Source organism: Crinia signifera, chromosome 6 (assembly GCF_055691185.1).
Source record: "Crinia signifera chromosome 6, ASM5569118v1, whole genome shotgun sequence".
Taxonomy (NCBI): Eukaryota; Metazoa; Chordata; class Amphibia; order Anura; family Myobatrachidae; genus Crinia; species Crinia signifera.
In genome coordinates this window covers 72,532,858-72,604,946 of record NC_139222.1, presented here as the reverse complement: position 1 = coordinate 72,604,946, position 72,089 = coordinate 72,532,858, and the positions used below count along the sequence as shown (strand labels likewise).

Here is a 72,089-nt window from a genome sequence, read left to right as displayed (position 1 = left end):
GGCATCGCGGCCATCGCATGCACTAAAAAATCGGGTGCGATGGTACCGATGCGATGCCCGCGATTTCCCCATAGGAAACAATGTTAAATGCATCAATTTAGCCGCGATGCCCCCGATTTCCCATAGGAATCAATGTTAAATGGCTCAATTGACCCAAATCATCATAGGGAACACTGGTAAATGGGCCAGAAACCCAAAAAACACAGCTGAACAGTGAAATGTCCCCCCAAAAGTAGTTTACGCCACCCCACGATCAACGCAAACCCGAAGCATGTCGAGCGCAGCGGTACGCGTCCTCCGACCTTTTCATACCCCCACTATCCACGTCGGCGTGGAGTTGAGAATAGAATAGTGTGGCGAGCGCAGCGAGCCACCGAGCCCGAAGCGTGGCGAGCGCACGCGGATACCTGTGAAGCCCGCGAAGGGACGCGTTTACCTGTGAAGGTATCCGCGTCCCCGCGCGGGGCGCGCTGCGCTCGCCACGCTTCGGGCTCGGTGGCTCACTGCGCTCGCCACACTATTCTATTCTCAACTCCACGCCGACGTGGATAGTGGGGGTATCGCCGCTCCTCGCGGGCACGCTGCGCTCGCCACGCTTCGGGTTCGCGTTGATCGTGGGGTGGCGTCAACTACTTTTGGGGGGACATTTCACTGTTCAGGGGTGTTTTTTGGGTTTTCTGGCCCATTTACCATTGTTCCCTATGATGATTTGGGTCAATTGAGCCATTTAACATTGATTCCTATGGGAAATCGGGGGCATCGCGAGTAAATTGAGGCATTTAACATTGTTCCCTATGGGGAAATCGGGGGCATCGCGTCTGGACCATTTAAACCGCATATGACGCATATGACGCGACCGACGCGATATTTACTTTTTTTTTCAATGGGAAAATCGGGGGCATCGCGACGGTCGCGTCGTACACCACTAAAAATGACACCCGATGCCCGCGATTGTGGCCGTGCTAGGAAACCCTTCTCGCCAACTCAAACTCAATATTTCCAAAACTGAATTACTTATATTCCCGCCAACTAAGAACAGTTACCATCCTGATATCTCCATCACTGTTGACAACTCGACAATCTACCCTACCCCACAAGCTCGTTGCTTAGGGGTCACCCTCGACTCTGACCTGTCCTTTGTTCCCCACATTCAATCTGTCTCCAAATCATGTTACATGCATCTAAAAAACATATCCAAAATATGACTCTATCTCACACAAGACACTATTAAATCTCTTATCCATGCACTCATTATATCCCGCATTGATTATTGCAATAGTCTCCTAACTGGTCTTCCCAAGAACAGACTCTCACCACTGCAATCCATTTTAAATGCTGCTGCTAGGCTGATCTTCCTTGCAAGACGCTCATCGTCTGCTGATCCGCTCTGCCAGTTCCTCCATTGGTTGCCTGTATATTACCGTATTCAATATAAAGCACTTCTACTTGCATATAAAGCTATTAACCATACTGCACCAGCATATATCTCTGCACTTATCAAAAAATATCTCCCATCTCGACCACTCCGCTCTGCACAAGATTTGCGTCTCTCATCTGAGCGGATCACTAGCTCCAATTCACTATTACAGGACTTTCATTGGGCTGCTCCCATCCTATGGAATGCCCTTCCACGCACAATAAGACTCTCCGCTAGCCTCCAAACTTTCAAGCGATCCCTGAAAACTCACCTCTTCAGGCAAGCCTATCATATTTAAGTTCTACTCGCATAACCCTCTGAGGCACTTATGTATTATATAGCATCCCTTCTGGACTTGTAATTTGTTGGGACTGCTATGCTATTTCAGATGCCTGTCCTTGTGTTTCCCTCCTATATACCTAATAGATTGTAAGCTTGCAGCAGGGCCCTCTAACCTCCAAGTCTGTCTGTTACCCAGTTTGTTTTATCACTGTCTACTATTGTAAAGTGCAATGGAATCTGCTGCGCTATATAAGAAACTGCAAATAAATAAATAATAGTTAGGGCCATCTTGGTAATCAAACCCATGACCTCAGTGCTGTTAAGCAGTAATGCTAGCTATTACACCATCCATGCTGCTCAATACCCACAGTTATAAATGATTTTACAATTATCACAAGTGGTTTTGTGTGTCCGTATGATGTATGCAGGTGGATTACACAACAAATATATGGGGTGAGATGTAATAAGGTGAGATTTTTTTTTTTTAGGTGTAAAAAAAATCGTACCAAATCGCACGTCACGTGTGTTTTTTGTCCAAAAATTGCAAATGTAATAGGGTGCGGTTTTCAAGACAAAGTCGGAATTCTCATGCGTAGTAATAAAAAATGTGCTTTTTTTAGACGTGCGGTTTTTAGTAATGATAATGTGTGATTTTCTAGACATGGAAGTGTGCGGTATTTAGTAAAAAATTTAAAAAAACGGCATGGGGTCCCCCCTCCTAAGCATAACCAGCCCTGGGCTCACTGAGCCGGACCTGGTTCAAAAAATATGGGGGACAAAAAGCGTAATGGTCCCCCTGTATTTCTAAACCAGACCAGAACTCTTGGAATGGTCCTGGTTCCAAAGATATAGGGGACAAAAAAACTGTGACCAGCCACGGCCCATACCATGAGCACCGTGGCTGGTCAGCCCATCATCCCAGGGTGGCCCATTTAGACTTGTAGTTCACCTGTAAAAAGAATGTTAAAATAAACACACACCAAGAAAATTTTTAACTTTTATTATATTCCTTTTACATCAATATACGTTACCCTTCCTCGCTCCAGCCGTGATCCTCTGTCGCAGCTCACCCCGCACTGACAGTGGGGTAAGCTGGGTCCCCTTGGCACTGACAGCTGAGAATGCCTCTGTCATTGTGCTGGTGGAAGCAGTTCAGCCCTGATTGGCTGTATGTGTCTCTAGCTTTTCTAGCTTAGTTACATATTGAAATCACAATTTGTTGTTTATTCTAAAATTGTTGCCAATTTTAACTGTGTGCTTTTTGTATACAGTACATGCATGTTGATATGTAAATTATAAGCTACTGTTTTATGGCCTGTCTTTCTTGATGTCTGAAATATTAATGTAATACTGTCTTCGGTTATAGAATTTTTAGTAACCCTGCCTGAAGCAAATGCTTCGAAAGCTAGTCTGCTCCCTTGTGATTGCCTTTGTGTTTGTGCATATATGAGAGAGAAATAGATGTAGTTTCAGTAGCTGCCAACAGATGGCAGTGTTTTGGAGACAAAAGGACACGAGCTGCCCGCACCGTGGTTCGCCTGGTCGTGATCCTCCCTCATCAGTGGCGGACCAAGGGTTGCCCACAGCCTGCCGCACAGAGACAGCCCCCGGGCCCGGATGGAGCCACATTGTGGTGATTAAATGCATGCTGCCGTCTGCCTGAGGACATTTAAACAGGCAGTGCAGCAGGAGCGCTGGGAGCCCCCACAGAAAGCCCCCTCTGCGCGGCGTGACCTAATGATATCATGCTGCATGCACCAGATGAAGGGGTGCCGCCATCCTGCGTGAAGAGTGCTGGGGGATTAGTCGGTGTATGGCCGCCGCAGTATGCAGTCCTTAGCCCAAAGCATTTGGTTTGTGTGTATGATGCTTTCTCTGCTTCCTTACCCCAACTTCTATTCCTGAGTGTGCTTGATGTCTGCACTTTGACTTTGGTTACTTTGGGGTAGATTCTCTAAATAAGAAATGTGGTAAAAACCCCGTTATCTGGGTTTTTACCGCATTTTGGGATGCTCTAAGCATCCCCCGCCGGGTTAACGCGGCGGGGGGCATCGCGAGAAAAATCTGGCGATGCCCCATAGAAGCCAATGGGCTTCTACCGCAACCCTCCGCCGTCCCGCACGGACCCCCGCCGCCCCGCATCGCCCCCTCACCTTTGTCCGGGCAGCACAGCGCAGTGCTGCCCGGACCTGTGACCTCCTCCCTGCACTGATCCTCTTCTTCCGGGTGCAGGGAGGAGGAGAGCCCGGCACAGCAGCAGCAGCGCCAGGTGTGTGAGGGAGCCACCGGGACCTGCTGGGACCCGCCGACTCTCACCGCAAAGGACAGCTCTTAACGCAAGAGCTGTCCTTTGCTATAATTATCGCATATGTTACAACATATGCGATGGGCGGCAAAGCGGGGCGGAGATTCTTAGAGAATCTCCCCCTTTGTATCTTGATTCTTAACTACGTACAGGTCTATTCTATAACTATGGGTAGTTTATATGGAGATGGGGCTTCTCTTGATCATAAATTAATGTAATTTCCCAAAGAAACTGTGGCCATACAATGATCCAGCAAGGCTGATCACACATGCATAGATGGCTCCATTAACTGTGATATAACTGAGTACAGTTAGAGTATGTGCCATGTTTTACTTGTGGTAGTATTAGAATATATTATGTAGTAATATAAGAATGTTGTAGCTGGTGCAGCACTATCAGCAGGGTTTGATTAAGGGTTCCACAGGTTTCAGGCATTCCAGGTGTTCGAGAAAGGAAAGGGGGGCCTTTTTTGTCAGTCCCGGGACCCACAATTTCTGATGGCAGCCTGACGCACACACTCCTTTTAGAGGGTAAGTGACGCTGCTGATGGGGCTTGCCACGAGTTGGGGTCCTGGCCTCAACCCAAGCCCCCATATATCTTCCGTTCACATGTGTCAGGGGGTTGTTTGGACAAATAGAGGTCCTGGTAGCTGCGCTATGCACAGCCATCCTAGCTCTCACTGTACCCGGACTGACCTACCAGGCCATCAGCCACTCTGGCCATTGTCAAAGTGTCTGGCCTATTTGTTGGATCTGTGGAAGACTCATTGCATGACCCATGGGTCACGCAGGTGGCCCATGGTGTCACAGGTGATAGTATTCTTCATGCTAGGATAGAGCATGGATAACTAATGCAAGCAGGATGTGTTTACTAAAGATGTATCCTCGTACATCTTGGTTTTACTGCACAATATGGCACACCTTGGACAAAAGTCCCGCTTTGTGATTTTTCTAAAAATTTGCTTCTCTAATCTATTACTTTATACAAGTTCTACTGCTTCAGAAATTTTTTAAACTCTATCTACTTGCTACAATTGGAAAAACAGCTAAGCCGTGTTTTACATGTTGTGACAAATTGAGAAAAAAAGCCAAGATGTATGTGGACACATCTGTATATCAGACACGGTGTCCTCACTGCCGATTCCATGTAAGTAGAAGCAATAGCTTCTCCAACTGCATCTGAATCAACTTACCTTTCAGCATCTGAACAATAAGCTAAGTGGGTCTGGCAGCCAAACAGAGATGGCATCAGTAACTATAGTCTATAGTTGAAATATTATTAAAGCAAACATTTGAGCCGTTTGAGTCCTGCAGCTGAATAGAGCGAGTAGATCAGCAGATTCTAACACAGTATTGAAACTTATCCCTGATCATATTTTATTTGCTTTACAAGTTATAGTCTTTAAGATACCTATTTATCAGACACCATTTTTTACCTTACATTTATTTACTTTAGGTGAACCACTTTATTTGTATTTGTCCTCTCTGTTTTTTTGATTCCCGTGGTTACATTTGGCCACATGATTGGCTTCTGTAATTGCCACTGTTTTGTCAACCTTATTTTGGAGATACCAAACAGCTGTGTACACTTGTGGGCAAATATGTGCAGCAGCTGCTGTGATTTACGGCAGTGGGATCTATCTCCAAAGCGTCAACTGGGTGTGAATCAGCCAGGTGAAGGGTGTGCACGTTGACTTGTCATTTAAATGCAGCGGCAATGGAAATTCATACCTTCGCGCTCAACTGGGCACCTTATGCCTTTTGCGGCACCTTTTGGAATATAATATTTAATAATAATAATGGTATTTATGTCCTTTTTTTTTTGTTTAATGTCACTTATAGAATAAAAGTATATAAAATATGATCTGCAAGAAAAATCTATTTGAATTTGTGTATAGAAATGAGTAATATATTACCATTAGAAAAATAACAATAAATTGAGCATCTCCCCAAAATGTAATTTTAAATTATTGTAAAGCTTTACTTTTCTAAGTAACATGAAAACTAACAAACGATAAGACTATTTTCATCACAAATGTTGTTATTATTCCATTTTCCTGTGTTGTACATTTCTACACAATCCTCCATTGTCATTATTGGGTTCACCTGGAGCCCAGTTTGAGTAGTCCGTTCTTTCACCAGTTGAGTGTCTAATACTGCTTTCACATCGCTAAATGCAGGGTCGCATCAGGACTTTGAAACAGTTCAGTCCTGGCGCGACCCTGCATTTTGGGATGTTTACATCCCCTTAGCAAATCGACATTATTGCTGGTTAGCTGGGTGCAGCAGGGAGTCAGCGCATCAATGGGGGCGGGGAGGAGGCTTAGAGCTGACGCTACTCAAAGCGCTGCCTCCTCCATAATGTGAACGGGAAACGGGTCGAGCCGTTTAAGCTGTTCACACCACACATCAACGAACTGGTAAGAACTCTTCTTTCTTACCGGTTCTTATTGCCGTGTTGCTTCCCGTTTGCGGCACTTGGTAACCCCTTAAACATCACACTAATTACCGGGTCGAGCCGGCATGAAACCTCGTACCTGGTAATTAGTTGCAATGTGAAAGGGGTATATGTGAGTGGCTGCAGCATTTTCTCAAGACATGTTGTGCTTCATCTATAACTGTCACTAATATCTACCAGAGCAACAATTACACCATTAGCGCAAAGTGCTAAACCCCTTCTTTTCCTCATCTATAACTGTTCAACAAATTCCTTTGCATTTAAAGTCAAAGAACAGCATCTTTAGTACACTTTTAATAATTGAAAGAAGAATATGAGGCTCGTTTATTAAGTGATAACTCATTGTGAATGATAAAATCATTGAGTATGATAAATGGTGTTCCAGACAATCAGCTAACTGTCATGTGTTTAGCTACTAACTGTCACAGTATATGCAAAACCTTGATGATGGGTGACCACCAATAGGCGTAGCTGCGTGCACTTTCAAATGTGATTCTGAGTCAGCCCATTTTCGTATTTTATTGGACCTGATTGGTGAACTGAGTTTTTTTAAAAGTAAAAAAAAATGTATTCGCCAATTTCACTATCTTGCTTCACATATGCAAGGATGTCTGCTAGCAGAAAGAATATTCTACATATGCCATCCTGTCATTAGTATCATGTAAATATAATGTGTGAGAAATGTCTAGGGAAAGATAAAACACAAACTAAGCATCTTGTTCTAGGATTGCCGCTTTATTATTTCCATATTACTTTTCACAAATATTTTGCAGGCTTTAGATCCCTGATATTTTTTTTTTTTTGTGCTTGAATTTTTTTGGACTGCTACATTCATTTTATATCAAGATTTTTTGAATTCACGAGATAGCCCTTAAGCCAACAGGGAAGATGAACAACCTAATAAGGTCTGTAAGATTTAAACTTACTGTAGGTTCCAGTATTTGTTTGCTTTTTTGACACTTGGCTATAGGCATTTGTCTTTAATTTGAAAGTACCCCTTTACTAAATAAATTGGAGGCATACCAATGAAAATGACCAAGTGGCATGGGCATAGCTATAGTGGGTGCAGGGGTTTTATTGCTACAGAACTCGGAGGCGTAGTGGGCGCACCTCTGAAAGCCTGACTCAACTGCACCCAAATCGTAAAGTTGTCTACTAAGTTTCCAGAATTGTCTAATAAGCAATGTGTTATATTGTAAACAGGGGGCACTTCAATGTGACATAATGTAAATAGGGGGTATTATTATTTATTTTATATGGCTCCACAAGGATTCTGCAGTGCCTTACAAAATATAAACAAATTAGGAAAACCATAATATAGTAACTTACAGTGGACATGACACAGAAAACAAGGTTTAGGTGCCATTAAAAGGAGCATGGAGTAGATGGCAGACTACGTAAAAGAGGGAAAAGCACGTGAAGGGATAGTGCACTCCCCATGAGAGATTACATTCTGAAGAAGAGGGAGAGACAGACAGACAAGGGTAGCATAGATGGGGTAGGACTAAATATGGAACAGAGGTTTAGTAGACATTTGGGTACTTGTGTACTGTAGTTTCACGGCGGCAGCTCTACGCTACGTTTTCAACGTATCCTAAGATACGTTGTCAGCGTAGCCAGCGCCGTGAAACTACACATGGGAGCAGGGTGGTGGGTGCTTTGTTTTATACTTGCCGTCCTCCGGGCGGCGATCCTCGCGGGCGATGGTCACTCCCCGGTGGCAGCTTTCAGTCCCCCTCCTCCGGCAGTCACTCCCCGGCGCCAGCAATGTACGTAATTCAGCGCAGTTTCCCAACTCCCCCAGTGGATCGCGGGGACCCAGTGGATGCGGTGGCCGGGCCAGAGGAGGGTAAGTACAGCACACACACACATTTCCCCCACTATCCACGTCCTATCCCCACTATCCACGTCATACCCCCAGTATCCACGTTGGCGTGGAGTTGATGTTATAAAGTGTGGCGAGCAAAGCGAGGCGTGCGGATGCCACGCTTCTGGCTCGGTGGCTCGCTTCACTTGCCACACTTTATAAGATCAACTCCATGCTGACGTGGATACTGGGGGTATGACGTGGATAGTGGGGATATTAACCATTTTGTAGTTTCAGGGCTCCAGAAACACTTACTTAGTTTACGTAGGCAGCATAGTGCTGTATTGGTATTCTCAATACAGCACTACGTAACTGCAGCCTTGAAACTACACAAGTACCGACATTTGGATTTGATTAAGAAGGATGTCGTTAGAGCCTCTTTGAAGGTTTGTAGAGCAGTGGAAAGTCTGAATCGCAGAATTAGAGAATTCCAGAGATAGGGAACAACACCTGCAAAATCTTGGAGGTCAGAGGGACAGGAGGTAATCAATAGACCGGAGAGGTAACATGCATTTGTAGAGTGTAAAGGAAGATCAGGGCACAGGCATAAATGGGAGTGGAATGAGTGACAGTTTTCTAAGTGAATGTGAAAAGCTTGTATTCTGAAGGTGCAGGGGAGCCAGTGTAGAGATGGTAAAAGGAAGATGGCAGATGTAGTACATTTTGGAGAGGAAGATGAGCCAGCAGCATTGAGGATAGATTGTACTGGAGAGGCAGTTGTCAAGGAGGCCAGAAAGGAGGACATTACATGGATATAACATTAATTAGGGCACCACTGTGGCACCTAAAATGTATAACTCTCTAGAAAGGGAAAGGACCTTTTCAAACATTTCTCTCTGCTCACCTGTCAAATTAGCTATGAAATTAAATGATAAATTGATTATTCACCTCAAAAATTCTATAGTACTTCAGATACAGTATGCTTTAATTAATTATATATGGTTCCAATTGCTAAAGGTAGTATGTATTATGGGGTTGGGATCATTTGGTCTACAGCATGATGGTCGACAGTCATTAGGTCAACACCATTAGGTGGACATGGGTCTAGGTCAACATGGGAAAAGGTGGACATAGTTTTAGGTCGAAAGGTCATTAGTTCGACAATGTCTAGGTCGACATGGGGTTTTTCACTGTTTTTTTTACCTGAATGTCAACACAGTTAACATGGACACAATTTAAAGTGCACCACATCCCCTCGCATCGCTCGCTGCGCTCGCAATGCGTCGGACACGGTGCCTCGCTACGCTCGGCACACTACTTTATTCTCCCACCACGCCCTAGTGGATGGCATGAAATACCACCTGTTGGCTCACAAAACAGTGAAAAACCCCATGTCGACCTTTTCCAATGTCGACCCTTTCCCATGTCGACCTAATGGTGTCGACCTAATGACTCTCGACCATCATGCTGTAGATCAAATGACCGCATCCCTGTATTATGAAAAAAGGTTTTGAACCATTTTACATGTGGCTAAGCTATATGAAATTTTTTTGTTTGTTTACAGTTATTAATATCAATAAACATTAAAGTCAAAATATATAAATAATTATGTAATGATATCTAGTACCACATTTGTTCCAGAAAATCTACATCTTGTGCCTGTTTACGGCTATCCTGTGAATTCAGGTATATCATACTTGCCGACTTTTTAATTGCCTCTCCGGGAGAAGCCCAGAGAGGAAAGCTGAATCTCCTGGTCGGGGGCGGGGACAGAGGCAGAACTCTGGGAGGCAATGGAGTCATCTGCCGCCGGGCTCCTACTATCAAGGGGGCACCTCTCCTCCACTGCCAGTTTAAAACCATTCATTGAAAGCCATTAAAATCGCTTCTGTGGCTAAGTTCTGAAATATATATGTGTTCTCTCTCTCTGTATGTATGTATGTATGTATGTGTATATATATATATATATATATATATATATTATATATTTCATAACAGACTATATATATTTTGAATAATGGTGTGTGTGTGTGTGTGTGGGGGGGGGGGGTCACAAATATTCATCTTGCCTCCGGGCAACTGGGACAAACTTACGCCACTGGGCGGGGACAAGGCTGAAGACTCAAATCCCATCCCCCAATCCATGCAAACACCGCGATTCATGGGTCTGCGAGTAGGGGGCGTGGCTAAAATGCTGTGATTTGCATCATTATAGTCGCACCCCCCTCCCACGGACCTGTGAATTTTTCGGCATTTCTTCAGCGGCTTCGGGGGGGAGAGGGTGGGGGGGTGAGCGGTGCTCTGGGGGGCGTGCGGGAGACTAGACCACCTTCCCGGGGAGCCTCCTGGCCACTCAGGGAGGGTAGACAAGTATGGAGGTATTATATTGTTGGTGGAGGGTGGATCCGCACAGACTATTAATTATAACAATTAATTTACTAGAATCATGTTAAGACCAATATTTTAAACTATTTAAGAAAATTCTGTTAGTCAACAATTGGTGGTGCGCCCAAACATTCAGAAATTACAACTGAATAAGGGGATTGGCTTGAAAAGACGCAAGCCAGAAAGAGCAAATGTGCTTTTTGGGCGCACTCTTTATATGTATTTATGTAGTGTAGTATTAGTTCATTAAAACTTAACTTTTATTGAGACTTATATTTCTAAAAGAAAGATGACTTTCTAGCTCTATTTGTTTCAAAAAATTAAATAAAAGAGAAAAAGTAAAAAATGTCCGCAGGTGCCAGTCTTGCCAGTATGTGCCAGTATGGAGGTATATTGGTAAAAAGATTGGGGCAAGATATCATTACAGTATCTTATTCTTTGTTTTTGGGATGTTGTTAGCATCCCAGCGGACGGGATACCAGCAGTCAGAATACTGATGCTGACATCCTGACTAGCGGCCAGAAGACCGGCACCGGAAAGTCGACATTGATGATGACGCAGATGCTGGAATCCCGATGGCTGGCATCCCAATCATAAGTATGCAGGGAGGGTTAGCATTAGGCCGGTGGGGGTTTAAATTCTAGTGTCTTAAGACAACAAAGTATAAAATGTGTTGCTTTACTGTAAATGTGCTTTACTGTTTACTGTAAAATGTGTTGCTACTTACTGTAGATATAACCATTGCAAACACAGTGTTGGTACAACGAGAGCCAGATTAAGGTCTAAATGGGCCTGGAGCTGAAAATGATCTATTATGCGCAATAATAGGGGTTGTGGTCAGCACCTAATAATGTGGGGGGCGTGACCAGTGTTCTGGTTGGGTGGTCTGCTCATGGGTGTGTCTGTATATGTGTAAATACTTTCAACTAATTTATATATGCCTGGAAAAGGCAGGGGGCTGGCATAAGAAAAATGCAGGGAGATATATACGCAGGTGCCCTCCAAAGGTGCACCCGCAGGATGCCGATGTCCTAAATAACTTGCGGGGTGAGGCGGCATTCCAGTCATAAAAAAAATACTGAAAGCCGAAACTTGGGAGACAACATTTCAGCACCTTTTATGTGGTGCCTGTTGCTACCACACCATATACCCCTTATACAAATCATGTATCACAATAGCAACCCCCTTATACTGTACTTGCCTCTTACACATTATGCCACATGGAATGAGCCATAATTCACACCGATTGAGCCAAAATTCACACTATGGCAGACATATTGAGTCAAATTCACATTATGCCACACAGATTAAGGCAAAATTCACATTTTGCCACATGGATTGAGCCCATAGGCGTGCGCAGCACATTTTATTAGGGGGTGCACCTTCAAAGGGGTGTGCCTGGCACCACCTATTGGGCATGTCTAACACTGCCCATTGGGTGTGTCTAACACTGCCAATCAGGCGTGTCTAAGACATCTATTGGCACTCACTACAATATAAAACATCTCTCTTACTCTGTGTAACAGTACATGCAAATAAAGTAAAAATCTTATACTGTATGCATGACGCAGGTATGTTGTGATATGACAATGTCTAGTGCAATTAACAATGCAAAACACACAATTTCTGGGTGCTTCTTTTAATGGAATAGAGTTCTAAAAAGCAAAAGTCTTCGGTAAGAGGTGTTGCTAGCGGCAGGGAGGTGTACATAAGGGTGGGCACAGGCACCCACATTTGGGGGTGCCTGTGCACCCTTAAGACTCAATGTGTGCACACCTATGATTGAGCCAAAATATACACTATACCAGGCATGTCCAAACAGTGGCCCTCCAGCTGTTGTTAAAACTACACATCCCAGGCCAGCATACCCTGACATAGTTGACATTCCCTAATAGCAAATAGCAATGCATGATGGGACTTGTAGTTTCACAACAGCTGGAGGGCCATAGTTTGGACATGCGTACACTATACCAAACAGATTGAGCAATAATGCACAATATGCTTCATAAACAGGGGCATTGCGCGCCAAAGGCGCGCATTAAAAATTTATACCATAATGTCCATTACATGTTAAGACACACACCATAATCCCCATTACGTATTATGCCAAACACCATAATGCCTATTAAAAATTATGCTACATAAGTGTTGCTTATTTCATTGCCAGGGCTTCCATGTTCATTGTCAGGGGATCCATGCTCATTGCCAGGGGTTCCATGCTCGTTGCCATATGGGATTACATGATCATTGCCAAGGTGGAATACATGCTCACGGTAACTGGAGGACAGCCGCTGCCGGGCAGAAATGACAGCCATTGACAGCCGGGCAGCCCGGCTGTATTCAGAGCACTGCATGTCCCAGCTATTTGAAATAATACCCCTTTCATACCAGAACATGCAAATATGGTCCCAGGATCATGCAGGGACATTCCCGGACAGGCCCCTTTTACACCAGCCTAGTCCCTGCATTTTCTGGTGTGAGAGGGAGAGAAAACCACCCCCGCCCCCCTTAAAACAACCAGCTATATCTTTGGAACCAACTGACCCATTTACATTTAGGCTTCAAATGATTTTGGTCCCGTGAAACTGGGACGTTTGGTTCCAGAGAAATCTGTCCTCAAACAACATGATTACAGAAATGAAAAAAAAAATTGGTTTACCTGCAATATCTCTAGAACCAATTAACCCATATGGACCAGGTATCAGATTGAAGGCCCAGCAATTTGGGTTCGACTGAGATCAACCTCGAGCTTTTGTGATGCCGGAGGGGGAACTGGCAGCCGTTGGAACCGGGTGGAGGTCGGAATTAGAGGGTCCCGTGTTATCCTATGGGGAAAACGTTCCAGGTTTGCCTGGAACGTATCTCTGGTTCCCGGGGGGCTAGCGAAGTGGGGTTGGGCTCGTTGGAAAGCTCTGGCCCTCAGCTGCAAAATAGGCCTATTTGGATAGTGGGCCTGGAGCTTTAGCTCCATCAGGCCCATTGTTAATCCGGCCCTGGGTACAACTGTAGATGCACCAAATAGAAATATGTAATAAATGTATAACACCATATTCATAACAAGAAACTGTTCAAAACTTTAAATTATAAGTCCAATTTATTGGATTTGCAATGTTTTGTTTGTTAGGAAAATTCACACACATTTAATCGTTTTGATTGACAATTTAGGTCATTCCACTTTCCTTCAAAACCGGTTTCCACACAATCCTCATCTCCATCCTGATTGGGTTCCCCAGTATTCCAATTTGAATATGTAATTGCTTCGTTATTTTGATACCTAAAAGTACCTTCTGTTTTTTGGTCTGTAATTCCCAGGAAGACATGTGTCTTGTATTGTTGGACAATATTGGAAATTGCTTTGCTTTCCTCAGCATTCCGTGGTGTAGCCATCTTACCCCCAGCCACTGAACATAATGCACTTGACTCATCATATGTAACTATCTTACCGCTTGTAACATAGATTTTAGCTTGGTAACTGGCTCCTCTAGAAAATAGCAAGGCTGAAATAAATAGATAGAAAATTGATATGAACATACTACAAAACAGTATGCTATTGCAGAAAATGGGGCTGTTATTGGGGATTATGCTTTTATTACCTGAGGCTCTCAAAGCAAAACCAATAAGTGCCGGCATCGGTGGCTAATTGGATAGCTGCTGCGAATCAATTATCTGCAGTAAATTACCATGGATAATTGGATACCCCTCAAAAATGTGTTACTGTCAGCCCTTGCAACATGGTCACTACTGTGACTTATAAATACAGTATACTGTAAGTATGTAAACCACAGCACTCCCATTTTTTTTTACCTTTATCATTTTTTAAACTACTTAATATACAAAAAGTGTTAATAATCCTCACTGACAGTTCTACAATGTAAAATATTGGGCAAGCAAAGAAAATTCTATTAACAGATATATAATAGAATTAGTATAATTTTTTTATCTTTTTTATTTTTACTTGCTGTAATACTAAATCCTTTGTTCTGTTTGCTTTGCTTTTTTTATGTCTATAAAGTGACTTTAACTCTTTGAGTGCCAACATTTGTGAAAGATGCTCAAAATATCTGCTAAAAATGCCAATATCTTTGTGAGAGATGCACAAAATATGAGTGCTAACATCTCTGTGAGCAAAATATCAGCTCAAAATGCCAGCGTTGCTCACATTTGTTATATAAATTTAAGTAAAAAATAATGTGTATGAAAAGAAAACGGAGCGGGGTCCCTGCTCCTGAACATAACCAGCCCCAGGCTCAAAGAGCCAGTCCTGGTTTCCAAAAAATCACAGGGCATAATGAATAGGGGCCCCCTGTTTTTAAAAAAAAAACAGCACCAAGTTTAAAAGCCAGACGTGGATCCCAAAATAAATACGGGGGAGAAAACGAGTAGGAGTCCCCTGTATTTCAAGAACCAGCACCAGGCCCAACCAGCCAGCAGGGTAATGCCACAGCCGGGGGGGGGGGACTTTTTTTTTACAAGTCCTCCCGGCCAAGGCATTCACCCCCCGACCATTCAGCCTGGGCAGGGATCCTGGGGAAGTGGCCCTCCCGATGCCTAGGGCCCTCCCGATGCCCCTTGGGTGGTGGGCATCTGGCTGATAAGTGATTACAAATAGATTAAACTATTGTGTATTGTTGTGGAACTACAAGTCCCAGCAAGCCTCATATATACACAGACACATATGAACAGTAGAAGTTTATTACACACATGTGCCCTTATTCTGGTTCATTCACAAAGGTAAATTCCTTCTCAAATTGACAAAACCATGTGCAATGCAGTGGGGAGCAGATGTAACTTGTGCAGAGAGAGTTAGATTTGGGTGGGGTTTTACTTCAAAGTGAGATCTATATTGCAGTGTAAAAATAAAGCAGACCATATTTTCCATGCACTGAAACAAAATAACTCACCCAAATCTAATTCTCTCTGCATGTTATATCGGCCCCACCTGCAGTGCACATGGTTTTGTCCATCTAAGAAGGAATTTGTCTTTGTGAGTGAACCAGAATAAGGGGGCAGTAGACCACTCATAATATACTCACCTACACTATCTTGACACAAAGGATCGGTCCCCTTGTCCTGTAGCATTCATTTGGGGTTCCTGTGGAAAGAAATCATACTCACATGCCAGCTTATCTGCTTCTCCTGGTTCCCACAAATGCTGTAGACACAAGAGGAACTTGTGTTTACATCTGTTGCTCCGCCCACAGGCCAGGAGTTAGGCCCACCCACCAGCCATTCATGATCAGAGAAATGGCTGGTGGGCAGGCCTAACTCACTGGTCTGTGGGCGTAGCCAGAGATGTAACCGATGTAAAGTCCCTCTTGTGTCTACAGCAGAGGTTCCCAAACCCGGTCCTCAAGGCACCCCAACGGTCCAGGTATTAAGTATATCCATGCCTGGTTACAGGTGACTTAATTAGTAACTCAGTCAGTCTGATTTAACCATCTGTGCTGAGCCATGGATATACCTAAAACCTGGACCATTGGGGTGCCTTGAGAACCGCGTTTGGGAACCTCTGGTCTACAGCATTCATGAGGACCAGGAGAAGCTGGGAAGCTGGCATGTGAGTGATTTCTTTCCACAGGAACCCCAAATGGATTCTACAGGACAAGGGACCGATCAATCATGTCAAGATAGTGTAGGTCTATTTAGTTTCCCCTGTGATTTTTTGAAACCAGGACCGGCTCTTTGAGCCCAGGGCTGGTTATGCCACACCATTCTTTTATTTTATTATACATGTTTTTTTTAACAGAACCATGCACAGATCGCACTGGTCTATGCTTGGTCCTGTCAATATTGCTTATCAGTACCCGGTCTGTTTGTGTGGCGATTTTTGGTTTCCCTAAATCGCATCCCATTAAATTTGTATAGAGTTGTATACTTTTTAATGGGAAAACATCTGGATGCGAATTGAAGTGTGTTGAAAAAAATCGCCAGTTCAGAATGTGCAATTTTTATCACAATTCGCATTCCATTAAATTGTCGATTTCGGAAAAACTTGTGAATTCAGTCATTTTTTTTGACTAAAAATTGCAAAGAACACAAATTCGCATACCATTAAATGTCAACCTATATTTGCTATTTAAGGTAAACATTACAGGTCATTATGATGAATAAAAATGCTTGCTTGGAAATTTTCACAACAATTTTGACAAATTCACTTGGCACTCAAAGGGTTAAGTTCTCCTGGAGAAAAGCACTATATAAAAAAATCGGTACTTGTGTATTATCACGGCGCCCGTCGCATAGCATACCACTAATTAAGGTATGCGATGGACCCGATTTGAGGCTTTCCCCGGGATGAGTGTACATTTTTAATATTGCGTTGCATCGCATGCCATTATAATTCCAATGCGATGCAAAGTGATTTCAATGTTAAATGCCCACCCAGACCCGATTTTTAATTGTATCCCCACCCTGATGGGTAATGACAATGTTAAATGCCCCCCCCCCCATTGTTAACGCCACCCCGCTATCAATGCCAACCCGAAGCGTGGCGAGCGCAGCGGTACGCGTCCTCTGACCTTTTCATACCCCCACTATCCACGTCGGCGTGGAGTTGATTTTATATAGTGTGGCGAGCGCAGCGAGCCACCGAGCCCGAAGCGTGGTGAGCGGACGCGCATTACTTCACTCGCCACACTATATAAAATCAACTCCACGCCAACGTGGATAGTGGGGGTATGATAAGGTCGGAGGATGTGTACCGCCGCCCCTCGCGGGCTCACTGCGCTCGCCACGCTTCGGGTTGGCGTTGATAGTGGGGTGGCGTTAACAATGGGGGGGGGGGGGCATTTCAACATAGTCATTACCCATCAGGGTGGGTGTACAATCTAAAATCGGGTCTGGGGGGACATTTAACATAGGAATCAGGCATCTGGGTGCCTGTACAATTAAAAATTGGGTATAATCGTGTCTTATCGCGATCATATGGCATGCAATGCGATGCGATTTTGTGGTTGTACAATGCCCTGCAATGGAAATCGGGGGCACCATGGTAATACACAAATACCAAAAAATCATTATTATAAAAATTACTATAATTACAAGTATAATAAACTGCATTTTTTTCAGATTAACTACAGTATCCCCATACCGGCATCCCCACCGCTGGGATATCATATACTGTATATTTCTTTCTATGTGGTTGTGGCTATGGAGGAGGGATGCCGCCCTTCAAGTCCCACTCTTTAACTGGCTAGTGTTTGCTGGACTATGGACTATGTGTTGCCAATGCTTTTTAGGGCTGGCTGTGAAGGTAGATGGATCAGCTGATGTTTGGGGATGCCCTTTCCGCCCCTGGTGAAATTGCCATCTATAGACTCCAGCAGTTCTATGGCAGGTTTGCACCATTTGCACTTGTGCCTAAACCAGGGATGGGGAACCTTTGGCTCTCCAGCTGTTGTTGAACTACACATCCCTGCATGCCCTGCTACAGTTTTGCTATTTATCCATGCTAAAAATGTTGCATGGCATGCTGAGATGTGTAGTTCTACAACAACTGGAGGGCCAAAGGTACCCCACTCCTTCCCTAGCCGAACGCTACTGCCCCCTCCCGCCCCGCCTCACCCCGCATTTTTACTGATCGGATGCTGGCTGCATCCTGCATGGCATTTATTCACAGGGTGACGGCATGGGCAGGCTGTTTTAGCAGGGCACTGCTAAAGGGGCATACACACAGTCAGACTCATCACACACACTATAGCTGCCGCAGGGCACCAAAGAAGTGACCCATCACATCCCCACACAAATTATGGGTCACCCACCCTTCCACACAACTGCTATTTACTGGGGAATACATACCGAGCTCCAGTGACGTTGCTGCTGGAGACATGCCCTTAAGCCAATTAGGGGAGTGCTGAGTGCCTCCATGTAGCGCACACACCCCCAGACCCTGCCACCGATAGACATGGGAGAAGTCGCTCAACTGTCAGCAGCCGGCGGCACTGGCACGCTGGGAGGTCCCATGACATCAATATGCTGCCGCTGCTACACATGGAAGGCCCCACAGACGCTGAGGGGTAGATTTATTAAGCTTGGTGAAGTGATAAAATGTCTGGTTTTTATCACCGGTCAATCATCTCCTACCTGTCATTTTTCAAACCAAGCCTGTAACTTCACAGTTAGGAGCTGATTGGCCGGTGATAAAAACCAGACACTTTATCACTTCACCGAGCTTAATAAATCTGCCCCTCACTGACGGCGCGCACACACCCTCCTGGTCTCATGCCCTGCCACCACACTTGGGAGGCCCTGCAGCCGCTGACTGACGGCATTCACACACTCTCTTGGCCTCTTGGCCAGCCACTGACTCACAGCGCTCCCAGGCACACATGCTTCTGTTCTCTAGTTCACTCTTAGAGGCAAATTCCTTCTCAAATGGACAAAACCATGTGCACTGCAGGTGGTGCAGATATATATATATAATCTCCTGTGCAGAGAGAATTAGATTTGGGTGTGGTTTTTCTTCAAAGCAAGATCTATATTGCATTGTAAAAATAAAGCAGTCAGTGTTTTCCCTGCACAGAAACAAAATAACTCACCCAAATCTAATTCTATCTGCTCCCCTGCAGTGCACATGGTTTTGTCCATCTGAGAAGGAATTTGCCTCTAAGAGTGAACTACAATAAGGCCCAATGTCACAATGCACAACACTATTATATATTCACCATAAGATACCTATATCACACAATACATGTCAATGCCAATAACGTATTTTCATGATCATACAAACCATGTTTCTGTACAGCTATATTGGACTGCAAATTACGTAATTGATCTTCTACAGATGCTAGCTTTTGTTGTAGATTTGCAAGTAATTCTGTAAAAGTAAAGACATCTATATAAATTAGACTAGCCTTTTTGGTTTATTTTCAATTGTAATTAGCTATGCATGCATAAATTACCATCATTTATATAATTAATTATACCACTCCAAATCATTGTGTCAATTTATATAAAGTTTCTTTAAACATTTTGGAAAATGAGTTTCATATATTGTTGATCTGGTGTATATTATAATTTTGAAAATAAAAACAATTGCTTGGTTGCCTTAAGGTGTGTACAGACTGGGGCGATACTGGCTGAAATTGCTGGAAATATAGTCGCTGAGCGACCATATTGCCAGTGATTTGGAGTGCTGCTGGCGATAAATCGCCAGCCGCGCGCTCCCGTGTGTACTCCCTAATGGTCCTGCGACCAGCGGCTTCCCCCGGCGCTGAGCAGGAGGTCAGCGGAGATAGCAGCAGGAGGATTCCCTTCTGCTGCTGCTCCCTCCTCCCTTCGCGTCCCCCCCCCCTTCTCCGTGACCACAGCAACAAACACTGCTGCTGCTCCCTCACTCCTCCGTTCGGGTCTCCGTCTCTCTCCCCGCGCCACGTGATAGCAGCAAGCAGACGCTGCTGCTCCCACCCGCCCCCCCCCCCCCACCCGTGACAGTAGCAGTGTCTCCTTTTCCTCGCTGAAGAAAAGGAGACACTGAGCAATATGATTGCTGCCAATATATTGCTAGCAATATAATGCTCGCAATCATATTGCACCATGTGTACACACCAATACAGTAGTAAAATAAAGTCTATTTCAGACAATGCTAATATATGATATTTTTTTACTCAGATTTAAAAGTTTTTGGAAATCTATTTATGGACATCACCAATATTACCTTACTTTAAGTGCCTGCTATATTTGATTTGCAGTTAAAACCCTACAGTACTGATGGTGTAATGGTTAGCATTACTGCCTCACAGCACTGACGTCATGGGTTTGATTCCCACCATGGCTCTAACTGTGCGGAGTTTGTATATTCTCCCTGTACTTGCGTGGGTTTCCTCCGGGTACTCCTGTTTCCTCCCACAATCCAAAAATATACTGGTAGGCTAATTGGCTCCCAACAAAATTAACCCTAGAATGTCTATGGGCGGTATTCAATTAGCCTGATTCGCCATGTTTTTATGGCGAATTTGTGCTGTTTGGCGAATTTTTGACTAAAACGGTGAATCACCCTATTCAATGACCACATGGCGAATACATTTGAAGGTTTTTTTCACCATGATTCACCGAGTAGCAATCGCTATCTTTTTATGGTGAAGTGGAATGTGAACTTTTAAAATAAAGGGTTTTGTTTTTTAAATTTGGTGTAAAAAAATCAGGAATTTTATTCTGAGGAGGGGCATGCTATTTTTATTCATGTGCTGTAAGCACATGAATATATATTTAATAAAAAAAAAAATATATATATATATTTTTTTTACACTGCAGCCAGCAGGGGGCGCCGGAGCCGAGCCGCTCATTAGATATTCATATATTCACTGCACCCGATCGTTACAATCGGGTGTAGTGAATATACGTAGTCCCCTGCTGGCACCCTGGGGGGGCAGCCTGTGCTGCCTGGCACCCGGGGAGCCCACCTCCCCCCCACAAACCTTCTGGGGCAGGCAGAGAGACTTCCATCTCTCTGCCTGCCACCGTCCTCAGGCTCCCTGCGGCGTTCGCCGCAGGAGCTCATATTCGCCGGTCAGGGGCAGCGAGCCCCTGACTCGTTGAATACCGGAGCCAGCGAGGCTCCGTAACTTGGCGAATGTGCAGCGAATCCTAAAAAGGATTCGATGCACCTCGCAGGTATTCTCATTGAATACCGCCCTATGTGTGCGTGTACATGTGGTGGGGCAGGGACTGATGTGAATGTTCAAATATTCTCTGTAAAGTGCTGCGGAATATGTGTTCGCTATATAATAAATTGTTAATAATAATACAGTATCTGCAATGTACTTTAGGGAAGATGCATTAAGCCTTGGAAAGTGATAACAAGGAGAGACATGGGGTACCCATCACTGAACTCCCAACTGCCATGTTACAGGATGTGTTTGAAAAATGTGCTGATTGGCTGGTAGTTTATCTCTTTCCACTTTGTCACTTTTCAAGGCTAAGTCCATTTGCCCCTGTATAATTTGAAATGACATGTTGCATTCAATTTATTTAGCCTTGGGGTGTATTCAATGCCGCAGCGAGGGGGTTAAACAGCAAGGATTGCAGAAAACCAGCGATCCTCGCTGTTTAACCCCCGCGCCGGCCGCTCGCTCTATTCAACGTTCCAGGGAAATCCTCGCCGTCACAGGACGGCGAGAATTCCCCAAAACAGCGAGACCCGCGGCTAATGCAGGAAACTCGCTGTATTTAGCCGCGAGTCTTGCTGATTCAGGAGCCGCATACGCCGATTTCCTGTCACTCAAAAAATGGAGTGAGGGGAAATTGGCGTATGAGGGGGCTGCGTTGAATACTGTCAGGGTGAGTGGTGACAGCGAGCAGGAAGCTCTGCTCGCTGTCACCACTCGTCCACAGCATTGAATACCTGCCCTTGTCTTATTCAGTGCTTACTATTTATTCAGGTGTCATATTCACCTTGTACCTTCACCTTGTACCTTCAGTAGCGCACGCAAGGAGGGTTTCTGAGTACCCAGAAACCCCCCCCCCCAGGAGTCTAAGGGCCCTAGGCTGAAAGCTGAGGGTCCCCTCTTTCCATGGGTACAAGAATTTTAAAAATCGGCCCTTGGGAACCGGATATATCTGACTTTAAAGCAGCGGTCCCCATCCAAGCCTGTTAATTGCTCTTCCCAGTCTGATATTTCAGGTTCTGTCTGACTTAGATGTATAGGGCTATACATACCTCTCCACTCCCGATGACTATAATCAGATAAACTCATGTTTTTATGTCAAATGTACGGGTCCATCCACTGTTTCTGTTTTTATTTATTATGCGTATTGTTTTGAAATAAATGTGTTTTATAAAAACAATATTACGCTATCAGTTTTCCCCTTTGTTGGGAGTTCTTTGGTTTTAAGGGCCTTTATACCAAGCCTGATGGGAACTACACCTGGACAGAGCTAACCCCAGTGTGAGTCCATCTTTTTTTTAAAACTCTCTTTATCACAGGGTGATTACACGTGTGATAATAACAGCCACAAGGTGGCGTTGTTCACCCTTTTAAGTATTTTCTCATGCACTAAGCACTTTAGAGAAAAACAGCGCTTTTTTTGCACAGATTTATATATATTCTTTCACTGAAACCCTGATATCATCCTTTTATACAAACGCATGAACATCTCCACGCCTCCAGCTGATTCTGGAAGGAGAAAAGGGATGAATATCTGGGAGTGAAAGACACCACTACACGTGAATTTGCTTATTTTTTGCGGTACGCACATAGAAAATTTATTAAGGATTGTCACAGATTTATTCCTTGTCAACACTGAAGGCGCAGAAGTTTTACCACCAAATAGACGTTTTTTCCGGTCCTAAGGGAATTAGGCCACTTTGAAAACTTTTGCTGACACAGTATATATTCTGGAGTGTTGATAATACCACTTGTCTATATCATTGTTAAGTTTGTCACATATATTAATCACTAAGGGGTTTATTCTAGTTCATTCTTTCTGACAAAATCCTTCTTAGATGGACAAAACCATGTGCACTGCAGGGGGGGGCAGATGTAACTTGTGCAGATAGAATTAGATTTGGGTGAGTTATTTTGTTTCTGTGCAGGGAAAATACTGACTGCTTTATTTTACACTGCAATATAGATCTCACTTTGAAGAAAACCCCCACCTATCCTAATCTAATTCTCTCTGCACAAGTTACATCTGCCCCACCTGCAGTGCACATGGTTTTGTCCATCTAAGAAGGATTTTGTCAGAAAGAATGAACTAGAATAACCCCCTAAGTGAGGGATAGCGCTGTTGGTGCACCACACAGTGTATGTGTATGTATATGTATATATATATATATATATATATATATATATATATATATATATATATATATATATATATATATATATATATATATATGGAAGTCGCACACTATACTGTAGCTGTAGGTGTGGGTGCCGGTCCAAGGTAGCATAGACAAGAAAACTGTGTATCCACTAGGGCACAAATATGGCAGCACTCCGTTGTAAAGATGAAAAACGCTTCTAATTTATTAGGCTTCAGGCCATCAGCATAGCAGGTAGAAACAGCATTTAAGAATAGTGGGACACTTTGTATTCACCCATCCATATTCCGACTGTATGTAGCTGTATGGCAGTAGTTGTGGCAGTCAACGAATCCGTTTCGGCAACCTGTGCCTTCCTCCGGACTGACTCCGAGTATATATACTCTATATACTATATATATATATATATATAGCGAATATATAGAGTGCGCCTTAGTTAGTGTCTCCACCACCACCAAAAGACAGGTGTATAATAGACACTTTTTTTGTAATTTCATACAATTTATTAAAATGAACAACAGATGTTTTCAGCAAAATTTCATTCGTATATAGTCATATTTTCCATCATTCCAATAACCCTTTAAAAAGTGGCATTTTTTTGCTCACAAGCTGCAGGTCGTGGGGTTGCTAATAGTATGGGTTACCCCCATTTTATATATATATATATATAATGGAAAAGAGTACCTAAATGTCCGCGCCTTAGTGATGGCTAGCAGCAACTCTGAAAGTCCCCTGTTAGCCGGGACTCAAGACAGATAGAGATACAAAAAAGGAACAGAGTGCGCTAAAGGTGAAGGTACACAATTTTTCCTCAGTTTTTAAAAATGTATTCAATAAAAGCCTATAATTCACTTATCAATATAATTGACTTATTAATTCACTTATCTTATAAAAACACTTATCATTACCACATTTGTGGAATCCCCATGGTTTCGCAGGTAGCCAATTTCCAACATTGACGCCTGTGGGATTTTACTAATTTCTTTCACAAAGTGACTCCTTACTAGTCTATTCCTTATATTTTCTCCCCTTCTGAAAATTACTTTTCCATTGGGTTCTATAATGTCTTTTAGAAAATCATCCTGCATTAATAACGCTGTATTTTTCTTAAGTATATTCTTTATTTCATATCAACATTCTTTATGAGTAACGAATAGTGTGGATCTATCCTTATCATTAGTTTTCTTTTTCTTCTTTCCCATGTCCAGCAATGTACCCCTATCAATGACTCTTACTTCTTCGATTGTTTGATAATAGCTTGTTGGATAATAGTGTCTGGATACTTTTGTTCCCTAAAGGATGAAACTAATCTCATAGCCTGTCTCTGGAAAGCTACATTAGTTGAACAGTTGCATTTGACCCTTAGGGACATTGTCTCTCCATATTTTATTATGGGCACTGCCGTAGTTAAGATACCTATTTTGGTCGACTGGTTTGTTGAAGGTTTCTGTTTGCAACCTCCCTTCTTTTATTGAGAATGCCACATCGAGATAACTTATATTTGTAAAACTGTGAGTGCTCGTGAATTTTAAACCAAAATTATTAATATTAAGACTATCAGTGAAATGGTGCAAACTTGTGATATCCCCTTTCCAAATAAACAAATCATCTATAAACCTGACATATAGGGCCAGATTCGCCCCGAACTCGCTCCTCCACACATTTATACCTGGTGTGTGTGTGTGTGTGTAGAGAGGGGTGCCAAACCACATAACCTGCATATCTGCTTTTCATGCTGGCACGCATATGATGTCATTCGCGGCAGTGTATCAAGAGGCCAACGTGTCCATAAATATAATGGGACAATGCCCCAGATAATCAACACTTCAAACAACTTAATGCCTATTTAAAGCTTAAGGAGCATCCTGTCCTGGCCATATGTATAAAATCTTTCTTTTTTTATATAGTTCTTTAGATCTACCGAAGAAAGACGTTCAGAGGATTGTGTTCATTTAGGCCATATGGGGCCACCGTGTTTAAGAGATGTATCCACTTGGTATCCAGTTTCCTCATAATCAAAGCACGATCACCCTCTTGGGGAATGGGTACCGAATCAATGACCCTCATAAATTGGCTGCCCCTAACAGCAGACCGTTTTTGAGGATGCTAAAGGAGGCCACTGCCTCTTATAGCATTATTTATATATATATATATATATATATATATATATATATATATATATATATATATATATATTACATACACACAGATCCAATCACTGCGGGCACTCAATGGTTAATACAAACAACTTGCTCTCGGTGCCAGAACGAAATGATGTGTAGACTCCAATATTCCAAAAGGAAAAAATGACGGCACTCGGGAGACTGGTTACAAGTAAACAAAGTTGTATTCAGGTGTAAAGGGGAAGTGACCCCTGTCTTCAGCCCCAACCTACAGCCTATATATATTTTAGGTTTACCGTGCTAGTACTGCAATTATGAATGTCAATCAAATGAGTCAGATCACCAGGGGTACCCTTCCAGATAATGAACAGGTTGTCAATATACAGGGTCTAATAACCTCTCCCCGGGAGCTACTTTCAGGCCCAACGCAAGCCAGTTATCCCAATGGCAACACAAGCAGGGTCAGTAACTCCCCAGGGATCCCTGTGCCATACCTAGAATCTCAGGAATGTGGGCTGCTAATTGGTCATTTCTTTTGTATCTGAGCCATTGTCATTGAGTCAACCTCGCAGATTGCCAATACCACTGACATTAAACATAGGATAACTTCTGTGGTAGTATAACACATTTTTCAGGTACATGAAATATTGTATAGGAAGAGCAGATACAGTATAAACCTATCATTGAATCCATAATGCAGCTGGTAGTATACTGATAACATACCTTCATCCTATATCTACAATACATGGTCACATCATTTTTAGTAAGAGTATAAATATTTTTTGGAATACTATCCCCTTCCCGACATTTGACGTACATTTACGTCATGGTCGGGATGTACTTCCCGACACATGGCATAAATGTACGTCATGACTTTAAATTGCCACCCCGTCTCGAGACGAGGTGGCAGAGGGACAATGTCTGCTGTCCCTGACAGCAGACATCCTCCCTCATTGCCCAGGGGGGGCAGCAATGCCTCCCGTCTTGGGCGATCGCTGCTATTGGCTGTTAAAAAGTGAATAGCCAAAAGCAGCGTTGAAATGCATTGAGTGTAAAATTTAGACTCTGCTGCCCCCTAGCGTCCAAAAAAAATAAAGGCGGTTTAAATAATGATTTAAAAATAAAGAATAGATATGGTCTTTGTTAGTTATTAACTATTTTGAGTGATATGATTATTTGTCTCACAAGCAGAAAATGGAACATTTTGCAAATAGCAAAATGTTCCATTTTTTCACGACACTTTGGTATTTCCCCCCCCCCCCAAAAAAACTGTATCGACCAAATTTCACCACTAATTTAAAGTACAATGTGTCACGGGAAAACAATCTCCAAATCACTGCGATAAGTAAAAGGAAAAAAAAGTTATACCCACTTAAGTGACACATGTCAGATTTGAAAAAAAAATGGCTCTGTCAGGAAGGCAAAAACTGGCTCTGTCAGGAAGGGGCTATATACTGTTTATACTGTACCTGGTGCTCCAATATTGCCACTGGTTCCTTGATCACCTTTCTCACCTGGTGTTCATGCATAAAGATGAAATATTAGTTGAATACCTCATTTAGAAAAAATAACCGTAATAGTAGTGATGTATATTTGGTAAATGTGAATGATTAAGCATGAACAAGAGATAAATTCAAGGGTGATAAAGAGAGATAAACGTCCAGCAAATCAGCTCCTTACTGACTTTTTTCAAACACAGTCTGTAACATGGCAGTTAGCAGGTGATTGGCTGGACGTTTATCTCTCTTTATCACACCTGCATTATCTCTTGTTAAGGCTTAATACATCTGCCCCAATGTAGGCACAACCCCTTGAAATGAAACACTAAAAACACTGTATGTAAATGAAATGTCTATTCCCTTAAATAAATTCATAAGAATATATTATTCAGACAGACTTTGTTACCTTTAACCCCTGGACTTCCGCTAGGTCCTGCATTTCCTGGAGTTCCGTTACCACCTTTTATACCTGGTGTTCCTGGTGCCCCAGGGGGACCTAAATAAGGATTTTTTGTTATTTAAAACTTATTTTTGTGTTCATATAAGCAGGGTCAGTAACTCCCCATTGATCCCCATGCCATACATAGAAACTCAGGAATGTGGGCTGCTATTTGGTCATTTCTATTGTATCTGAGCCATTGTCATTGAGTCAACCTCGCAGATTGCCAATGCCACTGACATTAAACATACAGTAGGATAACTTCTGGGGTATAACACATTTCAGGTACAGGTACATAAAATATTATATAGGGAGAGTAGATATAAACCTATCATTGAATACATAATGCAACTGGTAGTTTACTGATAACATACCTTCATATATAATATCAACAATACATGGTCACATCATTTTTATTAAGAGTATAAATATTATTTAAAATACTGTTTATACTGTTTATACTGCACCTGGTGCTCCAATATTGCCACTGGCTCCTTGATCACCTTTCTCACCTGTATTTCATGCATAAAGATAAAATATTAGTTAAATACGTTGGTACTTGTGTAATATCTGGGCGACTGATTTTTTTCATCGGGTCGGAAAAATCCTGTCGATTGCATCTCATGCGATGCAATGTGATCGACCCGATTTTTACATTGGATCCAATGTTAAATGGTCCCTGAGACCCGATTTTTACATTGGATCCAATGTTAAATGCCCCCAGACCCCATTTTTTATTGTATACCCACCCTGTTCATGCCCCCCACTATCCATGTGGGCATGGAGTTTATTGTATATAGCGTGGCGAGCGCAGCGAGCCCCTGAGCACGAAGCGTGGTGAGCGCACACGGAATACATGTTAAGTCATCCGCTGCACTCGCCACGCTATATAAAATCTACTCCATGCCCACATGGATAGTGGGGGTATGAACAGGGTGGGTATACAATAAAAAATGGGGTCTGGGGGGCATTTAACATTGGACCCAATGTAAAAATCGGGTGCATCGCATGCGATTTGGTCGCATGCAATGCGATCGACTCGATTTTTCCCCAAAAATTGGGTCCATCTCATCTGATTGTATGTCTTAACTCAACTTAAGGCATACAATCAAAAAATCGGGCGCCCAGATATTACACAAGTACCAATACGTCATTTAGAAAAATTAACCGTAATAGTAAATGTGAATGATCATGCTTTAAAACATCTTTAGCCTGCATCTGTTAGATATAATGGGGCAGATGTATTAAGCCTGAACAAGAGATAAATGCAAGTGTGATAAGGAGAGATAAACGTCCAGCCAATCAGCTCCTTACTGACTTTTTTTTCTGTAACATGGCAGTTAGCAGGTGATTGGCTGGACGTTTATCTCTCTTTATCACACCTGCATTTATCTCTTGTTAAGGCTTAATACATCTGCCCCAATGTAGGCAAAACCCCTTGAAATGAAACAATCAAAACACTGTATGTAAATGAAATGTCTATTCCCTTAAATTAATTCATAAGAATATATTATTCAGACAGACTTTGTTCTCTTTAACCCCTGGACTTCCGCTAGGTTCTGCATTTCCTGGAGGTCCGTTACACTTTTTATACCTGGTGTTCCTGGTGCCCCAGGAGGACCTAAGGATTTTTTGTTATTTAAAACTGTTATTTTTGTGTTTATATAGTACAATATACTGTATCTTGTTTATGTTAAATAGGCTGCAAATATAAAGACAACATATATTGTACTCTTAAAACAATGAACTACAGTCAAATATATTGTTTGACATGTGCATTTATTTGATGGTAATTGATAGATAATTGCTAAGTTTCAATGAGTTATAATACAATGAATCAGACTCATAAATGCTGACACTAAAGAGTTTGCAAGTCTGAATAATCTGACAACATATATGGATCATTTTAATGCTTAACTAAAATATATTTTTATATTTATACAAAACATATGTTCTATGTCTGTAGTGGACATATACCATGTGTGTGTGTATGTATGTATGTATGTATGATATGTAGGGTGACATTCTATGGGATGCGCTAAATGCGCATGTTTTATTCGCGCACCACATCGCCGCAAATCGCCTTTTTCAAATTCGCACTTTTCAGCCAAAATTCGATTATTTAATGTGATGCGCATTGGAGGCTGAAAAGTGCGAAGAGGGGCGATTTGCGGCGAAGTGGTGCGATTTTTAGTAACAAAAAAGTGCGATTTTTTTTTTAGTAACAAAGTGCGATTTCTTCCGCCGGTCATGTGCGAGTTTTGGACCGACCGGAGTGCGATTTACAAAACTGTCTCCGCATCACTAAGAACCCCACAACCTATTGGCCCACCTGTGTCCCCTCCATTATGCATCACACCCCCTATATAAAGGGGCATTGGCGCCATTTCACTCTTTGATAGGAAGTAAGGAGCATGGAGAGGAGCAGTGGAAGTGTGAGTTCAGGAAGAGGTGTTGGTGGCAGAGTGAGGAGTGGCAGAGTGAGGAGTGGCAGAAGCCAGTCAAGCGTGAGAGGCAGCAGTGTGGCAGGCAGCATGGCCACAGCAAGGCCAGCCTCAGCCCAGAGCCTGGCCGTCCAGCCCCAGCAGGAGGAGGTTGAGGATCCGCTGGCATCCCCATCCTACAGCCAAGCCCTAGACCATACCCCACACCAGCTGCAGGAGGGCCACATGTCAGAGGTGGAGGAAGATGCTGGTGAGGAGGAGGAAGACACTGGCATGGAGGAGGAGGGCGACATGGCTGGTGGTGAAAATGAGGAGGAGGAGGAGGTGGTAGCTGGTCGCACCAAAAGTGGCCGGATGGTGAGATTTTCGTATGAAGAAAATGTAGCACTTGTCCGGGCTATCATGCCAGTGTTTGAGCGTTTGCTAGGAAAAACCAACTACAAGACCACTGCACAGCGCAAAAGGGCTATATGGAAGGACATCACCCAGGCGGTGAACGCTGTCAGTCAGCACAAGCGCCTGGTCCGCAATGTAAAAAAGCGGTTTAACGACATCAAACACCAGTTGAAACATAAAATGGCCCTGGAGATGGAGGAGGCCACCAGGACTGGTGGAGGAAGCCCCACCACTGTCAGCTACAATGCGTATGAGGTGAAGCTGAAGCGCATCATCCCCCCTGAGGTCCTGCCTGGCATGCATGTGGCGGATTCCGATAGGCCACAAACGCCACCGAGAGCTGGTAAGTGTGACCCCATGCAAACTTTAACATACATGCCAATGTATTATACCTGTAATGTGCACTTGTATTGTTATGCTTTGTAAAGTGCTGCTGTGGAAGTACATAGCCCAGGAAGGTCATGCACAAGAAAATGGCTGCTCCTACTTTGAAATTGCTGATAATGCTGGGCCCTGTAGTTCCACAACTACTCATATTGATTAACAGTGTACCATTCTTTCTAGCAGACTAACTTGTATGTGTACAAAAACCCTGAGGTGAACTGGTGGTTTAGCTGCCATGCCTACATACCACCAAGTAACCAATAGTTGTCATGTGTACACTAGTTTACAACTAAGCTTTAAATAAAATATTTGCGTAAAAACAAAAAAAAAGGTGGCCAAGAAATAATGCAGTCCCTATCCATTGGGTATTGTCCATTATTGTTAATTCAAGGCATGTTTTCTGAAAATGCTTAGCCATAGCAAGGTCAATAATGCCTGACCATCTTTCCTTGTCCAGATTGTCCGTCCCGAAGTGCTCACGCATCCAAGAAAAGAAGGCCCGTTGCTGCTGAATCTGCGGAAGCAGGTAAATGAACAAACAACACCCCATTACACATACAGTACACACACCCATGTCACATCAACAATATCTCACACTACATTCAGCTCCTGCTGCTACATTGCAACAGAAATGAATGTAATCTGAGCTAGGCATGTGACTTATTATTAATGTCAATGTTACATGCTGTATTGGGGTACATGTGTAAGTTCATAACACCCCCAGGTATGTGCGTCAGCCATCTATAGCCCTATGTAAAACAGTGTTGACGACAGTGTGGCCTATATATGCATCAAAACTTACCTCTTCATCTGTATCCACAGGTGCTATACAACTAGGGAGCAACACAACAGATTCTTCAATACTGGTGCTAGACGAAATGGACATCATTCTTGATCCAGTCGACACCTTTGTGGCAGAGGAAGAAATGCAGACCTCGTCACAGAGTGATCTTCCCCCAAGTGGGGTGTCTCCCAACCCACCCCCAACCACCCACCCACCCCATACAGCAGCTACTGCTTCCCAAGTAGCTAACTCCTTGGTTAATTTCAAGGACAAACAGTTAGAATTCATGGCCTCCCAAAGCCTCCAAATAGGTAATATACAGGGGTACATGCGTGACACCTTCCTTCAGTTACGCAAAATTGCACGTAGTGTACGGGTAGGTGTAGGCACTCATGTGCGCATTGCCAACAGCATTGACACCCGTTTTGCAGAACTAACTGCTGCAATAAGGGAGCAGAATAGGCATATTGGAAGCCTGGCGCAAAGTCTCACAGCACTAACCCAAACATGCACAGCGCAGACCAATGCCTTACTAGCTATGCAGGCACAAATACAGCAGCAGGAAGGCAATGTGGGAGGTGGCACTGCATCAACCCTCAGCAGTGTATCCAGCACCCCAATAAGTGGCTCCCCCACTTCCCCACCCCGTCGCAGTGTGAGGACCCGTGGTGGGCTGGGTGCAGGGTCTAGAAGTGGTGTAGGGCTGCCTGATGCTGGGAGAAGGTAGCTGCTATATCTGTTTGTTTAGTTAGTGAAATGCCAAACATCTTTTTACATGGCCCCACAGTTGTTATTTACCACATGTCAAAATGCAGAATGCTTAAAAAAAAAAAACAGAAGTAAAAATTGCTAACCGCATACCATTGTGTTTGTGTCTTTTTCTCAATATAAATTAATGTGTGAATTATAAGATATTGTAATGGTATATGACTATGGGATTGCAGTAAAGTAGTGTGGTATAACTCCTTGCCTGGCAAAGGTTGCGGATCTACATATTCCAGCAGGCTCTGACACTCATGGTTTGGACTGTAATGGTTGTAGTGTGTCTTGGCATGCTGGCACATGTAGTTCCACAACACCAGTGAGCCATGTTTGACTGCAAACTTCATTCATACATGTATCAAGAGTACTTAGAAGCTACATAGCAGCAAGGGATAGGTCAGCACCACCATGTGCATCCGTTGGGGACTGTGCGTTAGGTTAAATGTGGGTGGTTACAGATGGTATTGGTCAATAATTTGTTTATGAGTACACTTACAACACTGGTACATTTTGGAGTACAGGGCACATGTGCTTAGCAGAAAAGTAACGGCTGCTGATGTATGTCCGCAACAACTTCTTTATAGCAAGTAACAGTTGAGTAAAATGCTTAGACAAAGTGTCCTGTGATACCACCAAGGACCATGAGGTCACAGACTGAGTGGAGGCTGTGGACAAATAGTAGAGGGCACACATTAATTTGTGCTGGGCAGACACTGCATAGTGGTCTCCCAAAAAATGGTAAAAATCATCTCTCACCTGCTCATATAACTCCAACAGGGTAATGGGGTTCAGCGTAACCATCACCACAACCTGTTGATCCGACAGGTAGTCCAGGTACAGGCGACCAACATACATACGTGAGGTAACCAGTAGTGGGGGGACTACCAGGATCTGTTGGGCAGCTTCCTCCCTCCTGCGTAGCTCCTCCAAATGGTACACATCACAGATAAGCAACTTAAAAATAGTCATCAACATCTACATGATTTAAACCCTCACAGGTGTCCTTACTGATGTTGGGGTTTATGTAGGGGTGTTTGTGAGTGATAATGAGGGCACCTGTGTTGAAATTAACCATGTGTGCACTTGACCAAAATGAGTTCTGTGCAAAATCGCCAAACAGAACCAGGTCTGAAATAAGTGCGATAATTAGACACCTAAAAAGTGCGAATTGCGAATGCGCATAGCATTAAATAAGCGATTTGTATACTTTTGTATTGGAAAACATCTGGATGCGATAAAAGTGCGAATTAATCTCGCGCTTTTGGTCCGCATACCGTATCGCACATAATATGCGAATTTTGCCCCTTAACGCATCACATTAAATTGGCGATTTCAATGACAAATGCGATATCGCCATTTTGTGGTCTAAATAACGCCAAAAAACGGAAATCGCAGTCCATAGAATGTCACCCTTTATATCTATCTTCTCGTTGATATGGAGATATATTCCTTTTACTAAGAGGTTATACATAATATTTATGAACTCTCTCTAGTAGCTGAGTGGTTACAAGGTACAGTATTAGACATAGAGAAATCTCCCTGCTGAAATGAAAGTACAAACACATTTGATTTGACATAGATGATTGTGACAAAGTAGCAGCTTGAAATGGGTTTCTTGCAACCTTCAAAGTAATAAATAGGACACTTTACAAAATGATTCAAGGAATGCAATAAATACACTCTTTGAGTGAATATTAAATCGCTAAATTAAATAAGTCTTCAACACTTTTACATTTTGGATTCAGAGAACTTGCATTAACTTACCTCTACGCACCCAAATAGGAAAAAATAAAGATAATTATTACTTAACAGTAACCTCAATTTAGCTTCTATACCAATGCTTTCCATAAATTAGGTACAGGTACATGAAATATTGTATAGGGAGAGTAGATATAAACCTATCATTGAATCCATAATGCAACTGGTAGTATACTGATAACATACCTTTATCCTATATCTACAATACATGGTCACATCATTTTTATTAAGAGTATAAATATTATTTAAAATACTGTTTATACTGTTTATACTGCACCTGGTGCTCCAATATTGCCACTGGCTCCTTGATCACCTTTCTCACCTGTATTTCATGCATAAAGATAAAATATTAGTTAAATACATTGGTACTTGTGTAATATCTGGGCGCCTGATATTTTCATTGGGTCGGAAAAATCGTGTCGATCGCATCTCATGCGATGCAATGTAATCGACCCGATTTTTTACATTGGATCCAATGTTAAATGCCCCCCAGACCCCATTTTTTATTGTATACCCACCCTGTTCATACCCCCACTATCCATGTGGGCATGAAGTTGATTGTATGTAGCGTGGCGAGCGCAGCGAGCCCCCGAGCACGAAACGTGGTGAGCGCACGCGGAATACATGTTAAGTAATCCGCGGACCCTCACGGGGCTCGCTGCGCTCGCCACGCTATATAAAATCTACTCCATGCCCACATGGATAGTGGGGGTATGAACAGGGTGGGTATACAATAAAAAATATAGTCTGGGGGGCATTTAACATTGGACCCAATATGAAATCGGGTCTCAGCGACCATTTAACATTGGATCCAATGTAAAAATCGGGTGCATTGCATGCGATTTGGTCGCATACAATGCGATCGACTCGATTTTTCCCCAAAAATTGGGTCCATCTCATCTGGCATACAATAAAAAAATCGGGCGCCCAGATTTTACACAATTATCAATACGTCATTTAGAAAAAATAACCGTAATAGTAGTAAATGTGAATGATCATGCTTTAAAACATCTTTAACCTGCATCTGTTAGATATAATGGGGCAGATGTATTAAGCCTGAACAAGAGATAAATGCAAGGGTGATAAGGAGAGATCCAGCCAATCAGCTCCTTGCTGACTTTTTTTCAAACACAGCCTGTAACATGGCAGTTAGCAGGTGATTGACTGGACGTTTATCTCTTTATCACACCTGCATTAACTTACCTCTACGCACCCAAATAGGAAAAAATGAAGATAATTATTACTTAACAGTAACCTCAATTTAGCTTCTATACCAATGCTTTCCATAAATTATACAACCACAGTTTGTGATTAGGTGCAGGTATCCTTATCGGCTTATAGTGTGCAGTTTCTTAAAACACTTTGCTGTTCGTTTTAGCCTCGGGTTGAATCCAAAGTCTGTATAAAGGGCCCTACACACAAAGAGATTTGTGATAGAGATTCAGAATGAGCAAATTTCCTTTAAACTGAATCTCTCCAATAATGAGCTAACGCACAGAACGATTTGTGCCAGAGATTCATAGGGCAGTATTCAATGAGAAAAATTTGCCGTGTTTTATGGCGAGTTTGTGCTTTTCTCGCTTTGGATGGAGAATTTTGGTCTCAAAAAGCGAGCAACCCTATTCAACGTGCACTTCTCGCCGTCTTTCTAAGTGATTTTCGCCGTGTCTCTCCGTGTAGCAAGTCTCCATCTTTTCAATGTGAACTTTTAAAATAAAAGTTTTTTGTTCTAATTTTGGTGTCAAAAAATCAGGAATTTTATTCTGTGATAGGGCATGCTATTTTTATTCATGTGCTATAAGCACACGAATAAAAATAGCATGCCCTGTCACAGAATATATATTTAATTTATATAAAAAATTGAATTTAATTAAAAAAAATATATATATTTTTTTTTACACAGAGCAGCCAGCAGGGGGCCGGGAGCCGAGCCGCTCATTAGATATTCATATATTCACTGCACCCGATCATTACATATGCACGATCGGGTACAGTGAATACCCGGTCCCCTGTTGGCTCTCCTGGGGGGCAGCCTGTGCTGCCTGGCTCCCGGGGAGCCCACCTCCCCCCCCACATACGTTCTGGGGCAGGCAGGGAGACTTCCATCTCCCTGCCTGCCACCGTCCCACAGCTCCCTGCAGCGGACGCTCGTCCGCTGCAGGGGTTAAGATTCGCCGCAAGGGGCAACGAGCCCCTCCGACATTGAATACTGGGAGAGCGAGTGGCAGCCAGCCCTCCGGAACGCAGCGAGTGTGCAGCGAATCCTAAACAGGATTCGCTGCACAAGGCAATATTTTACATTGAATACTGCCCATAATAAGAGATTCAGCATGAGAGATTTAAAATCTCTCACAGAAATTGTTTAGTCAACGTCATGGGAATAAAAAAAAATATTCAAATTTTAAATAATTTTTTTGAATAAAGCCTTGGAGAGTGTCATATGACACCTGTCACAGCGTCCCGCCCAAAATAAATAAATTGGTTTAACTAGTGTGTCCTCCAATATATAAAAGTTGGTGATAAAGTGTGTCCCCGAACATAAACGATATGTTCATACCCTCCCCCCACCCCCCAAACATATGAACGTTGGAGATATAGAGTTGGATCATTTTAAATTTCTTGCATATAAATAAAAGGAAAATAGATAAATAATGTATTCCCCCCCCACAAGCATGACCAGCATCAGGCTCTTTGAGCCAGTTCTGGTTTCTCGAATGCCAGGGAAAATATTAAATAAGGTCCCCTATATTCAAGATACCCAGCACCGGGCTCTAGGAATGGTCATGGTTCCCAAAATATGGGGGACAAAAGGAGTAGGGGTCCCCCTGTATTTTGAAAACCAGCTATGGGCTCAAACAGCCATCAGGGTAACGTCACAGCAGGGGGACTCTAATTATATATAAGGTCCGGCATCAAAGCATTACCTCTGTGGCTGGTCAGCCCGGGCCAGGTCAGGGACCCCCCAATAAAGAGGGCTGAAGCAGGGAGACTGTCTCTGGCGCTCTTGGGCGGTAGGTGCCAGGCTGATGGTAAATAGTAAAATCATTGGTGGTCAGTGGCCTACCATAAATAAACATTGGTGGCCAGTGTAAAAGTATTTCTCACCCCCCCCCCTCCCCACAAACATATAAACGTTGGTGGTATAGGGGTCTACCACTCCTCCCCAATCATATTAACGTTGGTAGTATAGTGGGGGTCACCCCCTAATGCAAGCATTGGTAGCACAGTGGGAAGAAAAAAAAATACCAAAAGTCAGGAGTCTTCAGCGGCACATCCTTCTCCACTCCAGCAGCAGTGCAGAATGAAGAGGCTCTGGTGGTTCCAGGTGTGGCACAGTGGGAAAGAAATTAAATACTTACATGAGCCACCATAGAGATCATGGCAGGGACGCAGATCTGCAATCTGAGGCAGTTGGAAATAAGCAACTAAATAACTGTTCCCTACTAATATTCACTGAGACCTGGCTGGGTATAGGTGATCCTGCGTGCCCATTTGAGTTACCTGGGATGACTTTGGTAAGAGCTGACAGAACATCAGAATCCAGCAAGAAAAATGTGGTGGCCTTTGTACACACAGCCTTAACAACTGATGTGTGGATGTGGGTTTAAGTGAGAACTATTGCTCAGTTGATCTGGGATACACTGTACCTTGTTAAGCTGTAACCTATTGTATCTGCCCCAGGACTTCTCTGTGGTATTTGTGGCTGCAGTCTACATCCCACCCCAAGCTAATGTTTCAACTTCGTACACATTGTTGGATGTTCTTTCCAAACTGAAAACTGCCCATTTGGAGTATGCCTTTATTATTGCTGATGATTTTCAGGCTAATCAGAAATCTATACTCCCAAAATTTGACACGTGGTAATAATACTCTGGACAAGTGGAAGCCAACCCTAGCCCTCGAGAGCTACCAACAGTTCACATTTTCCAGACAACCTAGCTGCTGCACAGCTGCACTCATTAATCACTGACACATTTTGAAAGATCCACAGATGGAGCTAATTATCTAACTTGTGATTCTGTGAGGAGATCTGCAAAACATGCACTGTTGGTAGCTCTCGGGGACTAGGGTTGGCTACCCCAGCTCTGGACCATGTAATTACGAACATCAGAGATGCTTACGGAGACATTAGAGATGCTTATCTTGTGCCCTCATATTGGGGAGTTGGATCAGTCTTATTTGTTTCTAGCCAAAATATCATCCAGTATTTAAAAAAAGTCTCTTAGCCAGTTATTAAGAATATTATGGTTTGGCCTGATGGGGTTTTGCTGAGTTTTAACTCACTAGAACAGCCAGGCCGCGTTTGAGCAGGTGCTCAGACGCTGCCGAGCATTAGACTGCATATATACAGTCTAATACCGAAATCCCAAGATTGGAAACTCCAATCCCGGGATTGAAAACCTGGCTATTTTGGGGCCAAATCCCGGGATCCCGTCGAACCTGGGATTGGCCACCCTACCTAGAATGTACGGATTGGAAACTGTTTGTTGAGGAGGCAATTCTTGATTCTAGCATTGATGAGTGTAGACTCATTAGCTTGCATGGTTTTGATGTACCCTACATTTTGTGAAGAGAGTGTAACTAGGGTATCACGGCCGGAGGATCTTGAGGACCCACCTCAGGTTCAGATTCAGGCGAGACTGGGGCGGGACGCCCTTGGAACTTGGCAGGTTGGATGTACGACCTCTGCATATATTTTGGGCAGTGGGTTTTGACGAATACTCCAAAGCGAGGGCGCGGAGTCTAACTGCCCAGCGGTCTTCTCCAGGGACCCCCGCAAGGAAGTTTGGTTTTCGCTGCGTCTGGACAGCAGGTCGCGGCCCCTCACTTGGAGCACCCACGGGTGCCCTAGATGGAGCGGACAGGATGAGCCACTCAGGTTAGGGATCGGGACAGGAGTAGGAAGGTCGTAGGGAGTACCGGGATGTTTTGAGGCAAAAACTGAGATGTGGATGACGTAAACCAGAGAATGCTGACGGAGAAACTGACGACTTGACCGGATGACTACTGTAACTGAAAACGGCACACTTGGCTTTAGAAGAATAAACGAGAACTGAAAAAGACCAGACTTGGTTTAAACGTAAACTGACAACTTTGTCCAAAAGGCGAGGCTTGAAACTGAAGACTGCCGACATGGCTACAGGAGATGATGACGGAACTGGAATATCAGGATAGCAGGGAGGAACGGGTTAACACACAGGAGCAGGAACAGGATCAGAGCTGGGACAGGAGAGCTGGATCTGGCAGGAGAGCAGGATCAGCAGAACCACACACAACCAGTGGAGCTGCAGAGAGATGCTGACAGCTGACGAGTTGTTCCAGCAATGAGGCTAAGAGCCTCCTGGAACTTATACCTCAGCCCAGCAAGGTCCGGCCCCCTAGTGGGGGAGGAAGGTATCAAATAGAAGCACTGAGTGCCGATCACGTGACCTGCCCAACATGGCGGCGCCCAGTCCCGGGAGCCGGCGTCTGTGCTGCTGCCGGACCCGCCAATAGACTGGGGAGCCTCCGGACTACCCGCCGCCTGCATCCAGCCAGCCCCGCACCATCACGGCGCCAGGACCGGTGAACGCGGAGGGGTGAGTAGCCGGTGCCGGGCCTGGCACCGCGCCGGGCTGTGACAGTACCCCCCCTTTTAGGAGTGGCCACTGGACACTTAGCTGGGTTCCTGAGGAAGAAACTCTTTACCAGGTTTGGCGCATGAACATCCTCTGCTGGTACCCACGATCTCTCCTCCGGACCATACCCTTTCCAGTCTACCAAGAACTGCAGTCTACCCCGGAGTTGACGGGCATCTAGAATCTTTTTGATCTCAAACTCCACCCCTTTCTGAGTCTTCAAAGCGAGGGATCTGGGAGGAGTCTTCCGAAAACGATTCAGAATCAGGGGTTTGAGCAGGGACACATGAAAGGTGGAGGAGATCTTCAACGAAGATGGAAGCCTGAGTCGGACGGCCACTGGGTTAATTATTTGCGTGATGGTATATGGGCCTATAAATCTCGGGGCCAATTTCATGGTGGGCACCTTGAGTCGCAAATTCCTGGTAGATAACCAAACTCGATCGCCCACCCGATATGCGGGAGCAGCAGATCGTCGCATGTCTGCAAATTTTTTGTATTTAACGGAAGCCTTCCGTAGGGCAGAATGGACATTTTTCCAGATGTCCGAGAAGAAACGTAAAGAGGTGTTAGCAGCGGGTACTTCGGTGGCAGGCAATTGAGGGAACTCAGGTACTCGGGGGTGTCTACCGTAAACCACGAAAAAAGGAGTAGTTTGAGAAGAACTGTGGTACATGTTGTTATGCGAGAATTCGGCCCAGGGCAGCAATTCCACCCAATTATCCTGAGACGAGGAGAGGTATAACCGAAGAAAGGTCTCGAGGTCCTGGTTTACCCTCTCGGTTTGCCCATTTGTTTGGGGGTGGTATGCGGTTGAGAACTTTAACTGAATATTAAGAGCTGAGCAGAGGGCACGCCAGAACCTCGCCACAAACTGCACTCCGCGGTCCGAAATGATCTCTTCTGGGAGGCCATGAAGACGAAAGACGTGAGAAATGAACAACTGGGCTAGTGATGGGGCGCTTGGTAAGCCCTTGAGGGGCACGAAATGGGCCATCTTCGAGAAACGGTCGATGATAACCCAAATGGTGTTGAAACCCTCAGCGGAGGGTAAGTCCGTAATGAAGTCCATCGCGAGGTGAGACCAGGGACGGGATGGAATGGACAGTGGGCGGAGTTTTCCAGCAGGGGCCTGGCGAGGTGACTTATGTTGAGCGCACACTGGACATGAGGAGACATAGGATTGAACGTCCTTGCGAAGAGAGGGCCACCAATAAGAACGTCGCAGAAAGTCCAATGTTTTATGAACACCGGGATGACCTGTGAATTTGGACTGATGAGCCCATTTCAGCAGCTTCGGTCTTAATTCAGTGGGCACGAAAGTTTTGCCGGTCGGAGGAGTAGGCAACTGAGTAACCGCAAAGACCATGGAGTCCAGCACTGGTGGCGTTAATCTCTCCTCCTCAGAGGGTGAGAAGGACCGGGATAAGGCGTCTGCCTTGGTATTTTTTGAGCCAGGACGGAAGGACAATTTGAACTGGAACCGGGTGAAGAAGAGTGCCCACCGGGCCAGGCGAGGATTGAGGCACTGGGCTGACTGAAGGTACAGCAAATTCTTGTGGTCGGTGTAGACTGTAAACGGATGTTGCGCCCCCTCTAGAAGGTATCGCCATTCCTCCAAGGCTAGTTTGATCGCGAGTAGCTCTTGTTCTCCTATGGGGTAGTTACGCTCAGCTGGAGCGAATCTGCGGGAAAAGAAACTGCAGGGATGAAGTTTCCCATCCTCCCCATACTGGGAGAGAACGGCTCCTACTGCCTCGGATGAAGCATCGACCTCAAGAATGAAGGGGTGTTTCATGTCAGGTTGTCTGAGGACAGGTGCTGTAATAAAAGCTTGTTTTAATTTTTCAAAAGCATCTACGGCTGTTTGGGACCAGTTGGCAGGGTTAGCCCCTTTCCTTGTGAGGGCCGTGATAGGGGCGACTATGGAAGAGAACCCTTGGATAAATTTGCGGTAGTAGTTTGCGAACCCCAAGAAGCGTTGAACCGCACGTAGGGTTGTGGGCTTCGTCCAATCTAGAATAGCTGCTACTTTCTCGGGGTCCATCTGTAAACCCTGCCCGGACACAATGTACCCTAGGAAAGGTACGGCAGTCTGTTCAAAGATACATTTCTCCAGTTTACAGTACAATTTGTTCTGACGGAGACGACTTAGGACCTCCTTGACTTGATCCCGATGGGTGTCCAGATCCCGAGAGAAGACCAAAATGTCGTCGAGGTAAACCACAACTGACGTGTATAGAAGGTCCCGAAAGATCTCGTTCACGAAGTCCTGGAAGACGGCCGGGGCATTACAAAGTCCGAAGGGCATTACGAGATATTCGTAATGCCCATCCCTGGTGTTGAAGGCCGTCTTCCATTCATCCCCCTCTCGGATGCGAATTAAATTATAAGCTCCACGGAGATCCAACTTGGAGAAAACTTTAGCACCTTTAATTCGGTCGAAGAGCTCGGGAATGAGAGGCAGAGGATATCGATTCTTAATAGTGATCTCGTTAAGTCCCCGATAATCTATACAGGGACGAAGAGAGCCGTCTTTTTTTTTTACAAAAAAAAATCCGGCTCCCGCGGGGGAAGAGGAGGGGCGAATGAACCCCTTCTGTAAATTCTCGGTGATATAATCTGACATGGCCTGAGTCTCAGTCAAGGATAGGGGGTAAATGCGTCCGCGGGGAGGACTGGATCCAGGTATCAGATCAATAGGGCAATCCCACCTCCGATGAGGTGGTAAGATGTCGGCCGCCCTCTTGTTGAATACGTCCAGGAAGGATCTATAGGGAACGGGAACCTCAAATTGTGGTTTAGTCTCGGTATTACAGAGAGGAACTACTCTATTCAAACAAGATTTAGCGCATGAAGAGCTCCAGGAAAGGATCTGCATGGAAGACCAGTCGATCTGCGGGTTGTGTCTTCTTAGCCAGGGAAGGCCTAGGACCATGGAAAAGGAGGCTCGGGGAATGACCAGGAATTCGATTAGTTCCTGGTGGAGTACGCCTACCCGAAGGGTCAAAGGGGTAGTACAGCAGGATATCAGGCCTTGTGGAATGGGGCTACCATCGACTGCGGTTAAGCGGATCGGGGTCTCTAATTCTAATAACGGGATTTTATGTTGCTGAACAAACTCTTGAGACAGGAAATTAGCAGCTGCTCCAGAATCTAATAATGCTGAGACGTTGATGTTTTTCTTGAGGAAGAGCTGAACCGCAAGTAAGGAATCTAGACAAGTCGGAGAGGTTTGGACTTGTCCTAATCGGACCTCTCCGGACCCTATTAGGACCGAGAGTTTCCCGGACGCTTCACACATTGGGCGATTAGATGGCCGGCCTCGCCACAATATAGGCAAAGATTCTCTCGTCGACGTCGCTGCCTCTCCTCGACTGACAGATGAGCCCGGTTCACCTGCATCGGTTCTTCAGGAGTTGGAGTGGGCACAGGAGGAGGATGAGGTACAGGATAGGTACGGGGACGCTCTCCTTTGTTTTTCTCCGTCTGTCTCTCACGGTATCGTAGATCCACCTTGTTACAGAGGGAGATCAACTCGTCTAGAGTCTCGGGAAGATCTCGTGTCGCCAGATCGTCTTTAATTCGCTCTGATAAACCGCTCCAGAAGGCTGAGAATAGAGCCTCTTCGTTCCAACTAACTTCCGATGCTAAAGTTTGGAACTGTACCACGTATTGAGCTACTGAGCGGTTCCCCTGCCGTATGCGCAGGATCTCCATAGCCGAGGAAGTATTGCGTCCGGGCTCGTCAAAGATACGACGAAATTGAGCAATGAAGTCACGATAGTTTGATAGAAGAGGATCGTCCCTCTCCCACAGGGGAGAGACCCAGTCCAGAGCGGTTCCGGATAACAAAGAAACTATGTATGCCACACGTGTCTTGTCTGACGGGAAGAGACCAGGCTGCAAAGTAAAATGGACGTCGCATTGGTTTAAAAAACCGCGGCACTGCTTGGGTGTTCCATCAAACTTGCTTGGAGAAGGCAAATGGAGCTGATTGGAGGCAGAGGATGCGCCAGACTGAGAACGGGCAGAATCAGCTGGAGGCCGAGATGATGCCTTAGGTAAGGATGTCTGTAGAAGATCTTGTCGGTGCGCGATGTCTTGAAGGCCCTGAGCCAACTGCCTCTGTGTATTCTCCAGCCCCTCCAAACGGGCCGCAATCTGCTGAAGTAAATCGGCCCCAATACTGGGTCCTGAGGCGGAATCCATGTGGCTGGAACAAACTATCACGGCCGGAGGATCTTGAGGACCCACCTCCGGTTCAGATTCAGGCGAGACTGGGGCGGGACGCCCTTGGAACTTGGCAGGTTGGATGTACGACCTCTGCATATATTTTGGGCAGTGGGTTTTGACGAATACTCCAAAGCGAGGGCGCGGAGTCTAACTGCCCAGCGGTCTTCTCCAGGGACCCCCGCAAGGAAGTTTGGTTTTCGCTGCGTCTGGACAGCAGGTCGCGGCCCCTCACTTGGAGCACCCACGGGTGCCCTAGATGGAGCGGACAGGATGAGCCACTCAGGTTAGGGATCGGGACAGGAGTAGGAAGGTCGTAGGGAGTACCGGGATGTTTTGAGGCAAAAACTGAGATGTGGATGACGTAAACCAGAGAATGCTGACGGAGAAACTGACGACTTGACCGGATGACTACTGTAACTGAAAACGGCACACTTGGCTTTAGAAGAATAAACGAGAACTGAAAAAGACCAGACTTGGTTTAAACGTAAACCGACAACTTTGTCCAAAAGGCGAGGCTTGAAACTGAAGACTGCCGACACGGCTACAGGAGATGATGATGGAACTGGAATATCAGGATAGCAGGGAGGAACGGGTTAACACACAGGAGCAGGAACAGGATCAGAGCTGGGACAGGAGAGCTGGATCTGGCAGGAGAGCAGGATCAGCAGAACCACACACAACCAGTGGAGCTGCAGAGAGATGCTGACAGCTGACGAGTTGTTCCAGCAATGAGGCTAAGAGCCTCCTGGAACTTATACCTCAGCCCAGCAAGGTCCGGCCCCCTAGTGGGGGAGGAAGGTATCAAATAGAAGCACTGAGTGCCGATCACGTGACCTGCCCAACATGGCGGCGCCCAGTCCCGGGAGCCGGCGTCTGTGCTGCTGCCGGACCCGCCAATAGACTGGGGAGCCTCCGGACTACCCGCCGCCTGCATCCAGCCAGCCCCGCACCATCACGGCGCCAGGACCGGTGAACGCGGAGGGGTGAGTAGCCGGTGCTGGGCCTGGCACCGCGCCGGGCTGTGACATAGGGAAATGCATATGTTTATTCCCTAATGAGAAGCCATGGATGAATAGTGAGGATTGTTCCGTGCTAAGGCATTTAGATCAAAAGATAGTGTAGCATATACAGTTGCTCGTTCTGATTTGAGTAAGGGCATTCCATTGGCTAAGGAATGTGATGTTGCAAGATCAATGTGGCAATTGGATCAAGCATATAATGAACCACAGAGGTTCTATAACTGGTCTATATAAGACTAATGGTCCATCTGCTGATGAGTTTAATAAATGTTATGCTAGGTTTGAGGATGAGAACCTGGTCTCTGCAGTTAAAATGGATTTTTACATACCCAGGCTGTTGATGTTATTCAACGATTTGTTTGCTTGTGGCTCCCTTCCACAATCCATGTCGGAGACACTGATTGTCGTACTGTTAAAACCTGACAGGGTCTCCACCAGGGTTAACTCTTACAGGCCGACTTCTTGCTGCCCACAGACGTTAACATTTTAGCAAAAGTTTTGGCGCTTAGACTGAACTCTACCATTACTCAATTAGTTCATAGCGATCAGACTGGCTTTATGCCGGGTAAGTCTACAGTACGTCTAAAACCCTGCGGGTGTCTGTGACTTTACCCCCTCTACATTTACTTTTCAGTGGCAATGTAACTTTGATAAAGCTACCTACTGTATAGTGAAACAGGCTATACTTGTGTGGAGGCATGCTACCTCCATTCTTCCTGGGGTGGGTTGGGATCCAGATTTGCCCTTAGATGGCAACAAAGAGTTTGGAGAAATGTCTGGGCTACAGTTGAGTGAAGTGTGGTGTAAATCAGTTATATTTACAAATGGACAATTGTACCAAGAGGGTATATTCAAGACCTTCCAACAGTTACAAGTAGACAATCTCCAACTCCTGCACAACTCAGTTTGTGTGACAACCCCCCCCCCCCCCCCCCCTCATAAAGGAGTCCCCTCTTAAGAAAATAATTAATCTCACTTGGTGCTAGACGGTTGAGTCAATATTTCCCCTGAACAGCTGGTGAAATTCGGAGGCAGGTCTGATGCAAGGTGCCCGAAATGCAGATCACTAATGGGAACGTTCTGGTACTTGATATGTTCATGTTCCGTTATTGTTTTGTTTTGGCCAGAAGTTGCTAAGATAATGATTTTGACTGGTGTACCACCAGATGTTTTTACTCCACAGGTACGCATATTAACTGCTTTTTAAGAAAAAGCTTTGGATAAACGTTACGTTATGAATTTATGCATGTTGGCAAATGTTTGTGTGGCTCGGCTGGGGATAGCCACAGAGAATCCCACGGTTGCAATGATTGTATCTTTTCTTTTTCGATTAAGCAACACATAAGGAGATTTATTAAGCTCGGTGAAGTGATAACTTTTCTGTTTTTTTTTTATCACCGGCCAATCCGCTCCAAACTGTGAAGTTACAGGCTTGGTTTGAAAAATGACAGGTAGGAGCTGATTGGCTGGTGATAAAAACCAGAAATTTTATCACTTCACTGAGCTTAACAAATCTACCCATCAATTATTTTAAGACTTTATGGTAAAGACTAAATCTACCCATCAATTCTTTTAAGACATTATGGTAATAACGATATCATACTATAGTATGATATCGTTATTACCATAATGACATGTACATGTATATAATGCATGGCATTGTTTAACTGTTCACTGTATGTCTTGTTCTTTTTCTTTTCTGTACTTGTAAAAGAAAATCTTTCAAGAAAAACTGTCAGGCACTTCTCTGGAATTATCGGCTGCCAGATGACTGCCTGATAGGGGGCATTCCGATGGTCAGTATCCCGACAGCGGAATCCCGAATGTCGGTGCTCCGACAGGGGGGATACCGACTCACAGGGGCTAGTTTTCCTTGTGGAGGTCCACAACTCACATAGAGGAAGAATAGGACCTATGGCAATCGAAAAAAGCAACTGAGCCCGCAGCGTGGCGAGTGCAGCGAGCCTGCAAGGGGCTTCTTTGCACTCACCCCCTGTCAGAGCACCGGCGGTCGGGATACTGACCATCGGGATCCCCCCTGTTGGACCGCCATACCACACTAGTGTTCATTCTAGCACCCGCTAGCTTTGAAAACCCATGCAGTTCCTGTTCCCTGCCTGGGGTGTCGCTGTCTGCTGCTGTGTTTCTAGCACAGGACTGGCTTGCATATCAGTGCTGATATACAGACCACACTGTGCTATAAGCACTACAGCAGACAGCGACACCCCAGGCAGGGAAGAGGAACTGCATGGGTTTTCAAAGCTTTGATGTCCCGCGGGTGGTAGGGGTATTATATCAACCACTCAGCATGTAGGGCCTGGATCAGTAATTTCCACTAATTACCCCTTTACTGCACAGATGGTGGGAGAAGGGGGCATTGGGCTGAATGAAGGGGCCCTGATACATAACTTCCAGGGTGGTAGAGGATATTTAATATGCAGAGGAGGGGTGTATAGTGGAGTGGGCTTATTATTCATATTTTCTGGTGGGAGAAATAGATTTCTTAGATTTTAATGGAATTAAAAACTAGAGAATCCCACCTACCAAATGATATTGGGGACTAGGGGATCAGAGTTCAGGAGGCAGAGCAATTTGCCAACGAGAATATAAAACTACATACCAGGTGTGTGAAGCTGGAGCAGTAACCAGCTGCTGGAAGGCTGATATCTCTGGTTTTGGGAACAGTAGAGAAAAGCTACTAGTGTCCTTCAAAGGGGGAGAGTCCCAGCTTTTGGAATATAGCCTCAGAAAAACTCTAAGTCAGACAGAACCTGACATATCTGACTGGGAAGATATCTCTGGTTCCCAAGGGCCGATTTTTTAAAATTCTTGTACCCATGGAAAGAGGGGACACTCAGCTTTCAGCCTAGGGCCCCTAGACTCCTGGGGGGTTTCTGGGTACTCAGAACCCCCCCCACTCCTGTCTCCTGTGTGTTTAAAAAGAGTTGCAGGGACCCTGTGTGTTTTCCCTCTGATGAGGGAATGACATATCTTTTAAATGAAGCAGGAAAGATTCCTGATAAGAGATTGTTGATGGCAAAGAAGTATGCAAATATGTACCCAATGCCAAAGGAACATAGCTAATTATGGGAAAAAGCCCCATTAGTGGATGCGTCAGTTGCTAGACTGTCTAAAGCCACTGCCTTGCCTGTCCAAGGGGGTGCTGCCTTTAAAGACCCAGTGGACAAGAAAGTGGAAGGCTATTTTTGAAGCCGTGGGTTATACTTTGAGGACTATTATCGCATCTGCTTGGGTTACAAAAGCCATGATCAAGTGGGCGGAGGAGCTTGGTGGACTACTTCACATAAATTCGGAGACCTTTATACTGGCAGAGAAATCGAGATCTGCCGCAGAGTTTGTTTGTGAGGCTGGTGAGGCAGGAGCTAAAATGGCATCCAGAGTGTCTATAACCTCAGTCTCTGCTAGAAGGGCTCTTTGGCTCAAAGCGTGGGAAGCTGATAGTGAGTCCAAGAAGTCTCTTGCCCTTTAAAGGGGAGTTATTGTTTGGTTCGGAGCTGGAAGCCATCATTAAGCAGGCTACTTGGGGGTAAGAGTACTTTCCTCCCCAATACTTCCAAGAGTTCAGGCTCCAAGTTTGGAGTTTTCAAGTGGTCCTTTTGGCCGCCATTTCGGGGCAGGTCGTCCAACAGCAGACAGTTTGGCCGTGGCAGATTTAAGGCCGGCAGAGGAATGGCTTCCAAAGCCAGATTTGGGGCCTTTTACAAAAAAGCATGCAGCAAAGAGTGATAAGTCCTCTGTATGATGGGGCGGGGACTCCCCTTTCTGGCCTCAGAGTGGGGGGTCGCCTCCTGCACTTTTGGGACAGGTGGAGGGAATCCATAGTGGATCCTTGGGTCCTTTCCATCATCTCCGAGGGTTACCGGATAAATCTCAGGGGCGTTCCACCAAAGAGATTTCTTCCTACACCCTTGCCGCGGTCCGCGTCACTGAGGTCCGCTCTGCTGGGGGCAGCTTTATCTCTCAAAGAGAAGAGGGTATTGATTCCGGTGCCTCGGGGGAAGAAAACAAGGGTTTTATTCAATTCTGTTCCTAGTCCCCAAGCCAGACGGGTCTTTCAGGCCCATTCTAAATTTAAAATCTTTAAATCTTCGTTTTTGGGCAGATTACTTTCGCATGGAGTCTCTGCGTTCTGTGCTCCTGAGCATAGAGCCAGGGGAGTTTCTGGCATCGGTAGATATTCAAGATGCATACCTCCATGTGCCCATTTACAGTCCCTTCTCAGATTCTCAATTGGAGAAAACCATTGGCAGTTTCAAGCCCTGCCGTTTAGTTTGGCAACGGCTCCGAGAGTATTCACGAAAGTGATGGCGTCATGGCTGCAGCTCTCTAAAGGGAATAGTAATTATTCCTTATCTGGACGACCTTTTATTGAAGGTGGAGTCAGCTGGAAAACTTCAGGAACACCTGAGTATTGCGACACAGTTCTTGCAAGATCAGGGTTGGGTGCTAAACCTTCCCAAGTCACATTTGACACACACTCAGAGTCTGCAGTTCCTCGGGGTAATTCTGGACACGCACCTTCACAGGGTGTTCTTACCACACCCCAAAGCAGTGGAGATTCGGCAGATGGTGCTGACAATTCTCCTGGCTCCTGCATCGACGGTGTGGCAGGGAGTAAGGCTGCTGGGCAAAATGGTAGTGACGTTCGAGACGCTGCAGTTTGCCAGATTCCATTCGAGGTCCTTCCAGTGGAACATCCTAGCATGCTGGTCCGGCAATGCCAAGACAATGAAACAAGAACGTCTTGTCTTGTCTCAGGAAACAAGAATATCTTTGGAATGGATATAGAGACTCTGCAGATGGGGCGGTCCCTTTGCTCCTGGGACTGGTTGGTCATCACGACGGATGCCAGTCTCAGGGGTTGGGGGGCAGTTGTGCTTCACCTAAGGTTACAGGGCCTTTGGTCCGAGGAGGAATCCAGGCTTCCCACAAACATACTGGAAGTGAGAGCGGTATGGAATGCCTTGTGCCAAGCAGAGGAATTTCTGAAGGGTTTGCCAGTACAAGTTCAGTCCGACAATGCCACTACGGTGTCATTCTTAAACCACCAGGGCGGAACTCGAAGCAAGATGGAGATGGCAGAGATTGTGAGGACTTCTCCTGGGAGGAAGTGCAGGTACCAGCACTGTCATTCATCTTCATTCCGGGGATCCGGAATGTGGAGGTGGACTATCTCAGCAGGGCGGATCTGATGGAGGGGGAGTGGTCACTCCATCGAGAGGTATTTCAGAATATTGTAGACCGCTGGGGACTGCCAGACATAGATCTTATGGCGTCAAGGACCAATTGTCAAGTGCCAAGGTTTTGCTCTCGGTCGAGGGATCCGGCGGCTTGGGCAGGAGATGCCATGACAATTCCTCGGTCTTTCAATCTGGTCTACATCTTTCCCCTGTTTCCAATTATCTTGAGTGTTAGGAGTCCCAGTGAACTGCAAGACTGATTGAAATATACTTGCTGGAAGAACAGACAAACAGAGGCAGGATTGATGAAACTCACTGCTTTATCAGGATCATAAATCAGGAACAGGTACAGGTATCAGAACAGGAACAGGTACAGGTATCGGAACAGGATCAGGTATTAGGCAAGCTATAGCAATACAGACAAGGCTGAAAAAGCTATCACTGGACCTGAGCTCAGGGCAAATGGAGTTTTTAAACCAGCAGAGACCAATCGCTGCAGCACACAGAGGTAGGCCCCTTAATGATCAATATGTGCTGCAGCTGGGAAAGGCATTCTGAGAACAGCCCAGACCAGCTGATTACACCAGCTGAAACTGCTCTCAGAAGCCACAGTTCTGGATGCAGAACCGAACAGCAGCACCTCTGGCCACCCACAGGTACTGCAAGGTGAACATAACCACAACAGCACCTCTGTGTAACCAGAGGCACCGCAGACCATACAATGACAGCAGCACCTCTGGCCAAACAGAGGCACTGCAAGGTGGACATAACAGAGGCACTGCAGACCAAACGAGACATAAATGGCAGTTCTGACATAGAGGGTTTTGAAGAGGATAAAGAACCAGAGAGTACCGGCCATACTGGTCGGTACTCTACTGAGATTATCAACGGAATCGTGGCGACTTCCTCTTAAGCCGGACTTGCTAAGCCAAGGACAATTCGTACACCTGGACCTAGCTTGTCTAAATTTGACGGCGTGGCGTATGAATCCTCCTATTTGAGAAAGAAAGGGTTTTCAGAAGAGGTTATACAGACCATGCTAAGGGCCAGAAAGCCGGTGTCTGCGGCTAATTACCACAGGGTGTGGAGGATCTACATCAGGTGGTGTGAACGCCAGAGAGTTCATGCATCCAGGTTTAAAGTAGCGAGGCTACTGTCGTTCCTACAGGATGGCCTGTCGTCGGGTTTAAGTTTGCAGTCTTTAAAAGTGCAAATTTCGGCACTTTCCATTTTCTTTCAGAAGAGAGTGGCTCTGTTGCCAGAAGTACAGACCTTTTTGCAGGGTGTGGCTAGGATTAAGCCTCCTTACAGGCAGCCGGTTGCACCGCGGGACTTGTCCCTATGCTGCAGAAACCTCCATTTGAACCACTGAGATCAGCGGATCTTAGTATCTTTCCTGGAAACTCACCTTTTTATTGGTCATTGCTTCGGCTAGGCGTGTGTCGGAATTGGGTGCCTTGTCCTGCAAGTCACCATTTTTGATCTTCCATGATGACAGGGCTGTACTCAGAACAGTTCCTACATTTCTTCCTAAAGTGGTTTCCTCATTTCATTTGAATCAGGACATTGTGTTCCTGGTATTTTCCCCACCTGAGGGAACGAGGAATAGGGACAGTTTAAAGAAGTTGGATGTGGTTCGCGCATTGCAAATCTATATCAGTAGAGTAAAGGATGTTCACAAATCTGATTTGCTGCTGGTTTTGTACGATGTACATAAGATTGGGTGGCCTGCTTCAAATTCAGACTATTGCCCGCTGGTTGAGATCCACTATTGCGTTTGCCTACTGTAGGGCAGGTAGGCCTGTGCCATCTCGCATAAATGCCCAAGGAAGATCCCGCTAATTACAGACCCGTTAGTTTAACATCAATTGTGGGTAAACTATTTGAAGGATTTTTAAGGGATGGTATCCAGGAATATTTAGACCATCACCATCTACTCAGTACTAACCAACATGGGTTCGTGAAAAATCGTTCATGCCAAACTAATCTACTAGGGCTCTATGAAGAGGTTATCAAAAACCTCGATAATGGTAATGCTGTAGATGTGATTTTCCTAGATTTCGCTAAAGCATTTGATACTGTCCCACACAAAAGATTAATTAATAAAATGGAGAACCTAGGATTGGGTGAAAATATCTGCAGATGGGTAGGGAATTGGTTATGTAATAGAGAACAAAGAGTGGTTGTGAATGGTGCCGTATCAGATACGATACCGGTACTAAGTGGAGTGCCCCAGAGTTCCGTTTTGGGGCCCATTCTGTTTAACATATTTTTATTAACGATATTGGGATAGGGTTACTCAGCAATGTATCCATCTTTGCGGACGATACCAAACTTAGCAAAGTCATCAAATCATCAGAAGATGTCACCTTGCTTCAAAATGATCTTGCATTTCTAGATGAGTGGGCAAAAAAATGGAAGATGAGGTTCAATGTAGATAAATGTAAGGTTATGCACCTTGGGAGACACAACCAGTGTGCAAGTTACAACCTTAGCGGAGAGGAACTGGGTAATTCCATACTTGAAAAGGATCTAGGAGTCCAAATAGACAGCAAACTGGGATGTAGTGCCCATTGTAATGTAGCTACAAAAAAGGCCAACAAAATTCTGGCATGTATTAAGAGGGGAATGGAAACTAGAGACTCAAGGGTAATTCTGTCACTGTATAAGGCTGGGGTAGACAACCCTAGTCCTCGAGAGCTACCAAACAGTGCATGATTTGCAGGTCTCCTCACAGAATCACAAGTGAGCTAATTAGCTCCATCTGTGTATCTTTTAAAATGTGTCAGTGATTAATGAGTGCAGCTGTGCAGCAGCTAGGTTGTCTGGAAAATGTGAACTGTTGGTAGCTCTCGAGGGCTAGGGTTGGCTACCACTGGTATAAGGCATTGGTGAGACCTCACCTCAAGTATGGAGTGCAGTTCTTGGCCCCACACTATAAAAAGGACATCATAGAATTTAGAAAAAATCCAAAGGCGAGCAACAAAGCTTATTAGGGGAATGGAGTCTTTAAGCTACGAGGAGAGATTAAGCAATCTGGGACTATTTACACTAGAGAAGAGACGTTTAAGGGGGGACATGCTCAACATGTACAAATATAACAAGGGCCAATATAAGGAACTGTCACACACCCTCTTTTCTACTAGAAAGGAATCTAGGAAACGAGGACATGAGTATAGATTAGAAGAAAAAAGATTTCATTCAGCTAGTAGAAAGAATTTCTTTATGGTCAGAACAGTCAAACTCCTGGATCTCTCTTCCCAGAGAGGTGGTAACGGCTGGCTCATTAAATGCGTTCAAGGCAAAGTTGGACAAACATTTACTGGATAAAAACATCCATGGGTACAAATAAGAAATATATTCTGTCTGTAAAATATCAGAACCTACCAAATCAGCAATGGATATCTATACCAGGTTGAACTAGATGGACGCAAGTCTTTTTTCAGCCTTACCTACTATGTAACTATGTAACTATGTAAATGCCCATACTACAAGGTCAGTTGCTTCTTCGTGAGCGGTGCGTCATGGGGCCACAGCGGAGCAGCTGTGCAGGGCAGCCACCTGGTCCTCTGTTCACACCTTTACAAAATTCTACAGGTTTCATGAGTTCGCGTCGGAGGACTCTTCATTTGGACGGGCAGTGATGAGAACTGGCAGTCTGAGCGTACCCTCCCAAAGGACCGGCTCGTGAACGTCCCATCATAAGCTGTGTCACCGGACTGGACGAAAGAGAAAAGGGGATTTTTGTAAGAACTTACCGTTCAAACCCCTTTCTCTTGAGTCCAGTCCGGTGACACAGCGATCCCTCCCTAACGCTCAGTAAGTTGTACCGTTCATGGTTGCCATGTTATGTGTTATAAGTTGCATATATGATGTTCAGGCATTGTACGGAGTTGTGTATCCTAGTGTGCTGTTGAAGTTTAACTGAAGCATTATGGGATGCAGTAGGGAGGAGCCTGCTCCCAAAGAATTTAGAAGCATAGGTGCCTGGCTCCTGGCGGACCCTCATACATCCCATCGTAAGCTTTGTCACTGGACTCAGAAAGGGGTTTGAATGGTAAGTTCTTACAAAAATCCCCTTTTTTTCCTGTGGAGACTTCAGACAGCAAGGCCAATGCTGTTGACTTATGCTATCACTGTATGGTATGAGAATTCCAAGTGTTCAGATTGTGACTCCTTAGATAGGGTAGTTAAGGCTGCAAAAATCATAGGGCAAGCCTTGCCTAAGATTGCAGACATTTTTGCTTAAAGGGGTTAATTAAAGGCTTTATTTTTAGAGCCAAACCATCCTGGATATTCTGTTTCTCCCTGTTGCCCTCTAAGAAATGTTACAGGTGTTTTGGTTGTCCTACTAGTCAGTTGCAGCATAGTTTCTTTCCAACTGTTATTTTAAGGTTGAATTTGTAATGTGTGAATTGTGAGGATTCCTTTTTTATCATGAAATTTCACTTACGCATTTTCCAATATTGCAGTGACAATAAAAATAAATCATTTGATTTGATAACTCTGCTCAACCAAAACTGCAGCAGAGGCAATTGAGATAAAGGCAACCATTCTATTTGGTAATCTGGAGCTATACAATGGTATCTCCGCAGTGGACCCAACAGTCCTGTCCCCTCTCCTCTCCAGTTGCTAGTCCATATTTCCCAACTAACATATCCCCGGGAACTACTTAAAGGCCCCACATACTGTATAGCCAGTTATCCCAGTGGCAACATGAGCAGGGATCCCCATGCCATTCCTAGAACCTCAGGAATGTGAGCTGCTATTTGGTAATTTCTATTGTGTGCAATTGTCATTGAGTCAACCTTGCTGATTGCCAATACCACTGACATTAAGCATAAGACAACTTCTGGGGTATTACACATATTTCAGATACAGGTACATTTGGAAATATTGTATAAGGAGAGCAGATATAAACCTATAATTGAATCCATAATGAAACTGGTAGCATACTGATAACATACCTACATATCTTATATCCACAGTACATGGTCACATAATTTTCAATAAGAGTATAAATATTGTTTTAAATATACTCTTTATACTTTACCTTTATCTCCAATATTACCATTGGCTCCTTTTTCACCTTCCTCACCTAGTGTTCACACAGAAAAATAAAATATTAGCTGAATACTACATATAGCAAAAGTAACCATAGTAGTAGTGATGTTTGATACTGTATGTTGGGGGAAATTTACTAAGGCATATTCGTAAGCAGTCGTATGTAAATAAGACTGCCTACACGTATTTTACTATGCCTGAAATTTGCCTATTTGTATTCTTTTGACAGTATTTGTATTCCTAATCAGGAATACGAATGTATACGCCATCAAATGAATACGAGTAGGAATCAGATTCCTAATTTACTAAGTGCCAGTAATTGCAGCTAAAATACGCCTGGAAAATACAACTAATTTTCCAGACATATTTGGCTTTAGCCTGCACGGATCAGTCAGATCTGTGCAGGATTCAGGGTAAAAAATAGATAAAATAAATAAATCATTTAAAAAAACAGCCCCGGACTAAAAGAGCTGGATCTCGTTTCAAAAATTCATGGGGCAAAACATGTAGGGGATCCCTGGAATTTTTAAAACCAGCACCAGGCTCAAGGGCCAGTCCCCCATATTTTGAGAACCAGAACCGGACACAACCAGCCAGTAGGGTAATGCCACAGCCGGGGGAAACAATTTTTATATTACTTTCCCTGGCTGAAGCATTCACCACCTAATTGGTCAACCAGGGTAGGGTCCCTGGGGGAGTAGGGACGCCCCCAATGAAGAGGTCCCCTCTCCAGGATTTACCCTGCTCAGGCTGAAGCCCGAGGCTGTCCCCAGTGCCCCAGGGCGGTTGGCAGCAGGTAGATAGCAATTGTGTAAAAAATAGATCGGTCCTCTTCATTCCATGTAGCATCCACATACTTTGCAAAATAAAAAATTGCAAGTGTACTCGTACCCAGCATGAACTTTGATAAGAGCAGAATGCAATATTTGCATTTGGCGCTTCTCACCACAAAGTGCACTATTTGCCGCCTAGCGGGCAATCCGGAGCTGAATTTCTGAAACACAGTTCCTGATTGGCCACTAGGCGGCCAATAGCGCACTTCGGGGGAAGAAGTGCTGAATGTAAACATCTAAATTCTATGCTTCTCACTGTTTTGTGCTGGGACTTATGGTTCTCCAAATCTTAGTATGCGGGGGAGGCTTGCTGGGACTCAGAGTTTTTTTTTACACAAATGTCATCAGCCCGGTGCCCGCCACCCTGGCCCACTGGGGACAGCACGGGCAGAGTTAATCCTTAAGGGGGGACCCCTTCATTTGCAGTCCCCACTCTCACAGGGTCTATTCCCAGCTGGGGAAACTAATAAAAAAAATTTCCCCGGCTGTGGCTTTACCCTGCTGACTGGTTGGGCCCCGTGCTGGTTCTCAAAATACGGGTGGACCCCCTACTCCTTTTGTCCCCCATATTTTGGGAAACAGGACCAGCCCTTGAGCCTTATGCTGGTTTTAAAATTCAAGGGAACCCCTACATGTTTTGCTGCATGAATTTTTGAAACCAGGAACAGCTCTTTGAGCCCGGGGCTGGTTACGGCTGTGGGAGGACCCCACGCTGTTTTATTTTTTATGTAAATTAATCCATTTTTTTACACTGCAGGCTGCCCGGATCTGACTGATCTGTGCAGGCTGCTGATTAGTATTTGTATTTGGCGGCATACGGCCACCTACGTCATAGAGCTAATATGAATTCTTAAATAGGGCAGATTAGTAAATCTGCCCTATTTAAGAATTGTATTTTCCCGAAAATACGTCCGATGCCGGTCATATAGATTTGTACCCGGCATCGGCCGTATTTTTAAATGTTAGTTAATTTCCCCCATTGTGTAAATGTGAAAGATCATGCTTGTTTAAAAAGTATTTAACCTGAATTTTTCTACTGGCCCGCCCCTTTCAAGACCTAGATCAGGCATGTCCAACGTTGGCCCTCCAGATGTTGTGAAACTACACATCCCAGCATGCTTTGCCACAGTTTTGCTATTAGAGAATGCTAAAACTATTGCAAAGCATGCTGGGATGTGTAGTTTCAAAACATCTGGAGGGCCAACATTGGACAGGCCTGACCTAGATCCTTCCTTGAACAAGCTCTTCTCCCATATTTTATCCACTGCCAAATCAGTAATAGCAAGAAATTGGAAATCCCTAAACACCCCACCTATTTCTGCCCTACAGAATTATATATGGTTCATAGCAAATATGGAAAAAATCACATACCACCTACATGACTGTCCCTATAAATTTAATCTCATATGGGACCCTTGGCTTCGTACAATGGCTACACCCAACCAACCCCTACATCAACCTGATCCATATATTAATAAGCCTTTTCTCTCAGTATTGACCCTATACCTCTTTCCCTAGCACACTTAATCTTTGACTAAATACCTAAATAATTAAGTCCTTGTACTTTCCTCTTATTTCCCTTTTCTTTCTCCCCCATCTCCCCCCTCCCTATGCTACCTCTCTCCCTCTTCTTTCCCTTAATAAATAAAAAATTCAGTTTTTTTTCCCTTGTATGTTATTGAAAATGTGAAAGTGTATCCACTCATGTCTGTTTAACAATTTATACTTTGCTATAGCTTCCTCTTTCTGATAAATAAAAAGTAAAAAAAAAAAAAAAGTATTTAACCTGCATATGTTAGATATAAATGTAGGCACAATACCTTGAAATAAACAACTAGAAACACTGTATGTAAATTAAATGTCTATTCACTTAAATTTAATTCATAAGAATATATTATTCAGACAGACTTGGTTACCTTTTACCCCTGGACTTCCATTAGGTCCTGCTTTTCCTGGAGGTCCATTACCACCTTTTATACCTAGTGTTCCTGGTGCCCCAGGGGGACCTAAATAAGGATTTGTTTTATTATTTAAAACGGTTACTTTTATGTTCATATAGGCCCTTATTCTGATTGAGTCAGACGGCTCCTTGTGCGGTCGGACAGCTGATGTTTGGTATTTGCGCATGTGCAGAGGCGTATCTGCGCATGTGCGAATGCTTCGCATGTCCGAACACGAGTGAGGTCCGTGCAGAAAACGATCGTACGGAACCATCCGAGCAGGGGGTGGAGAGGGGCGTGAAGGGCTGTTTGGGCTCATTACCATATGCGTACGCCCCGCGTTTCATGTGCATTCCCATGAAAACGCTGGGCATACGTATGGTAATGCGACTCTGACGCACGTGTGGGCAGCGGACAGCTGACATAGCCGAATGTCAGCTGCCCGCTCATATCCCTGTTTTTATATGGAAAAATGTCCGAGTGGTCTGGAGCACGCTGTGCTGCCTGACCGCTCGGTCCATCATTCGATGGTCGGCGACCATCGGAGGATGGGGGAGGTTCCCACAGATGGAGGAGGTGTTCACATCCACTCGCGGTCCATATGCTCGGCGTCTTACCGCATTTGGATGCTGTATGCGATCTGTACGCTAGGCGGGGCTAAGAACACTCGGTTCCTGTCCAAAATATGCATACGTCCGAATTAACTAGAATAAGGGCTACAGTGTACTGTATCTTGTTTATGTTTAATAGGCTGCAAATAAAAAGACAACATATATTGCACTCTTAAAACAATGAACCTACAGTCAAATATAGTTTAACATGTGCATTTATTTGATGGTAATTGATATAATTGCTTAGTTGCAATGAGTTATAAACCACTTTCTCCATATACATTGGAGGGGCAGATTGTTTCAACAGTTGTTAGAGTAGTGTTACACTCTATTTAGCAGTTAGAAGTGTAAGAAACTTTCAAAGCTAAAGGGTACTAAAGGGTTATGACATTAACTTAATAAATGTTAACAAATTTACATTGCCAAACCAACCCAAATAATGTTTTCTTAGACCTGTTTCTGTTATTTACAAATTAAGAACATGTCTTTATAATAAAATGTACAGCAATTGCATGTCATTAAATAATATAAAAATTAGCTGCTAGTAGTTAAGTCACAGAAAAAAAGGGGGAGGGGGGATGTTGGCTATGCGCTGTCGGACCACAATGCATACCAATCAAGTCAGTAACAATAATGGGTATTCTATTCAAGCCGCAGTATTTATTTAAGAATACAATATTAAATTAATTTATACATAAATAAAACCTAAAAGATAAAAACAACCTGAGTCAGAGGTGACAATAGCCAGCATTTTTAGTAGTGTTCTAGGTCAAACAAAAGCATTTTACACTATATCAGATGAAGTCCTTATAGCACTATTTATTTGGTTAGTTGATGCATGCAACAGGCCCCATAATCCATGTTATTACCAACTCTTCATCATGACATTCTATTGACTGTTAAGAACTATACTTAAGGACAAATACTCAATAATCCGTTCATCTATCTCTCCTATTGGGGCCTGTTACATGCATCAACTCGCCAACTAAATACTGCTATAAGGACTACATCTGATATAGCGTAGATTTATTTTGATTGACCTTAAAAATGCTGGCTATTTTCACCTCTGACTGAGGTTGTTTTAATCTTTTAGGTTTTATTTATGTATAAATTCATTTCATATTTTATGCTTATTTTGAATTAAATTTGCTTTCTATTTTAGCACAGTTTGTCTGTTTGTTTGTTTTTAGTTAAAAGTCACATTATAAAATTTATAAATAGGGGAACTCAACCTCAACTTCCTGGACATTGATTTTATTTCCCTTGTAATTAATGACTAAAATATATTGGGACTAATTTCCAGGTATAATTAATGATAAATTATATTTGTGAAGCATATAGTTTAAAAACAACTATCTTTAGTGATTATTCATTTACTTAATTCCTGACATTTTGGATAAAATAGATTATTTTTCCCTATATTTTATAGAACATCTCTAATGTATAAAGCTGCACACATTTGTACTGTATTTCTTTACCTGGATCCCCTTTTAAGCCATTGACCCCATCTCTTCCATCTCTTCCATTGAGACCTGGAAGTCCCTGTACCACAGAACACACAGGGGATGTGTCTGACAGAGCCTTGGAGAACAGTATCAATAATATTGCAGCTACAAATATCATAGGTTGGAATTGCAGGTTCATGTCTCACCTAGAAACACAAGAATTTTACAAATGTGAAAATATTAAAATGAATCAGTAATAATGTACATTAAACATCATAACACAGTGCTTACCGATTTCAGTGGTTGTTGTCGGTTACAAAACTGTGATCACTTAGTAAGTTGCTCTGAATTTCAGTATTTCACCAAATTGTGAGCCTACAGCAAATATTATACTATAATGAAAGCGATAACGATGGTTTTTATATGGGAGTTTATCAATTGTCATGAACTTTGAGCTGTTAAGGTCAACAAAAAACACTTTTTTTTGTAAAATGAGTTACACTGTGAAAACATTATTTGTAGTATGAAGGTCACCTTGTTTGTGCATCTGCTGAATTGGACTATAGTAATTGCTTATGGTTAAATAGACCATTTTATACCTGCACTTACTACATTAAGGGCCTTATTGTAGTTCACTCATTTTGACAAAATCCTTCTTAGATGGACAAAACCATGTGCACTGCAGGGGGGCAGATGTAAAATGTGCAGAGAGAATTAGATTTGGGTGAGTTATTTTGTTTCTGTGCAGGGTAAATACTTACACTGCAATATAGATCTCACTTTGAAGTAAAACCCCACCCAAATCTAACTCTCTGCACAAGTAACATCTGCCCCACCTGCAGTGCACATGGTTTTGTCCATCTAAGAAGGATTTTGTCAGAAAGAGTGAACTAGAATAAGGCCCTAAATGAGGAGACTGGCTTTGGCAAAAAAGATGTCTGTATAAATAGTCATTTGGCAAAGACACAAAACATATAGCTTAGACCTCTGTTGCCCACCTTTACTTTTGCTTTCTACATAATATACTGTAAGTATCTAACAGTTATTGTAAAGAAAAGTTTATTTAATAGGCATCTAGAAAAGTCAAAATGTACTATCACTGCAATAAAAATCTTCCATTGCCATAATGCGTGCCATACACAGATCAAACTCCCTATCAGAAAAACAGACACCTTTTCTGATTAGACCAGCGGTTCTCAAACTGTGGGTCCTGACCCCAAAGTGAGTCCCGACCTTCTCAGCATGGGGTCGCGACTCCATGTTGCTGACCATCAGGCTGATGACTTTTCTACTCTTATGCTGTGTACACACGGGGGAGATAGGTGCTATAATCGCTGGGAATATGGTCGCAGGCGACCATATTGCCAGTGATTGAGAGTGTGCCCCGGCGATAAATCGCCGGGTGCGCGCTCCCGTTTTCTGCCCTATTGTAATCGCTGGTCGCAGGAGCTTGCTCCTGCGACCAGCTAATTACCTCTGCGGCACCCCCAGCAGAGGTTCATTTTCAACAGCGACCATCTCTGGTCTCTTGTTAAAAAAGAGACACTGAGCAATATATTGCTCAGCAATATATTGCAAGCAATATATTGCTAGCAATATATCTCCCCCGTGTGTACGCACCTTAAGTCAGCAATTCAAGGAGTCTGTTGAATTGTCTGTTATTTTAGACTCCTCCCATCATTTTGTGCCTCCACAATGCTGCCATGTATGTGTTGTCTGCTGACCTCACATGTGTGGCGACCATTCTGCAGTAAATTGCTGGGGTCCTGTAATTATTTTTATTGCCTGATGGGGGTCCCAGAGCAAAATAGTTTGAGGACCCCTGGATTAGACTGATGATGAGTATATCTCATATCTCATCTGTTGACCACGCTGAAATATTGTTTGATAATTGGGTCTAAGCTTCTTGTCATATACTGGGCAATTATCTTCTAGGCGGTATGGATGGTGTAATGGTTAGCATTACTGCCTCACAGCTCTGAGGTCATGGGTTCAATTCCCACCATGGCCCTAACTGTGCGGAGTTTGTATATTCTCCCTTGCGTGGGTTTCCTCTGGGTACTCCGGTTTCCTCCCACAATCCAAAAATATACCGGTAGGCTAATTGGCTCCCAACAAAAAAAATAACCCTAGAATGTCTGTGTGTGCGTGTACATGTGGTAGGGAATATAGATTGTAAGCTCCACTGGGGCAGGGACTGATGTGAATGTTCAAATATTCTCTGTAAAGCGCTGCGGAATATGTATGCGTTATATAAGAAACTATTAATTTCTAAATAATAAATAAAATGATTAAACCAATCAGCCCACTATTTTCTGACCAGGCTCCATGGAAGCCCACCTTAGCATATCTCATTACAATTTCAGATAATTGGTCTGTGGTGAGTTTCTCCACTGTCAGATCTTACTGCCAGATCAGATAAAAAAAATATATATTTTTCTATTGGAATTGGAACTTGTGACAAAAGGGCACATCCAATTGGGTACTCCATTAACCCTTTGAGTGCTAAGGGAATTTGTCACAATAGGTGTGAAAATTGCCAAGCAAACATTTTTCTTCATCAGAATGACACATACCTTTTTATATAGGAAATATTTTAAAAAAAATGTAATTTAAATTTGTATAACAAATGTGAGCGACACAGATGCTGGAACTCAAAGGGTTAAATCATCAATTCTAAATTTACCAAAAATAAAAAAAACTACATTCCGGCAGATCACTATCGCATGGCCATGGTGGACTGGATTGGGAGCATCAGTGTACTTTTATGTCTTTGTATAGAACAGGCCTTTAGCCCATGTGAAAAACCCCTTGTCGACCTTTTGACTGTCGACATAGACATTGTCGAACTAATGGAAGAAAAACCAAGCAAAGTTGGTATGGAGCGCCTACCTAGAGTTGTGTATAACAGCAGCTGCTTAAGGGAGTAGTCAGCTCCCAAATGAGAAAAAAAAAAAATAAGAGTGAGCAGCGCTGAATTACAATGTATAAAAATTTATTACACACAATAATAAAACAATAATTAGAACATTAAAATGAACCATATGGTATAAAAGAAGACTGAATGGACCCAATATAGTCACCGGTATGAATGATGTTGTAAGACCTGCTCTGATCCTGGGGGATATGGAAAAGTCCTTATTTGCCACTTGGTGGTATCCTGAAGGTGTTGATTTGGACTACAACCGATGGCATTGATGAAATTAGCCTGATCGGGAGTCCCACTGCTGCGAGTGGTCAGGTGTCAGGTGATGTTATTGTGGCTTGAGACTTCCAAGATGGTGAATGTCCTGATCAGAAGATTGGGCAGGTAGGACGATCCTTTGAAGTGGGAGTCCTTGTAGTGGGAAGAAAAAAGGGTCCAGACAGTGTGGGTCACCAACGCGTTTCGCAGTACTACTGACTGCTTTGTCAAGGTGTCTGTTAGGGTCTATGGGTGCCATTTTTATACCTGACTTCCCATAGGTTCATTTGCATAGCACATTGGTTCAATAACATAGTAAACATAAAAAACATAAAAATAGATCTACTCGGAGACAGTAATATCAATTCTTTCTATGTGGCATTGATTTATTTCACATTTCGATTCTAATAAACATGAGAAAAAAGGGTTTTAAAAACGGGTCAAATGAGCTGTATACGTCACTTCCGGGTCAGTGCCCTGTTATGTGGGGACCAATTAGTTCCGGGTCATGATTTTATTAGATCTACGGAGCCTCTAATGAATTAATTGGGTGACCTTTATTTTCCCTGTGCTGAAATATACACTGGGGTAGCACATTATCTAAGAGTAATTCTCTCAATCGCAATTGGGACGTGTATTAACTCAGTTAGTCTTTTTAATGCCGGCCCGGAAGTGACGTTATGTATTGCATCCTAGTTGCCATGGATGCGGATGCTATTAGTCTACTAGGAAGTGACGTTGCGCCCGGCATCCTACGGTGCGTACGTCATAACCGGCTTGTAAGTTGCGGCATTAGGTAGTCATAGATACGGGTACTTCCGGCTAATATTATCTGTAGCCTCCGGAAGCCTCGCTTCGTTGTCCTGGAGAGATGTGTGTCACATCCTGCATGTGACACGCAAAGGGGATACTCATATCCTGGATTATGGAACGCATTACAGGTTTCAATATAGAATCATCTGCTGACATACATATTAAGACAAATTAATTAGGTCTATACGAATGATTTATAGATATTCAATATTGTGAACATTATTATACATAAAAATTCTCAAAGCAATATCGTATAATTATTATTAATTCAGTGTGGGGGAGGGATCCAGAGAACTAGGTACAATTATATATATATATTGAGATGATGATAAATAAATAAATGAATACAGCGAGAGGATATAAGGTGCCAGTAACAAAAGAGAGTTTCTTACAATCTTTCTATCAGGGGTAACCAATCAATAATGAGGGAAAATCCTAACCGGTTACTATATAGTTTATGACTCTATATAAAAAAAATAATAAATAATGATAATAAAAAATAATAATAGTAAAAAATACAGAATTCATCAGTTGTTCTCCAAATTTTCTCTATATGGGACTTCGTTTCTTATATACAGATCATGTCGAGCAACGTTTTAAATGTTGTATTTGACATGGCCTAAGTGCTATCTCCTATGTACATTCATGTTTTGTGTATTCTTATTTTACTGGGATTTTGTTAATCACGGTCATCAAGTACTGATCATTTATTGTTGGGATGATGGTCATGAGTACAGATACAGGTCCCTATTCAGGCGTTCTCTGTCCATATAGAAAAAACTCCTATAAATCACAAGAAGCTAGACCTAAAGAATCAAATACAAGAGACAATTATAGTGAACCCAGGAGAGATCAAGATTTTTTAGATGCACGTCAGAGAAGAAACCACAAATTAGAGAAAGAGCCGAGAGAAGGGACCCCGAAAAGAAGAAGGTTCTCAAGCATGGAGGGAGAAGAGGGGGCAAGAAAATTCAATTAAAACGATCCAAATTAAAATCAACTGAAGATGAACCAAAGGTTGTTTTCAACCTATCTTCTAGACCCCTTTCGCAGGAACAGGGCCGGCGCTACCCACTCAGCAGCTCCTGCAATGCAGGGAGGCGCCATGCTGAAAAGGCGCTGTCTCCCTCCCTGCTCTGCTAAAGCTGCCTCAGCCCTCAGTGTCACTGCATCCTGCATGCTGCACACAGCGCCTGTCTGACAGCGGGCGGCAGTATGGAGAGGCTGAGCAGCTCCCTGCACCGTGCACACACTGTCCTCATCCTGCGACCTGCCCCCTCTTCCTCATGGACACTTGCGCTGAGGCATGTAGCGCTGTCTGTGAATGCCGGGATGACATGTTATGTCCGGACCCGCCCCCTACCTATTGCTCCCTGTGCCTGTCAGATGTCAATCAGATGACAAACAGGCAGCAGCACCGCCTCCCCTTCCTTCCCTCTTCTCAGTGTGCTGTGCCAGTGCCACTGCCAGTCCTCAACACTCCGCCCCCTCTATCTCGTCCCCTCTGCTTCCATCTCCTCTTTCTCTCCTCTCCTTTCTGCCTCAGTCACGAGTGCTGCACATACTTTTTGTACTGCTTTCGGATTGCATCGCACACACATTGCATGCATGCTGTGCAATGCGATCTAGCCCATAAGATATGCAATTGTGTATGGGTGTGGCATCCCAGAATTGGAGTACCACCTTTTGTGCCACAGAATCATTGGTGGCCAGGGCTGCCTAAAAATGCACAGGATTTCAGGGGGTTGCTAGGCAACCAACCTGCAGCAGCAAGGAGGACAGGAGGGACTTTAGGACCTAGCAAGGTGCTGGGAGAAGCAGGAAGTTAGAGGCCTGCCTGTTGCTGGGCAGATTGGAATGTAACAAGTGTTCTGTGTGCAGTCAGAGGAGCCAGGAAGGAGAGAGCAGTGTGCACCCAGGGAGAGTAAGGAGTAAGCAGTGCGCAGGGTGCTGCAGAGAGAGATCCCCAGCAAAGCCGCTGACGAGGAGAGACACAGTGTGGGGAGCGGCAAGCGAGAGCCGCTGAGAGCGTGCCTGGTGGTGAGCGACAGCTGGCGGAAAGGCGCCCCCACAAAAAGACAGAGAGCCCAGCAGGGGAGACGCCATTCACACAGCAGCAGTGATTGACAACAGGCAGACCGGCCTGCAGGGAGACGTGACTGACAGGAGTCAGCAACAGCACCCGGTGTGCAGGTACCATACTACCACTCCACACTGACACTGTCCTCCATTTCACGCCACAAGTTAACCCAGCACAACGCCATTTTTAGCCTGAGGCACAGTCCACCTTGCAGTGACTGCCTTTACCATTACCCTTTCAGTTATTAGAAACCTTTTGAGAAGTAACCCCAGTGTTGGCATTGTGCCAGAGCTCAGGACATAACTTGCCTTGGATTACAACTCCTTGTATTAGCTGTTACTTCAATTACGGTGCACCTAGGCCAAAAGGTACCTAGGACCAACAATAGAACTGCAGTTCAGGGACTTATTGTTTTTAGCCTGGACATTTATGGTTCTTTATGCAAGGTATGAGTGCTGCATACTATGTTCATTCATGTGAAAGCTATTGCATGTCTTGTTTGATGGTTTGAATTGTTTACACTATAATCCCATTGCAGAGTGATATTGGTGATGCAGTATATCGTGCGAACTGCGGCCTGCAGGTGTTACAGGTGGCCCCATTGCGCACGATATCTTCTGTATAGAACATCTTTATTCCTTCATCTTTACTTGAATTTATTGTAGAGACCAGGGTATTGTATTGGTTGTAGTGTATTGTGCGAAGTGCGGCCTACCAGTGCCACAGTGACCTCATTGCGCACAATATAAAAAGGGAGAATTGTCTTCATATTATCTGCCAATTATTGCATTCCAGCGTTATTGTCATTTCATTGTTAACTTCTTTCATAGCGGTGATCCGTGAATCTTTCAGCAGCTAAATAAATTATTTTGATCACCGTCCTCACGTGTGGTGACCATTCTGTGTGGTTGTGTTGGGGTATTGTCTTCCCGTGGTGCCTTTGTCCCTCCGCCCTCTGAATTGCAGGCAAGTGAAGCAGTCAGGTAGCAGCCAAGCAGTGCCGAAAGGAGAAGAGGAACACCAGGTAACGGTCACACACCTGCACGTAGTCTGACAACATCACACTTGGCGTCCGCGAACAGGATTCAGCGATGTCAGACTCAGACCAAGCAGAAGCTCCCACATTGACCAGAAGGAGGAGACGACTTCCTGCATCACCTGGAGAAGGAAATCCAGTGTCAATGACGGCGGCACCAATCACCATGCCATACTATTATGGCGCGCCCTGGGTACCGACTTATTCGGGAAACAACACCCCGGGGACGCAAACGCTGAAAGAATTCAAAAACCGGATACTCTCCATGACACAGCTGTACCGGCTCAGCAACGAACAAGCGATTGAAATACTGGTGGGGCAACTGAGAGGCCCAGCACTACGTGAAGTAAGAACGTGGGAGGCCGACGAAAAGGAAACGGTGGAGCAAATTTTTGAAAAGCTGCAAGAGATCTTTGAATCAAAGACAATAGCAGATTTGAAGAGCCGCCTGCACTCGAGAAAACAGCGACCGAATGAACCACTGCGGGAGTATGCACTAAGCTTACAGGAAGCCATGAAGGCCATACAGTTGAGAGAAAAGAAACCAAAGGAACAAGTTGATGAAACACTAACCAACCTGTTCATCGAAGGAGCGCAGGAGGAGGCAGTCAAGTCCCAATTGCGCATGTGGAGACGACAACAACCTGACAGCACCTTCGCCAAATTTAAGGAAACTGTCCTACAAATCCTGGGCCTGAACCAGAGTGGTCGGGATGAAGATGAGGACTCAGCGGAAGGGGAAGCCTGCCACCAGGCCTCAAAAGGGCAAATTGCAGACACCCTATGCCTGAGCAGAGCAGTCACCCAACAGACACAAGCCCCCATGGAACCGGGCCCACTGGAAGTGCTAACCCGCCAGATGTCTGAATTAACGTGTAATATGACGCGCATGGCGCAAAAGTTGGAAGACCTAGACAAAAATCAAGGCAGAAACCGACGCAGAAAATGGCGTCAAGACCGTGACACAAGGAACCGTCCGTGGCGGGAGGTGACCCGAGAATCGAACCGACGACCCACCGACAAGTATTATCTACAAGGCCGACCGATTTGCAGAAGTTGCCACCAGAGTGGGCACATTGAGAGGTACTGCCCAAACGCCACCTCCAGACAAGAGGATCCCGAGGCAAGAAACAGACTCTCAAGAGAAGCCCCAAAAACAATAGTGCAGAACCAAGTCCAAGTGAATGTGCCATCCGACGCTGTGGATTGGCGAATCAGAACAAGAAAGTTAACAGGCCATGTGATGTGGTTTAACGTAGCATGTGGCTATGGGATTATCCGAAGAACAGATAATGGGAGAACCGTATATGTCCACTATACGGGCATCCAGAAGACCCATCGGAATGAATGCTTCCGGACCCTAGCAAATGGAGAGTGGGTCGAATTTGAAATGGCAAGTGGAAGGAGAGGCGTCAAGGCCATTAACGTGACAGGCCCCGGTGGTGCTGCGGTAAGAGGCAACAGAGACACAGGCCAGAGTGAACACAGACGCTTCACGCATGACTGTAATGACCCACACAGCCACCGGCCATATGGTCAGCAGAACCAAAGGGAAAGAAGACAACAGGAAGGTCTTGGCGAGACTGACAGGCCTAACACGAATTCTCCGCAACCTGAGCAGATGCCCAGACCACCAGAACCTAAAGTCCCCAGGAAGAGGGAATGGCTGGAAACGAGCCAGAGACCAGTCGTGATGACTCAGAGCGAAACAGAGCAGCAGTGCATGGAAGGTGTGGTTAGGCCACAATTTTCTCCAGAGCAGAAGCGTGCTGCTACACAGGGAATGGAAGATGCAGATAACGGAGAAGCCAACCCTCGACTGACAGATGTTGAAGCGACCGACCGAGGAAAGGGCAGTGAAACCGTGCATCACGTGGCAGCGGAAGAAAGGATGGACCGCATGGAACCGAAGGGCTCAGAACCCATTATGCCACCGTCTAAACCCAATGTCCCTACAGAGAACCCAAAGGAAGTCGAGAAGGTTGAAGCCCAGTCTAAGGAAGAGAGGCCTGGAAGTGAGTATGAGTACACAACGATTTCAAGTGAAAAATTCCTATTCTTGATGCAACAGGCCATCAACAGGTCCAAGAAAAGGCAGAGAGAGGAAGCACGTGCTCATTGCCGACCGCACGCAGTGATTTAAGGTGCCGTCGAAGAACACTGCTGAAGAACAGGAGAAAAGACTTGCCTGAGGCGGAGGAGCAGGGAACCCAGGGGGGACATGCCTCTGCACAACCCAGGCCCCAGAGTTAACAGGTTTTTACCAGGCTTAGGTAACCCGCCCTGAATGTAATTGTAAATGCTTTAATGTATAGATGTAAGGCAGAAATGTAGAAATGTTTTACAGTTTACAGGTAATGTTACCTTTTAATGCTTTGTTTCTAAATGAGAGACTGTACCAGGACTTTTGTTGTCTCCGACATAATGCCCGCGGACTGGCATTCTTCCAACGGGGAAGCATGTGGCATCCCAGAATTGGAGTACCACCTTTTGTGCCACAGAATCATTGGTGGCCAGGGCTGCCTAAAAATGCACAGGATTTCAGGGGGTTGCTAGGCAACCAACCTGCAGCAGCAAGGAGGACAGGAGGGACTTTAGGACCTAGCAAGGTGCTGGGAGAAGCAGGAAGTTAGAGGCCTGCCTGTTGCTGGGCAGATTGGAATGTAACAAGTGTTCTGTGTGCAGTCAGAGGAGCCAGGATGGAGAGAGCAGTGTGCACCCAGGGAGAGTAAGGAGTAAGCAGTGCGCAGGGTGCTGCAGAGAGAGATCCCCAGCAAAGCCGCTGACGAGGAGAGACACAGTGTGGGGAGCGGCAAGCGAGAGCCGCTGAGAGCGTGCCTGGTGGTGAGCGACAGCTGGCGGAAAGGCGCCCCCACGAAAAGACAGAGAGCCCAGCAGGGGAGACGCCATTCACACAGCAGCAGTGATTGACAACAGGCAGACCGGCCTGCAGGGAGACGTGACTGACAGGAGTCAGCAACAGCACCCGGTGTGCAGGTACCATACTACCACTCCACACTGACACTGTCCTCCATTTCACGCCACAAGTTAACCCAGCACAACGCCATTTTTAGCCTGAGGCACAGTCCACCTTGCAGTGACTGCCTTTACCATTACCCTTTCAGTTATTAGAAACCTTTTGAGAAGTAACCCCAGTGTTGGCATTGTGCCAGAGCTCAGGACATAACTTGCCTTGGATTACAACTCCTTGTATTAGCTGTTACTTCAATTACGGTGCACCTAGGCCAAAAGGTACCTAGGACCAACAATAGAACTGCAGTTCAGGGACTTATTGTTTTTAGCCTGGACATTTATGGTTCTTTATGCAAGGTATGAGTGCTGCATACTATGTTCATTCATGTGAAAGCTATTGCATGTCTTGTTTGATGGTTTGAATTGTTTACACTATAATCCCATTGCAGAGTGATATTGGTGATGCAGTATATCGTGCGAACTGCGGCCTGCAGGTGTTACAGGTGGCCCCATTGCGCACGATATCTTCTGTATAGAACATCTTTATTCCTTCATCTTTACTTGAATTTATTGTAGAGACCAGGGTATTGTATTGGTTGTAGTGTATTGTGCGAAGTGCGGCCTACCAGTGCCACAGTGACCTCATTGCGCACAATATAAAAAGGGAGAATTGTCTTCATATTATCTGCCAATTATTGCATTCCAGCGTTATTGTCATTTCATTGTTAACTTCTTTCATAGCGGTGATCCGTGAATCTTTCAGCAGCTAAATAAATTATTTTGATCACCGTCCTCACGTGTGGTGACCATTCTGTGTGGTTGTGTTGGGGTATTGTCTTCCCGTGGTGCCTTTGTCCCTCCGCCCTCTGAATTGCAGGCAAGTGAAGCAGTCAGGTAGCAGCCAAGCAGTGCCGAAAGGAGAAGAGGAACACCAGGTAACGGTCACACACCTGCACGTAGTCTGACAACATCACACTGGCACCTTTAGTGCCTGCAACACAGCACTGAGATGGTGTATGCATACATGTACATGCACCCGAGATCCTCCACAGGATCGCATGTTGCATACACTCCCAGAATCGGGCTGCAGCTTGTTGCAATGGCAATGTGAAAGGGCGCAAAATGTATGGTTTGCAGGAGGGCGCCGGACACCCTAGCACCGGCCCTGTGTGCAATTATCAGCACACAGACATTCATTGAGTGTATGGCAGCAGAAGTGGAGGCTGTAATATCCTGAGAAAGCAGCAACTGGAGAGAACATGCTGAACAAACATGCAGAAATAATTAGGTATGTGACAAGGTCTCACAAATGGAGCAGATGCCTTAACAAACATTGGGGCTAATCAAGCATGGATAGATAATCGGAGTAGTTGCCGTTGTCTGCAAGTAGATAGCCAACAGTGAGGGGGCCTGGACTGCACACCATAGCTACTCATGATGGGATGTGCTACCTAGCTGAGATTTAGTATTACAACATAGAAACAAGACAGCAGATGCACCATCATTTTTTTTTAATAATATTTATTATATGAGGTTCTTGGCATAGTATTGACCAATAGTATGAGCCTGCCCACCACTCATCAAGAGGACCTCGTTGGAAAGATCCCTAATATTATGGGGGTTGACCTCTGGGATGCAGAGTACCCCCAAACCGCCTCATCCAAACCATCGACGGGCACCACACAACTAAAATGATAATGCTAGTGTCACATACCCGGCTCCCGGCTGCTGCCTGAGCTGGTCCCTGCTCAGCGCTCCTGCATATGTAATGAGCAGGGATCCGGCGCACAGTATAAGATGCACAGATCCCCCCCTTTGCATATCTAATCAACAGGGACCCGGTGCAATGCATACTGTATAAGCCGCACGGATCCCCCCTGTGCATATCTAATCAATAGGGACCCGGTGCAGTGCATACTGTATAAGCTGCACGGATCCCCGCCTGTGCATACCTAAACAGCAGGGACACGAAGCAGTGAATATTGAATTAGCCACATGAGTCCCCGCTCATTAGATATGCACTGGCAGGG

General features: G+C 44.5%; 2 protein-coding genes across 3 annotated transcripts; one reads left to right on the top strand and one right to left on the bottom strand.

The window, feature by feature from the left end:
- Positions 1 to 13,729: 13,729 nt before the first annotated feature.
- LOC146007720 (uncharacterized) lies at positions 13,730 to 60,353 on the bottom strand. Of its 2 annotated transcripts, XM_083146291.1 has the most exons (10): positions 60,265 to 60,353; positions 60,007 to 60,179; positions 57,894 to 57,983; positions 55,134 to 55,178; positions 34,284 to 34,328; positions 27,946 to 27,990; positions 27,446 to 27,535; positions 27,010 to 27,054; positions 19,383 to 19,469; positions 13,730 to 14,151 (listed from the first exon to the last, which is right to left on the bottom strand). In XM_083146291.1, exons 2-10 carry the CDS (start codon positions 60,170 to 60,172, stop codon positions 13,775 to 13,777), a joined length of 990 nt encoding a protein of 329 aa, XP_083002417.1. In that variant the 5' UTR covers positions 60,173 to 60,179; positions 60,265 to 60,353; the 3' UTR covers positions 13,730 to 13,774. The 2 variants fall into 2 exon arrangements, with proteins under 2 accessions (XP_083002417.1, XP_083002418.1); XM_083146292.1 differs by lacking the exon at positions 19,383 to 19,469.
- Positions 30,477 to 34,007, top strand: LOC146007391 (uncharacterized). Its single transcript, XM_083145740.1, has 4 exons — positions 30,477 to 30,661; positions 31,160 to 31,228; positions 31,525 to 31,662; positions 33,994 to 34,007. The coding sequence occupies exons 1-4, from the start codon at positions 30,499 to 30,501 to the stop codon at positions 34,005 to 34,007; spliced, it is 384 nt and encodes a 127-aa protein (XP_083001866.1). The 5' UTR covers positions 30,477 to 30,498.
- Positions 60,354 to 72,089: the final 11,736 nt, after the last annotated feature.

What these genes read in the sequence shown, in the direction of transcription:
- LOC146007391 (XM_083145740.1), top strand. Translation starts at nt 30,499, where the DNA reads ATGGCCCTGGAGATGGAGGAGGCCACCAGGACTGGTGGAGGAAGCCCC. An exon ending in ACAAACGCCACCGAGAGCTG is followed by an intron (nt 30,662 to 31,159) that starts GTAAGTGTGACC and finishes TTCCTTGTCCAG; the next exon opens with ATTGTCCGTCCCGAAGTGCT. An exon ending in TGCTGAATCTGCGGAAGCAG is followed by an intron (nt 31,229 to 31,524) that starts GTAAATGAACAA and finishes CTGTATCCACAG; the next exon opens with GTGCTATACAACTAGGGAGC.
- LOC146007720 (XM_083146291.1), bottom strand. Translation starts at nt 60,172, where the DNA reads ATGAACCTGCAATTCCAACCTATGATATTTGTAGCTGCAATATTATTG. An exon ending in TGGCTTAAAAGGGGATCCAG is followed by an intron (nt 57,984 to 60,006) that starts GTAAAGAAATAC and finishes ATCCTTATTTAG; the next exon opens with GTCCCCCTGGGGCACCAGGA. An exon ending in TGGCAATATTGGAGCACCAG is followed by an intron (nt 27,991 to 34,283) that starts GTGCAGTATAAA and finishes CATGAAATACAG; the next exon opens with GTGAGAAAGGTGATCAAGGA.